The sequence below is a fragment of the Desmodus rotundus genome, chromosome 1, assembly GCF_022682495.2.
Source record: "Desmodus rotundus isolate HL8 chromosome 1, HLdesRot8A.1, whole genome shotgun sequence".
Classification (NCBI taxonomy): domain Eukaryota; kingdom Metazoa; phylum Chordata; class Mammalia; order Chiroptera; family Phyllostomidae; genus Desmodus; species Desmodus rotundus.
Genome location: NC_071387.1, coordinates 146,824,709 through 146,896,797, shown reverse-complemented (window position 1 = coordinate 146,896,797; position 72,089 = coordinate 146,824,709).

The following is a 72,089-nucleotide window of genomic DNA, read 5'->3' as shown; positions in this document are numbered from 1 at the left end:
CTGGCGAAGATGAAAGGTATTTTCCGTCCCGCAGCAGAGAGAAGCCCATCTGTTATCCTGCCCCGGCGGGCGCAGCGCCAGGGAAATCCTTCATGAAGGAGAAGCCGCCTGCCAGAGTTCCCTGGAAACACTCCCCAGACGCTCCCGCCCACGCACAGGAGCCCCCACTCTTCCCAGCCTGCTTCTGTGTGTTTTTCCTTTTTATTATAGCTCCACAGAGCGAGGCAGAGAACAGTGCCTGTGATTTAAAACTAGCAGGAGGATCTGTCTTCAAAGCTGTCATAAATTTTTATGATTTTAGCCCTAGAACAGCCCTGACTGCCTCCACTCAGACCCACAGAAACAAGGGCGGTATCCTGTGGACAAGCTAATGCGAAGTGGAAGCCAGCCAGAGCTGTCTCCGTGCTAAAGCAGAGACCCTCCAAAGATCACTGAGAAAGGTGATCTGAACAGAAACAGGGCTGCTAGGGCTGATGATGAGGCTGCTGCCATGGCCATCTGTCCTGCTGATGGGCAGGTTTCACTGAACCGGAGCTGGAGTGACAGCTGCAGGACCTGGGGCAAGAAGGACCTCCCTCCCTTAGGCCCCAGAAGGGAGGGGGAGAGGGAGCCAGGTACATAGAACCCTGTGCACCCAATAGATTCAACAGTGAGCCCTCAAAGGGGGAGAAATGGGGAACTGCCCTCCAGGCTGGGCCACCCAGGACACACTTAGCTTTCCCCTGGAGGCAAGCATACTCACCTCTAGGTTGTCTTTGGATCTTCACAAAATGCTTATAGCTTCTCTACTCCGAGGTTTTGGGAATACAGACACCTATCCACTGCACCCACTTGTAAAGCTCTGCTCTCCTTGTGCTTCTCCTCAAGAGTTAATTCATGTTTTTCCTGACCTGATTTGTCCTTTGGGGAATGTTGGAGAGCTTTCTGAAAGAGTTAAATAAGCCCCAGGTTTGCCTCCACAGATCACACTGTCAGTCTGTTACAATCAGCTCTGCCTCCTCCTCAGCTGAGGCCAATATCTGATGCTTCTCTGCAAAAGTGACAGGGACCCAGGCAGTGCACCTGGTAACCTTGTGGGACACTGGGCACGTGAGCCAGGAAGATGCCGCTAGGTCCTCCCCTGACCTTTAGAAGTCACCGGCTTGTGTCCTGAGTCACGGTGTTGAGTGGCACTTTCTTCTTTCTCCCAAGGCCGCAAATGTTAATGATCCAGGGAGGGGAAAGGCCTGAGCTAAGCTGCTTCCAACAGGGACTCGAGAATAGAGCAGCAGCTCCACCCTTCCCTCACTTGAAGAACTACAGGAGAGGAAGGAAAAGAAAACCTGGGGGGATGAAAGTTAGTCCTTTTATTAATCCTTCCATCTGAAATGCAGAAATAAGTCATGTAGCTCACTGTATAACTATCACACAAAACAAGAAGATTTTTACTCCTTTTGCATTGCATCTAATCCATACAAGCAACCACTCAGGATGTTCTGGTAGTAAAAACTACAAAAACATGTTCAGCCTTTTAGTTTTCAGCATTTTGATGGTATACAAGGATCAGAATAGTTGTAAGATGGACAGATCTTCCCTTTATTTGTTTCTGTGTGGACACAGGGTTTTATGCTACTCTTTTAAAGTGCTTGATGGAAAGAATAGAATTCATCCTTTTACAGAAATTAAGATTTCAGTTCCATCACTGCAAGCACAATATATTTTTGTATGAGTAGCCAAGCCAACCCACAGCCGTAGTGGTCTTTGGTATATGGCATATTACCTTTTCAAAAAGAAACTCTTTGAGTGGAGAAGTCGAAAGAAGAGTGTTTGTGTTTCAGTGCAGACCAGCTCGACAAAGCTCCACCAAAATGACAGATCCATAAAACTACCAGTCGGAGGTATTTCTCCAAGTCTGTGGAGAAGTGTAATTGATGAATTGCTCCCCAGGAAACAAGCAAGAGCAGTGCTATGTGGGGGAGAAAAGTCCCTTCTGAAATACATAGTGAGTAGGAGGAACATACTGGTAAAACCTTTACAAGAGATCAAAAAGAAATTCCCTAAGTGTAAAGAAATACTTAATAAAATAACATTAAGAGGCTATTGTGTATTTGCCCACATTGCTTGCTCTGGCATGAAAAGAAACAGTATTTTGCAAATTTTGAGGATCCTCAGTCAAATTCTCAGCATTTGAGTTACCCGTGCATTCTAAGTGAGAAAATTGGACAATCATAGATGGGACGTGAGAAGAGATTTGCAGATCCTGTAACCCAACCCATCCAGCTTACAGGTAAGGAAGAGAGGCCCAAAGAAGTGAGGAGACTGAGCCAGGGCAGTTAACGTCGGGTCAGAGACTAGAACCCAGGTCTCCTACCCAACAGCTCTCTCAGTTGCGTGTCAGGCTTCCTCTGAAAACCACCTGACCTCCTTCTGCCACTGGCTACTCTGCCTGCTTCCTGCTGAAGGGACCAGCAGGGGGTGTGCCCCCTGCCTAACTGAACTGTTTATCCCTCGGGGCCTACCTCAGGCCTTCCCTGCCTATTAAGTTTACTGCCCTCTCTCTCTCCTCTGCGTAGTAATTATGGCTTTCCTATTTGGCTTTTATTCGGTACTCTCCTGTGACCTCTCTGATACTGTCACCAGCTAAATACCTACATACTGCTGCCATACATAAAGCTTGCCCTCTGCCTTAGCCCTCTCTTCCCCTCTAGACTACCAGCTTCTTCAGAGCAAAATATATTTTTATCTCTATGTCCTATTACCTAACACAGTACTCAATCAACAATACTAATTAAATAAACAGAATATTCTTATTTGCTTACTTGTTTTGCTGTTTCACTTTTTACTGGTGTATACATTCTCTCTCCCAACTCCCACACAAATGTCCAGTTTTTTGAACTTAGGACTATTTCATTTGAACAGTGAGGTGAATATTTTATACCTCAGATTCTTTTGCAAAAGTCTGAGTGTCCCCACAAGCTCTGCCTGAATTCTGCCACATTCTACCCCACGTCCTTCTCAACTTCGATGCTCTGGTGCATGGATGGATTTGGTCCACCCAGGTGGCTCCAGAAAGGACTGTGGCAACAGTGCACCAGGGCCGGTCAGCTCAGGATACTTCCTATCCCAGAGTAGCAGGGCTTTCCATTTAGGTGAGCAGAACTCCACCCCTTACCCCTGCAGTGTGAGGGGCATCACTGAAGCACAGCGGAAGGAAAGACCTGGAAGTGGGCCCTTGCTCATTCCCTCATCCCAACTATAATGACATTTCAGCATACAGGAAGGGGTGGTCCTCTGCAGAAAGAAGGTAGGAAAATAGGGCAGCTTTAGTAACATTTCCCAATTAATTTATCTTCAGGTTTATTCATAATGTTATTGTTCTATAGATTATTTTGGTTCAAAGGAGACAGAAAAAGGATGATACACAGAGCTGCCCTCATTTATTATGCTTTTCTGGTGGAAGGCACATTTCTAAGGATTTCACATATTTTATCTCATTTAACACATTCACCAGCTCTGTTGTATTATTCTAGGGGAAACTGAGGCGCAACCTTGCCTGAGATCACATGGCAAACAAATGGTAGCAAGTCCTTAATCGCCTCACTTGCTAGGCTGAAAGCTCCATGAGAGCAGATCTCCATGGAGAATTATGGGGTACGTGTGCGCACACACTGGGAGAAAAAGCTAATTAATATTTTCAACAAATTATTTGTTGAAAGAAAAATAAATGAATGAGGTAAAAAGGTTGTCTCAAGAGTAGAAAGACTGAGACTTCATAGATCAACCTTTGGCCAATTTTTATTTTGAATTTTGACAATAATTTCTCAGCTTCCATACTTCTACAATTTTCAATAAATACATAAAGTTAGAGTTGACTTGTTTTTTTTCTAGCTATCATAGGACGTGAATAAAAGAACCTAAACTGCCCAAAATTCCAATCCCTTCCCAACCAGGGAACAAGGAGCCTCTGGACCCTGGGGATTAGGAGTGCACAGAAACTGGGTTCATTCAGAAAACACAAGAGCTACAGCACCAGAATACACCTTACTTTCATCTAGCCCACCTCCTGGCTTCGAGCACAGAAATGCCTAAGTCAACCAACACAACTTTATACAAGAAGTCCAGCAAGGTAAGCCCCGTCCTGCAATTCCAATTCTCATAAAGTTGTAAGAGACCCTCAGGGATCAACAGCTCTTCATTTATTCATCAAGTATATGGAGCTCTGAACACTTTTTCCCATGCATGTAAAAGTTAGGTGCCCTCTTTTAACAGCTATAAACTTACTTGTAAAGCAAGAAAGGCTATGATAAAGAGACCCTATGTTCTTTCAATCTCTAAAAATTTAGAAACTATTTTAATAATATTTTCAATATATATTCCACTATATATAAGATTCTTGCTGAAGAACCTTAATGGTTGCTCACTGTAGTTCTGCAAGGTGGAAACACCCGTGTGTTGTGCATATAGAATATGCTCTAGGTCTGGTGAATTTAATTTAGCTCTAAACATTCCCTCAAGAAACAACATTACTCCCCTCGGACTTCCTGGGATTTTACTATTACTTTCACTGAAATCACTCTGAGAAAGAACTACAACTCTTCATTGGAAATGACATATAAGCAGTTCAAAACTCGGCGGCCTAGCACTAAAGCTATCATCAATTAGGTCATCTCATTCAACAAACCCAGTTAGTAAGAGATTCCTATTCAGAAATCTTTCCAACTTTCAGGTCAATGTAAATCAGACTAACCTACATTCACACTAAGAAATGGATGTCAACTAAAATCTGTTCTTTTCATGAAAATAAGTCCATCTTAATTAGTTTTGCACTAAGCTGTCCTCTACTGATGCAGCCCATTCACATTCATTTCTGAGACAGCAGGGAGTCTTCTCATGAGGTCCTACAAACTATCCCGTAATCACTACTTAAGCTTTTTTTTTTATCATTTAAAAATTTAATTTTATGAGTTTTTGATTTACAGAAAAATTATGAATAATAGATTAGAATTAGAGACATTGGTACAGACTCATGCTTAGGTTTATATAGGTGAGGGCAACTACTTAAGCTTTTAGTCACTACCACAGAGGCCACCAGGCAATGCCACCTAATTCTGCACAGCCTGTGGTATCTACAAGGCACTTTTACACCTTCTCACAAACATACCAAGGTACAGAGCTACATGGCCACCTGTGACCCAGTAAAAATTCCTCAACTTTTATCAACCTCAACAAATCAAAGATGCAGATATACGCATATCCATGAGGCTGGGGGTGGAAGCAGAGCTGAAGGACAGCAGTATTCAAATTCCCCTTTAGGATGAGTTCTCTCCCAGAAGTCACCTCACTCCTTCGAATCCAGTGCCCTGCTGACAGGCTGCCTCACCTGTTCCCGGGGCATGCTCAGACCTGGCTATCAGGGGGTATTCTTTCAGCCAAAGCTGGGGCCCCAGGGCTCCAAGTTTTCATCAGAATCGATGGCAGGATAAATAGAATTTCATTCCAATCACTTCTCTAACCACAAAGGAAATTTAATACCTGAGTTTTAGAAATTTCAACCCCATTATCCAATATAAAAATGTCAGTCTTTGCCAATTTATAGAGAAAAATAAAATTGAATGAAGAAAAGGTTCATAAGCATAAAAATTTAATTAATGTTAAACAACAGATAGACACCAGTTTCAAAAAAACTCTCTTGAATTTGCAATTGGGCTTAATGTTGAGTGATAAGAAATATAATAACTACTTATGCCTGAAAGATGAGAGTAAATGTCAAATAATATGAATTGAATGAAAAAAATGCTATTGAGAGGAAAAAGAATATCTTCTTTGCTCAGTGTGCCACACATAGAAAATAGTAAATAATATCAGGAGTGAGAAAGTATTTGAGAGCCTGTGGGAAACTGTAAATGCTATCCCAACAAATGAATTATGATGCAAATGCAAAATATATGCTACAATACTTTGAAAATTACTTTTTCCTACACTCAGTTTTAATAAAGTAAAAAGGAAGTACCTAAAGAATGTGACTACTTAGGAATAAAATGTAGTTGGTGTAGGGTTTTTTTCAATTATCTATACCTAATCTCTTTCTTTTAACCTATTGATTGCCAGTTCTTTTTCTTTCCTTTTTACTTTTTGATGTCACTCCTACTCCGCAACTTTAACAACAGTCCTTTAAACTACAGTCTCTTGAGGCTCTGAGAAAACCTTCAGTGTCCTCTGAGGTTAGATGCAATTTATTCTGGGACACCTGGGTTTTCTGCCAGTCACTAATCATAATGATCATCATAACCTTCCAAAAATATGGGCTTCTTTTTATATAAATCATGTTAAAGGGCAGGAGCAGAATGGATTTTAAAGTAATTGGTTTTCCAATTAAAAATACAGTCTCCTATGCTAAAAAGTCACAGGGTTGAAATTCATCCTGTCAAAATAGTCCTCAGCTCTCAATAAAATTTGTATTTTTAGCTCTGGCAAATGTTAATTGAAACCAGCATTAGAAACATCGGTGGACCAATGAACTTGGCATTTATAAGCTCTCCCACTACAATAGGTATATAAACTGAGCAGCCATCTTCAATTCTGCACCAATTCTGGAAATCAGTTTCTTAGGGGACAATATGAACCACAACATTTAAAGGAAATTTAGTGATTTAATAACAGAGGCTGAATGAGGAAATTGATGGTTTTGGTTCTCAATTGGCTTCCTGTGTCTCCTTCCAAAGTTTCTCTGTGTAAATGAGGTCAAATATCCATACATATTCTTGTCCTCTTCTCTTTAAAACAAAAGATTGCACACTATACACATTCTTCTGAACCTTGCTTTTCTCATTTAACAATCTATCTTGGACATCTTTCCATATCAGTATTTGAAGTTTCTTCTTTCTTCCATACAGCTGTATAATATTCTATAGTAGAGATATACCAAAATCTATTTAACCAATTTCCTATTGGGTTGCTTCCAAACTTCTAATTGTACAAACAATGCATCAATGAATATTCTTTTTACATATGTCTTTTCACATATGATGGATGAATTTTCAGAAATGGGATTGATCTAAAGACACGTGTATTTGACAGATATCACAAATTGACCTTCATAGGGTTTGTGCCAGTTTACTTTTCTCCCAGCCCCCATCTTAGAGACTAAGAAGACTGCCGCCCAGAAAGATCAGTTCACCTAGTTAATTCACCTAACTGGTTGGCGACTGTGTGGCTCTGACAGCTAAGTCTCCTAACCCCACAGCAGCGCTCCTATTCACCTGAACATTTGCAAATGCGAAGTGGCCAGCGCTGACCTGCAGGAATCCAGCTGGAAGATCTCTGAAATCTCCTGCAAAATGACCAGTTCAGGAAAACTAGGCACATTTCTTAGTCTGCGTTTTCTAACCCAGCTGCAGTATATGAGTGGATCCTACCAGAGGGGGGAAGAAAGGGAAAAAAGAAGTGTTTGAACAGAGGTGAGAAAAAGGAGAAAATAAAGCAGAGCAGGAGCAATAACATAAAAGTCACCTTGTGCTATGAAACAGATTGACTGTATTAGTATGTGTCTACAAAAATAGCAACCTCATTAACAAATGCAGTAGTAATTTGCATTTTCAGACATTTAAGAACCTACTTGATTTAATAAAGTCTCCATCTCTTGCTATCCAAGTTGGTTTTACCATCATCCTTTAACTGTAGCTAACAAAAATTAAAGCCAGTAGATACATTTTGGAAGCCGTAAAACTCCATATGTACAGACCATTAACAGGCTTATTTGTTTGCTCAATCTGCCTCTCACTCGGGCCTCTTAAATCCTGGACTGCTTCATACCAGCTTATCAAGAGTCAGCTCCCTTGATGATAGGTGGTTTAGCTAACAGACAAGGGAAAAAAAAGCCATAAAATGCCCAATCTCCTGCAACATCCAAATACCTTTGCTGATCTGGTTCTGCTCAAGTCCAAAGCTAAGGGTATGAAGAGTGCATTTCTTTCTGGTCAAAGAGAATTGAAAGTAAATGCTGAGTGTCTTACAAAAAGGAGGCATTTAGTAAATACCAGTTAAAAAGGTCTGTAAAGCAACGAAAAATTGCTTTACACACACATCATTATTAGCAGCCAACAGTGGTCTTAAAAAATGGGGCACTATCAGCTGACAACTATCAGGAAGTAGGAAAAAGAAAGGTGAGAGTTGACTTTCATTGACTGCTGACCGCCTAGGTTTGCAAGACTCAGAAGATTCTTTAAGGTAAAATGCAGCTGGCATTCTTCCAATAGGAGTTAATGCCCCAAATCCATTTGAGTCTCTAGCCAGCCCCAATAAACCCTTTGAACTTGGGAAGACTGAGATGCAGGGAGGGAGAGAGGCTGGGATAGTCTGCAGGGTTTAAGGTGAGGAAGACGTCCCAGTGCAGAGGTTAGCACGGCAGCCTCCGTACAGCTGTCTGCAGACCCAGTGCTCAGAGAGACAGAGTGCCTTGTGCAAATAAAACACAAGCAACAACCGAAACCACCTGATTTTCCCAAGTGAAAAACAAGGATCTATAAAGCTTACAAAGTGTTTTTTTAATCTGTAACACAGTAATTGGAAAACAATTCAGAAGGCCACGCCCCTTCCCTCTTCCTTACCCACTACACCATTCACACAGCCAAGCTGTACTGTGAGGTTATGACTTCAATGAGAATTTGGTAGCTAATTTTACTTTCTCCAGGTTTTAGACCTCCAAAATATCAGGCTTAAATATTATGCATGTTCTAGTTTGGATAATTGATTCAACTAGCTGTGATTCCTCACTTTAATGAACAGAGGATAAAGGAAAATGCAAAATTTAACACATACATAAGAGGCGTTAATTTCTTGAGGTATCAACCAGCCAAAGAAAAGCAAGTAAGTTGCCTGCCTTTTCTGTATATAAGGATCAAGACATGGCTTTGCAGCAGAGACTTTTTTATGTGTGGTGTGTGGAATTTTTCCTATCACTTTATGGTCACATAAACTTCCACACCTTTCACATGAATAGCTTGAAAATCACCTTGCAGAGTTTTGTTCCTTTAAATATTTAAATACTGCAGGCAATTTACTCATTACACCAACATTGGTTTTTAGGTATGTAGATTACATAAGCTCTCTGTTCTTCCGTCACTCCGTTGCTTTTAAAAACTGCAACAAAAAAGCAGGTTTTAGAAAAAGCTGTTTAGTCCAATTTATGCAAAAAATTAATAAAAATAAAAATTATTTATTGACACATATGTATGCAAATAAAAGAGAACCATCTGGAATAAAACAGTCCAAACATTACCAGTATTAAAAGAAGTTAAATTCCTGTTAAAAGAAGTGGAATAACTATAAGGGGGAAATGCTTTTCACTTTATATACTTTGGTCATTGGTTGAGTTTTTAATAGAGTGAGAATGTATTTATGTATTATCTGTAAGAAATGATCTAAAATAAAACAGTATTTGATTACATTTCCATTATAAAATAAAGTTATGGTCGACACTGCAAAATCTCGATGCTGCACTGCACCTCCCTCAGAGTCAAAACCTGCCAGGAAAACTTGGTTTTGCATGTAGAGATATCATTTGTGTCAAAGGGAAGGGTCCAAGAAAAGTCTTTTTGTGTAAATGTTCAGAAAAGTTCAGCTGCTGCAAACATCAGTTGCTTTTGTCACTTGCATTTTCCTGCAGTCAAAGAGGAATATTATCCATCTGAAGTGCTTTCCACTTGTCTCCTGTTTTTGCACAATAGAGATTCTGTACAATCAATTCCAATCAAGTTTGTTCCCTTGTCCTTTTTAAAGAATAAAGAATGTTCTTTTTCAAAGCCAATATCTTTGTGCTATTAACCTTTGAACATCCCTTTGCCAGCGCCACACATCAGATTGAATTCTGATCACCCGCCCTCGACCTATCACTCCTCTCCTATTGCCTGTCCTGGCTCTTCCCCAAGCTTTCCAAGCAGCTAGCCTGCAAACACTGGCGCGTGCACACAAACCGCTCCCGGACAGTAAGCCTCAAAAAGCATCTCCTTGTATTTGATCAGGAGATGTACTGCGTCTCTCCTCCAAGAATAAATTAAACTGAAAGATCCTGTAGGCCACGATCTAATTCAATTCGGGTAGGGGTCACTGAGTGCTGCGATGTTGAAGACACTCCCACGGACACTGTGGCATTTACAGTGACAAGGTAGCAATCCTGTTCTCAAGCAGTCTCCAGTCTAGCAAAACCTAACCGGCACACTTCAGCCTTCTCTCCCTTCTATTAGAATGTATCTGCTCTTAGAATCTTCGGAGATTTTTTATTTTTGTAAGTTGTGGTAAAACATACATAACATAAAATTTACCATTGTAAGCCTATGTAAGTGTATGATGCAGTGGCATTCATTACATTCACAACGCTGTGCGGTCATAGCCATTACCTATTTCCAGAACTTTTCCATCTTCCCAACAGACACCCTGTAGCCATTAACAAAAGCGTTCCGTTTCCCCTCCCCTCGGCCCCTGGTAACCTCTATTCTACTTTATGTCTCTGTGAAGTTGTCTATTTTAGGTACTTCATATAAGTGGAATCATACAATCTGTGTCCTTTTGTGTTTACTTCTTTCATTTAGCATAGTTTTTCAAGTTTGTCCACTTTGTAACATGTATCATACTTTTATTTCTTAAGGCCAAGTAATATTCCATTGCATGGATATACCACATTTTGTTCATCTGTTCATCTGCTCATGGACACCTGAGTATCCTTTTGACTGAAGACTTTTTGTTCAGTAAATCTTTTTCAGATTTCTACGAACTCCATATTTGGTTTGGTTTCAAAGACTCAGATCAGCCTTTTTTAAGCCTCCTCAGTGTCTCTAGTAGGATTACAACCCTCTACGGAACGAAAAGCACGTCACAGAAGAGTAACACCATGTGCAGGGCAGGCTTCAGTTTTAACAGGGCACAGCTTCTGCTAACACTGACACTTCCACCTTCCAAACACACACACGCATGTACACATGCATGCACACACATGCACACTCACGCTCACGCTCCCACTATTGTTCATGTCCAGTGGAAGAAAGGATGCTGGACTTTGTTTCATGACTAAAAAAGGGAGGTCTTTTCTATTGGGCTATTAGGCCAGGAAACGTTTCTGAGGAGTGAAAAGGTTAGTATGCTGTCTATTTCTCTTCAAGCCTCCTGGGTTTGACCGCTATTATTAAAGAAACAGGACTATAACTCAGAATATTGTTTAGAGATTTTTCTGTGAGATTTTCAAGATAAGCAGACTTGCTTCAAGGCCTGAATGACAGTGTGCCTCAGAGCTGGAAAGGCCCTCTCACCTCTGAAACATCCAGCACTAAGGATTTTGGACACGCTAGGCCATGGCAGGGGTGGCCTTCTCCCTCCTCCTAGCAGCTTCTGGGCCACAGAAAGTTAAAGCAAGAGCAGGAGAGCAGGGCAGATGTGGCAAGGGGCCCACAGGTGGCAACCTGCTGTGTGGACACGTGAGGCATCTTTGGGGGAATTATTGGTAAACACTTTGAGCAGAAATTCGAGTCTGTGATTATGTGCGGGGACTATTATCTGATACTACTGGGTCATTGATACACATAGAACTGCCTCCAGGTCTATTTTACTCGTGATTCTGGCATTTAACCATCAAATTCTGAGCCTTTGTGAGTCTCAGTAAATGTTTATAGAAACCTGCTGAAAAAATTGTGGGTCCCAATGACAGCAATATAAAGGCCATTATTTTTCAGAGTTCTATAAGAAATCGGCCCTAAGTGACAACGTGGAAACCAGCTGTTGATGGTATTTGCCATGTGAAAAACAGTGGGCATGCTGAAAATGGTATCAGCATCAACATAATGCATTGGAGTGTGATAAATAATGATTTACAAATTTAAAAGATGGTAACTTGGGGCTGTATAAAGACATGACCTTAAAGAAACAGCCAACCTGTTTCAGTTAGAGGCAAACTACCTATGTCAAATATAAGGTGGGGTATATCCTCAAACTATCTCTTACTAAAAAGAGTGACTTTATATTGAAGTCTAGATGATAGGACATCTATCTATCATTTTATCTTATTTGTTTATTGAACGCATATAATTAGCAAGGGCAGCCAAGGCCAATCAGCACCACAGTTTTTGGTGGCTTAACACAGCTCGTTATTTCTTGTTCACACCACATACCCCTCATAGGGTGGCAGACCTTGGCATCACATGGTCACTCAGGAACCAGGACAATAGAGGTTCCATCACCTGGTAACTGCACCATGTGGAATGTGTGGCTCACCAGCAATGGTACTAGGAGCTCGCCCATGGATTTTCCCTACCTTAACTAGGAAAAGACACAATCACTACCTCTCACGCTGCATTGGCCAGAACTCCTCGCTGGATCTCATCTCATTGAAAGGGGGCTGGGAAGGGCAGGACAAGAAACGTAGTATTGGCTGATCATCGTGTAGTCTCTGCCATAAGACTAATGCGTTATATTAGTCTGACATTCCCTAGGTCAATAGTAGTTTGGAATATATAATAGAGTTCAGTTGACAAGTTTAAAATGGGGGAATAATACATTTTATGCAAATTCAGTTACATGTTTTTAGAAAACAAATTTTTTAAAGATCACTTAAAAGCAACACAATGCATGGTTACATTGTACAGATCACAACTATACACTGAGAATAAATTTTAACAATAAGTCAATGCTATATAAACGAGTACTTACGACCGGAGATGGAGTGTCCACTGACAGCATCAGACGTGGACTGAGACATGGACATGATCTCTTCAGTAACTAAGGCCGATGTGAAAATTTTGTGTGCTGGAAAATATAAGCCTAGAAGAAAAGAACATTTCTAAATTGATCTCATTTTACATATGTATTTTTAAATATATAGTATAAACAAACTAATAGTATAAACTAAATATCATAACTAAAGAGTTGGCCATTTAATCAAGATTCCTAAATTTCATATACTCATTTTGGCCTTATAAATCTTTTTCAACTCTTTTAATAACGGTAAATAGCACCTAAATTTGTGCTTGTACAGTTTATAAAGTGGGTGACAGAGACTGCCAAAGAGCTTTCTAACAGATTAAGGTAGCAACAATAGGTACTTAAGGATGCTAGTAACTGCTTAAATTCACCTAAAGAAGTTGTAAAATAAGCTTATAGTCTGAACCACACAACCTAGTACTGACTGTACAACGTCTTGAATTATTGGCCCTCTGCTGAACTTCACACCGCTGAATCCTGCCTCCCCAAATAGCTGGAAATGGGCAGGAGTCAGGTCTGATCTAGTTCAATCGTCTTTTTATCCCAGCCACCCTGGCACCGGCACCGGCCCGAGTGCAGAGCAAGCCCTGTTCTATTCATGGTTCTGAGGCATTTGCAGTGGGTGCTCCTGACACTTTGACAAAAGCAGCAGCCCATGCAGCCTCGGCCATTTTGGAGGATGAATGATTTTCTAATTAGGTGGTCAAATTTTGATTGCCATGTAATCTAGAAATGCCAAAGTGGCACAGATTTTTACCATCCTCATTATAGATCCCTTTCACCTTCTCATCTCACATTTATCTCAGCATATTTCACTTGTCCCAAAAATTCACCGTCCTGAGTAATTTATCTTCTCAAAAAAGGCCAACAGGGGGAAAGAAATGAATATTTTCAGCAGTGACTCAGCAAATTTTTGGTTTTTCAATTAGGAGGCACAGAAAAAAGATCCAAGTATGTTTTAAAATCAAAATAAAACCATTCAATTTCTGTGACTAAGCAAGATAAATCACATTTGGTACAAATCATCCTATTAACATGAACACAGATTTTTTTTTCATTTATCAATATTTTCTCAATTTACCGATGCTTGATTCATTTGAATAATCTGAGATATATTTCTCTAGAAACTGTAAGATCTGAGGACATCTCCAAAAGAAAGAGGCAGAGGAAGAATACAGCTTAATAAGCACCATACGTTCTAAATACTGCTAAAAACTCTATATAGTAACCTATAGTTTTGCCCCCATGTTTACCTAAGGAAGGTAAAAGAATTTTGTTGGCATTTTGGTCATTAGGAGAGCACCCAATTCTTTCTGCCTACATATGTTCCCACAACTCCTGGAGAGAAATGAGACCTTCCACAGAAATGCATTGGTCCCAACGTTGTCAAGGATGAGGGACAGTATAAAAGCAGACAGAGTCTGGTGCTGAAAATGGGGCATGCCTGGGACCTCATCCCAATCACATTACTTACTAACCATGTGACTCTGGACAACTTACTCAGCCTCCCTGAGCTTCATTTTTCATCTAAAATCTAGAAGCAGGGTTACTAGATAAAACATGGGACATCTAGATAAATTCAAGGTTTAGTTGAACAACAACTAATTTTCTAGTCTAAATGTCCCATGCACTACTAGTGAAGTACATTTGCAACATCACACAATTGTTCATATGAAATGCAAATTTAACTGGGCATCCTCTACTTTTACTTGCTATGTCTGGCAACCCTACAAACTAACAATCCCTGTTCATAGCATTCAGATGAGGATTCAGTAAGACAAGTCTTTATTTTCTAGAAACAGCACAAGTAAGCTTTTCAATTATTTTAAATCTTGATAGTGACACTAGTTCAATGAAGAATGTAATTTGGAAAATGAAGATTTCCCAAATTAGCAAAAAGATGAAAACTCAGGAATGTGTCCAAAGTTACACAGTTGTGATGGCAGAGCCAAGATTCAAGCAAAGCTGTTTAATATCGAAGCCCAGAAACTTAGCAAATGTCTGCGACATTTGGTTCTGAAACTTGAGCGTGCCTCAGAGTCATCAGGAGACCCTGTTAAAACACAGATTACTGGGCCCCAAACCTGAGATTCTGATTCGGCAGCTCTGGGTAGGGCTTGACAGTCTACACTTTTCACACATTCCCAGGTACAGCTAAGGCTGCGGGCACAGGGAGCACACTTCGAGAACCACGCCTTCGGTGGTAGTGCTGTGTGGCAACAGCAGCATTGGTCCCTGTACAATGACAGCTACACGCCACCACGTATCGTGAGCCACCAAAGAATCCAGTGCTCAATTACGGCTTCCTGTTTTCTTACAAATTGTCATGAAGTAAAAGGTAATGTGTAACCCATAAGCATTATAACCTTTGTAAGGCCATGGAATGCCTTGCTCCCTTTCTCCTCTAACTCTAAAGTCTCTGGGGAATTTCTCTCTACCGTTGTCCCTGAAGAAGGTGCCGTCCCACAAAGGGAACCAGTAACTGGAACACTCACCACTTGAAAGAAATCCAAATACTACTTTGCTTAGTCTCTCACTGTCCCTGAAAGATGTATTCAGTGGGAAAAGTTTTTCTCTGGCCCCAGGATAAAGGTCCAGGCAAACCCATGAGTTTTGTCCTTTAGATACTGGACAGTCCTAAGGTCACTTTAGCTCACACACACCTCCAGCCCTCCACATTAGTCAATACTGTGCACTCAGTTTAACACCCCATTTTTCTCTCCTCAGGTCCTAGGCTGGCTCCAGACTGGCAGCCACCTTGAGCAGCTGTGAATGACAGAGCAGGGAAGCGGGAAGCCCGCCAGGGCTTCCGTCATGTTGGGTAGAAGGTCACAGGCAAGGTCTCACTTGAGCTGGCTTTGTCTAAGCAAGCTCTCCGCAGATATTTAAACCAACTCTTTCTCACAGTCATGGAACTCCAACAAACTCCATGAAAATTCCACCATGGGAACCTCTCTCCTACATGTGACATCATTCTAGTTTTTCTACACCCTTGTGACTTCCTTCTTAGCCCCCAATCACTGAATGCCCCCTCCCTACGCTTGCTGCTTTGGTCCCTCTGCCCTTTTAGGCAGGCCTATTGGACCACTAAGCTGGTTCTCCCTCCCATGTGGCTCAGGTCTGGTCCACAGACACACTTGCACGGCCTTTGCCCTGACAACTCTGGGAAGGAAGGCTGATCACAAGGCAGCAGTGAGCCAGCCCTTCTTTCCCATCTGGATTTCCCAAGCTGGAGTCACACCCCGTCTACAGTTGTTCCTAAAAGCAGTGCCCAGCACATCAGTATTTCTCTGAGCACATCTGTGCCTGCCAGTCTCACTGGGCTTCATATAAAAAGGAGCATTCACAGCAACAGTTCTCTCCAAAGAAACCTCCACAATCCCTCCCTCTTCTACTCTCTCAGCTCTTGAAGTGGGAGAGGGAGCTGAGTCATGGAGCCATTTCTTGACATTTCCTTTGAAAATCAGCTTTGAGTTGATTTGGCACCACAGTATGGAATTTCCCATTTAACCTATCTTAGTGCTTAGTGGAATCTCTGTGTTTAAATAGTTACATAAAAGACATGCAAGGCCAGCTGGGTCTCCAAGGCCAGCTGAGAGGACCAGGGCTTGGCGCTCTAAGGGTGAGGGGTCCTATGCAAAGAACGCGGAAACAGAATGGGTCAAAGATACAAATGCCTTGAAAGAGCCTACGTTGAAAAGTCAGCAAGCAGACACCAGCCCAGGACCAAATGCAGTACTGGCACCACGAACATGGGGACAGAATAAAAAATCAGAATCTGGACGAAAATGAAATTGTTACATTTTGAACAACTTAGGAATGAGTGAGATTTGGGACATTTTCAGCCCACATTGTTAGGGTTTTAGTACTTAAATGAGGTGGAATATTTGTGGCAGAGACCCTGGATTGCTTTCCTCTCTTTATAATAATTTTCCAGACCAAGTTAGTCCTCTACCTGAGGCAGACACAATCAAATTCTCTAGAATTTGCAAGAAGCCCCATGAGACTTCTATAAGCTAGAGAACAGATGAAGGATGGACTCCCAGCACCACCCATCTCCCTATAACAGGAGAGCAGCAATCCCAACCCCAGAACCTGCTGGCCTTGGAGGTCCGAGTTCATGATAGCCAACCTACAAGGAAAGAGTAAGTGTGCATCCTCATAATTACTCCCTTCTCATTGCTACATCAGTATTGGCTGGTTCTGCTCATTGGTACATACGTAAGAGCAGCACCTGAATGTACCCACCAGCAACCAGAACCAAGGACAGCTCAGTTCAGAGTGTTTTGGTAACAAATTCCTAATAGTGTGGAGGAAATGGAAATTGTCTGCAGATCCCACACCCAGCCAGTAACTAACTGCCACACTGCACGTCCAGTGAGTTTGACTTCTGGACCACTGGACAGGTGCTCCCCAGGAGAAAAATGCTACATGTTATGCCTTTTGATACCCAAGGCCACTGTAGTTTTTGTGCTATTTAACGCAAGTCAAACCAGTTGACTTCCGACAGACTTTGCAAACAGCAACCCCACAGTGCCTAGCAAACCATACGGCCTTAGCACACAAGGCTGGGATACTCAAAGCGTTCCACCCTCAGGAAAGAGTGGGCTAGGAAGAGATCTACACACCATCAAAACAAAGGACAAACACATTTGTTGAAGTAACATATAGAACTTTAGGATATGAATGCCATAGTGCATAGGTAGAGCAGCAGACCAGAAATGTAAAGAGAAATCAGTTAAGAGGAAAATAGACATTAAGCAGTGACCAAGGATGACACCAAAATAAATAAACAGATGCAAACCACAAAAGTGAGGTTAAGGGGAATGGAAGAGAAAATGAGAAGATCCAACATGTCTGAAAGGTCCAATCTTTTAAGAGATTAGGAGGGGAAAAAATGGAGGAAATGGGAGGAAGGCAATATGGAAAGAGATAATAGCTGTGAATTTGGTAAAAGACAAAATCTTAATTTCAGGAGTCCCAAATGAGTCCCAAACAGAATTAGTACAACCAAATCTATACATCAGCCCTCATGGTGAAATTATAAGAAACCAAAGACAAAAAGTGAAAAGGCCAGAGAAAAACAATCTATTATTTATAAAGGGGCACTAATTAGATTGACAACAGAGTTCTCAATGGTAACCTCAGAAGAAAATCTAATAACATCTTCAAAGTACAAAGGGAAAAGAGCCATCATTCCAAAACTTTAAATGCAGCCAAACAACCATTAAAGAATGAGAATGATATAAAGATCTTTTCAGACATAACTGAAGGAGGAAAATGTTCCATGTTCTTCCTTATTGATGATATAATAAAACTATAGCTCATAGCTTATTGAAATCAATAGAATTCTATTCCCTAAACCTTGCAGCCTTAAAAAATGTGTCTATAATTCTCTCCATCCATGCATAGTATCACCATCTATTAGAAGCCAAAAAGTCCCCAGCAAATAGCTTTTGCTGACACAGTGACGATTTCTGCACTGAACAGGGTCTCGAATAGAAATCGCCCCTCTGTGCAGCATTGTGCAAAAGGGAAAGGGACTAGGTGCTTAGTCAGGAAACCTGCATTCTAGCGCTCTAGCCCTGCCAGTAAACGGCTGTGTGACTTTGGACAATGTACACTGGTTCCTTGCGTATAAAAAGAAGTAAGTTAGTTCCGACTCCAATCTCCATTACTCTGCAGTTTGGCTGTGCCTTCCTGACCGTTGAGAATTGGCATCCAACGAGGGGACCATGGAGTTATTTCAAAGAACATAATCCAGATAGTTTGACCAATCTCAAGCTATCTTTCATTGAAGGACCTCAAGACTAAAATCTAAGCTCAATAAATATAGATTGGTAGGACAGAAATTGTTTAAACCAACTTCTCATTAAAAAAAAAAAAACCTCCTGAAAGTTCAAAACTCCCCACCCTCCATCCCACACCCACACCAATACTTCCGGTTTTGATGTGTTTCAGCTGATGGGACTAACCAAGACTCCTGTGAGTCTGAAATTGCTATTCCCCTGGCACCACTCCCATCAGCCTCTGTTCTTCCATCTAAAGACGTCAGCACTTTCTTTGTGGTTGAAGTTACCACTCTCCTACTTTCAACAGAGAAGGAAAAGATGATTTATCATCTTGCCTTTAATGACCACAAGAAATATTGAATTCTTCTGGCCCAAAAGAACATTTCCCACAGGGCATCATCTTAAATCTTAATTACAAGTTTATGTATTATTCAGGCAATGCTAGAAACTTAGCTTTGGGTTAAGCATTATACCATTAGTCTTCATTTACTCTCCTTGATCCTTCCCTCACTTCCAAACGATGGTCATTCCAGTCCTGTTGCTTCTTTAATTACACTTCAGTTAGAATCACCTTTTCCCTCGAGTGTCTGACTTTCTCTGGAAGAATGGCCGTGCTTTCTCCAACAAAAGGGCTCGACTCTCCTCTGGGCCCCTTGCTGACAAGAGTTAGGGATGCAAAGTTATTTATCACCTCCAGAAATCCAGCAGCAGTGATCTTTCATAGGAAAGAATCATCAAGTTAATACAAAGGTAATTCTCTCCTCGTGGTGCCTCTGTGCATACGCATATGGGTCAGGTATCACACATATACACTCCCATACATAGGCACTTAGTCAAAGGATAAAACAAGGCCAGTTTTTCACCATTTGCTCAAAGATGCTATCGGCTTAATAAAAATTTAAAAAACCCTAAGATTTGAATAAGAGCAGCTAATACTTATCACATGCTTTCTGTGGGGGGTAATCTGACTGCACACCTGTGCCCTTCAGCACCACGCCCTGTCTGCTGCTCCATTCACATCTCCCCTCTATCTTTCCAAAGCACGTCGTCCTCTGTGCACTGTGAGATCTTTGTGGATAAGCCTTTTTCATCTTTCGATGTGTTAATGCACAATGAACAATCTCCCCATCCCCTTGCTCTCTCTCAGAAAGAGTCCTAGAATGAAAAGAATTCAATTTGAAATTGCTGCCACTCCTCACAGGACACAAAAAGGTCAACCTCATAGCTATAAATGATTTGTTTTATTTTGTTTGGTTTGTTTTGGTTTGATGCTAGGCCTTCAGCAGGACAGAAAATAGCCAAACACTTCTCGGCACAATTATAGGAATCTATTGTTCCTAAAGCACCAGGGACACGCTAACAAAAGAGATATTCTGTCCTTTTTTAGGGTACTTTTTCTTCATTGAAGCATGATTTATATACTATAAAGTGCACATTCTTAACTGTACAGCTAGATGACTTTTTACTTACATAAGCCATCTGGGTGACTACCACCCAGATCAAGACATACAACATTCCTGTCACTCCAGAAAGTCCCCTGTGCCTCTTCCCAGGTCAGCATCCACGTCAGCAACAACCCTGTTCTGACTTCGTGGTCATCAGTTACATTCACCTGTTCTCAAATGCACGCATGTGAAGTCGCCCAGTATGTACACTTCGTGCCTGGTTTTACCTGTTCAACACAATGTTTCTGAGGTTTGTCCTTGCTACATTTATACTGTTTCCAGTTTGGGGCTATTATGACTAAAGCTGCAAACAACAATCTTCCATATGCTCCATGGTGGATACGTGCACTGAGTTCACTTGGATACATACCTGGCAGCAGAGTTGTTGGATCACAAGACAGGAGTATGTTTAGCTTTAATAGATCTCAACAAATAGTTTTCCAAAGTGGTGGAACCAGTGTACACTTTTGTCAGGAGCTCCAGTTGCTCTGCAATCTCACCACCACTTTGAGTATTTTAGATTTAGCCATTCTACTAGGTTTGTACTATTCTCACATTATGGTTTTAACTTGAGGGCTATGTCTTGTCCTTATTGACTTATAGGTGTTTAATACCTATAAATACTGGCTATGAGTACTTTGTCAGATATACAGATTAGATAGATAGATAGATAGATATACACTTATACATAAACGTATGTATTATGAAGATCTTCCCCCAATCTGCAGCTTGCCCACTCACTATCTTAATTATGTCTTTTGATGAATGCAGTTTCTTAATTTTATTAAGTCCAATTTATCTTTTTCTTTCTTTTATGGCTTAGAACTATTTGTGTCTTGTTTAAGAAATCTTGCCTACTCCATGGTCATTTTCCTTTGTTAGAACTTTTATTGTTTTACTATTCCCCTTCAGATCTATGATCCACCTTGAGTTAATTTTTATGTATGGTATAAGGTCAAAGTGAAGATTCATTTTTTTTCCAAAATACATACCACTTTATCCTGAACCATTTATTGTAAGTGATCTTTTATTCTCTGAATTGCAATGGACACCTTTATGGCAAATCAAGGAACTGCCCATGTGCACATCTGTTTCTGGACTCCACCTGTTCCATAGCTCTATTTGTCGATCCTTGCACATAAATACTATTTCCATGACATGGGATTAGCCTCTGATGAGTGCAAATATTTACCTTAATACTTGCCCACTTCACATCTAACCCTCAGGGACTTCCATTGCACAGGCTATGAGCTGGTGTCTCTCACCTCCAAGTCCCCTTCCCTACTCAGCTTTCTGATGCTGTGCCTGGGACTCTGCAAACATCTCTCCTGTGCCAGCAGCTCCCTGTAAGGTTCTGCTGAGAGAGATCATTGGAGGGAAAGTGTGAGCCTGATGGAGGGACAGGACTTTCTCCTTTCTGTGCTCCCTTGCCCAGCGATGGTTCTTTATAGAAGCCATAGCAGTTGTTTTTAGTAGCAGCTGGTTCCATTTTCGGCTTTGCACACTCCCAAGGCTAGCCGCCTTGCACTCCCTCAGAGATACACCACCAGCCAGGCAGTTCCCCCTCTTCAAGTTCTGGGTTCAGCTCTGCAGTGCCCCAACTGCTAGTCTTCAGGGTCCTATTAACCTCATCCTCTTTCTTGGCTGTTGGGGTGGCAGAAGCTTCCTGCAGTTCTGTTTCTGATCTTACATCACTGATCCTTTATTGCCTTTATTTATTTATTACCTCACTGATCCTTCACTGTCTTTCAGTTTTCCAATACCAATTCCTTGTGTTTCTTCTTTCATATTAAAATACCTGGTGTCCTGCGGTTTGCTGTCTGGACCCTGACTGACGCACTCACTAACAGAGGGGATGAAATAGAATTGAGTGGGCTGGGAGAACACACTCCCTCTCCCTCCTGGAACTGAAGCCCATGATCTCTGGCTTCTGCACACCTGCCCAGAGAGGAACACCCATGCTCATCCTATGCTCATCCTATGCCCAACCAGCTAAACGCAGCACCAGGAAACATCGAGGCATAAAGGCTTCTTTGAAAAGGGTGACGTTTCCTGAGGGACACTGAAGTTGCTGAAGTAAAAACTTGTGTTCCAGGAGAAGGACCATGTGGAAGGAAGTGAGGTCAGTCTGGAGGAAACATGCAAGAGCATACTTAGCATATGAAAGCCAAAAGCCCTCCCTTGTGCAAGAAAAAGAAACTTTAGACGAATTAACACTTCAACTAGTGCCCTTCCTGTTATGCTATATCCTTTTGGGTATGCCTGATCCTTCAGTAAAGTACTTTTTATTTACAGGCTTTGGTGGGGCAGAGACCCGTGGAGGGGTGGGACTAGAGAAGAATGGGGTCTACTCTGCCCCGTTTTCCCTCATCTGAAAAACCTTATGAGTGATCATTTACAAATAAATATCCCCTTGGCTTCCTTTTGAGAAAACTCAGAAGACAATAATTGAAACAATAAATTATTTTTAAGTGAATATGATGGAGAGGAGAAATAAAAGAATGATGAAAATAGTACTATTTTGACATTTCAAATTATGTAGCAATCAATTACTACATGTTTAGGATTTTATTCATTATGAAAAATAGTCAAGACCTTGCATGAATTGCTGCTTTGGAAAAGCTACTGTCATAACTAAACTGCATAATATATTTTAAAGATTTTATATATTTATTTTTAGAGAGGGGAAAAGAGGGAGAAAGAGAGGAAGAGAAATATCAATACACGGTTGCCCTTCATGCGCCCCTAACTGGGGACCAGGCCCACAACCCAGACACGTGCCCTGACTTGGAATTGAACTGGTGACCCTTTGGTTCACAGGCAGGCACTCAATCCACTGAGCCACACCACCCAGGGATGAATATATATTTTTCAAAATAAATGTCTGCTGTATCTCCAGAACTCAAAAAAATGAAAAGAGATAAAATGGTGACAAAAGAATAAAAGATACAAATCACATGTATGTATTTATACGTACATATATTTTGCAAGAAAGAAGCAACAGAATACGTAGATAAGGCAGAAGCAATTTCAGAAGAAAATGTTCCCAGGAAGAAAGTCTTGAGTCTGCAGATCAAAATGATTAAATTAATAGAAAGCAACTCCTAAACCACAAAGAAATGAACTGATAAAGTCATTAGAAATAAAAAGAAAGTTCCAAAAGGTGGCAGTTACATATATAATGTACAAAACTCAGTGACTTTCTTATATATGAAAGGTAGCACATCAGAAAATAGAATATTTTTAAATCCCAGATTTCTGATTTAGATGCTCCTTCCCCAATCAGACATACACTCAAACACATAACAATTTCATTAAAATGACAGTAAATCCACACTAATAAACATAAATCACAGCAGCAGTGAATTAAGAACTATTTTTATCAGAAATGTGATGGCTTTGTGGAAGATAAAAAGCAGACTAGATCATAATGACAGGTAAATCAGAGCAGAGAAAAACAAACTCAAAATAAGCGCAGGATAAGCTTTAGGAGAGAGTTAGGAGTCATCCCTGCCAGAAAAGCTCCAGGCTCAGAATTGGCAGGAAAAGAAGCTGGAAATGCTGTGGGGCAGCATTTAAGGTAATTAAGTAAGGGATTGCCTTTGACAGCTGAGCCAGGCAGGCCACCCCCAGCCCAGAGTGTACAGAACAGTTGCCTGCAGCACCTGCCCTCAGCCAGAACGCTGAGAACCACTTCCTAAATCGGAACAAGCTTGACTAATCTATTATGGATGTGAGAGCCTGATCCAGCTCTTCTCAGGGGTGAAACACACCGAAGTACACATCTCCCCCACCCCCACCCGTAAAGTCATCTTCATTTGGGAAGCACAGGGGGTCTTCACCCAAGGAAGGTCCACCTATGAAACAGCACACACCCACTCCCACGAAGCCTAGAGCCCACAAGCCTGTGCAAGGGATCTGTAGTTTGGGTGAACACACAAACATTGGTGGCCCATTTCAATCAGCATAACAATACATGTACAACTAAGGATAATCAGTGGTTTGAAGCAGATCAGTAGCCTGAGGGAGAGAGAATCAACTGAACAAAACTACTGAAGAAAACGTTTACCAGAGGCCATAAAACAAGACCTGAATAAATGGAGAGATAAACCACGCTGATGGAAGGAAAGGGAATATTGCAGACCCTCGATTGCCCCCCATGTAAACTCGTGCACTCCAAATAAAAACCCAACAAGACTTTTCATGGAACACACATAAAACAAACGGATTCTAAAATTCATAAAAGAGTAAATGTGCAAGAATGCCCCTGTCAATTTTGAAAAATAACAAGAGAAATTTCCTACCAAATATCAAAATGTACTATAAAGATTTAGTCATTAAAACAGCATGGTATTTGAAATGGATAAGTAAAGGAAGGAGCATAGGTAGTTGTGAATTTAGTATATGATAAAGGTGACATTTTGAATGGAAAGAAAAGGACAAACTACTAAATGAATGCTATGGGAAAGTGAAGTCACCACTTGAGGAAAAAAGTTAAGCTGATTTTTAAAAGATTTTATTTATTTATTTTTAGAGATGGGAAAGGAGGGAGAAAAAGGGAGAGAAACATCAATGTGTGGTTGCCTCTCTCGCACCCCCTACTGTGGACCAGACCTGCAACCCAAGCATGTGCCCTGACTAGGAATCGAACTGGCGACCCCTTGGTTCACAGGCCAGTGCTCAATACACTGAGCCTCACTAGCCAGGGCTAAGCTGATTTTTCTATAACAACTTGTAGCATAAATTCCAAAGGGATCAAAAATTTAAATTGTAAATAATAAAAACAGAAAAGTACCATAAGAAAATGAATAAATAATTTAATCATCGCAAGGTATGAGTAATCTTTCTGAGTATGGCAGGAAAGAAAGGATTACTATTTGTTTGACCACACAGAAAATAAAAGTATCTATAGAAAATTAAGTTTAATAAATAAGGTAGAAGACAAAACCAAGTTAAGAAAAATATCAATAAATGAGAGTAATACTCACATGAGGTATTCCTGCAAACCAAAAATAAACAGATTAATAAACCAATACATAAAGGACCAAAAGGCACAACAAACATATCACAAGAAAGAAACAAATTTTTGATCAAGATATATTAAGCAAAGCAATGTAAGTGAAAACAATAAAATTAACTAAAATTTAAAAGATTGATAATACATTTTAAATATTAAAAAATTTTTATTGATTTTAGAGAAAGGAGAGACAGAGAAATATCAATTTGTTTTCCCATGTATTGATACATTCATTGGTTGATGCCTGTGTGTGCCCTGACTAAGGACCAAACCCAAAACCTTGGCATAGCAGGACGATGCTCTAACAGCTGAGCTGCACAGCCAGGGCGATACTCTATTTTAGAGAGAGGACAAGAGGGAAAAAAACACTACAATACTTGGCTGATAAGAGTGTCTATTGGGATAGCCTCTTTTGATGGAATTGGCAATATTAAAGTGAAAATTGCATACGTTTTATCTAATTCCAGATTCATCCCATAAAAGCACTTTCAAAAGAGTGAAAGAAATTGATTTCAACATATTTGTAATAGTGGAAAATTGGAAAGAAATTACAGATTCATCAATAGATTATTCGTCAATTAGAGTGCATTTAGCAATAAAATTCTATGCAGCTGTTTTAAATAGAATGGAAGAGTTCTACCCAAGTGGTGCTCTACCAGGGGCAATTTTGTCCCTTCCTCCAGGGACCATTTATCTGGACAGTTTGGTTGTTGCAACCAGGGAGGGGGTGTGCTAAGGACATTCAGCAGGCAGAGGCCAGGAACGCTGAAATCACAGGACAGCCCCTCACAATGAAGAACTGTCAGGCTCCAAACGACACCCCGCTATGCACAAACTAACAGAGAAAGCGCCCACGGTATGCTGAGTAGGATGCAGAAAGGGGGTAATCAACGTGCAGAACAGCACATATATTACGATCCCAATTTTATAGATATTCTATAATATTAGCAGTAATAGTAATTAATGCATTGAGTATTAATTCCAAAAGAAAATCTAACAGAATATTTAAATCAACTGCTATTAGTAATTAACCCCTTTTCTAGGCCTGGCCTACTTGATATGACTCTTACATTCCCCCTTCTCTGTCCCCTAGCCAGATGCAGAGGGTAAATGAGAATTTTTACAGAACTGAATAATTTTCTAGAAAATCAGAAATTACCACAATTGCCTCAATAAGATATATCAACAACAATACAGAAATGTTAAAAGGATGTTGTAAAATTATCTCCACAAAGAAGAGACTAGACTCGGTTTATAGATAAGGTCTTCGATCCTTCATAGACAGGTAACACCTTGCCATATAAATTATTCCAGATCATAGAAAAGGTGAAAAACTCAATGAATCACATACCAGTAGTAAGTTCCTGATACAAAATCTGACAGAATAATAGAAAAAAGAAAACTGTAAGTCAGTCTCTTTATAAATATGGATTTGATAATTTAAAATAAAGTTGGCATACTTATAATTTAATAACTCACAAAATTCAGTAAGTCCAAATAAAAATATACCAAGTCAAATCCAGGACATTTTTTCAAATGTACAAATCAATTTTATTGCAAGAATGTAAGAGTGATTTAATATGAAGAGATGTATTGGTATAGTTTATCACACATTGGAAATTTCAAAAAAGAAAAACGTGAAGTCTTTGAAACAAGTACAGAAAAGATGTTTGATGAAATTCATCATTCAGTCCTTGCTTTAAAAAACCAATACATTAAAAACCTCTTAGTAAACTAGACTCAGAAGAGTATTTCAAGCACCTAGCAGAATGCTTACAATGGTGGAAACATTCGATAAATAATTATCAAATGATTGCATAAACAATGCTTACTTCATTTGATAAGGAATATTAACCTTAAAGCAAAAGCAATTATTTTACACTTGATGGTGAAAACTCAGAGGCATTACTTTACCAGGGATTACAAAAAGAAATGCTCACTCTACTGCTGTTTACCTCTGAAATAAGATAAGGGGTTGGGGGGATGAAAGGCCTAAATACCTATTTTAAAAAGAGGACAAAATGATTATTATTAACAAATGATCTGAGTGTCTCCCTGGAAATTCCTTATTCTCTCTTCAACTCTTCTTCCATCTCCCTCCTCTCAATGCCTGCCTTCTCCTCCCCCAAACACAGGGGCACAGATAAGCCTTTACAGGATGGAAAGAAAGCCACTCAGGCCCGTCAATATTTAAAAGCCAAATCTTTAACACTGTCTTCATTTGCGATCTTTCATCCTAGGCTTTCCATTGTGTCCCCGAAATTTTCACTGCCCTTCTGCCACAGCAAACCGCCTTCCAGTCTCCCTTTGGTCACTTCCTTTTGTACTGAACACTGAGATCAGTTCTGTGGCTTTAAAGTAGTGGCTCAAAAAGCAGCGTCTGCGACCTGCTGGTAGGAGATAAGTGAGGGTCTGCCTTCTGAACTGAAACCTGGTCCAAAAATGCAAGTCCTCTCTCTGCCTTCTAGACACTTTTATTTCATACACCATGAATCCTACCAAAGGACAAAATCTCTAATAGATCTATTGTGCATAAATTTTTGTAGCATTTTCATTATTTTATTCATCACCAATTCTCTGTTATCAGTGAGTCCACTTTCAACTAGAAGAGGGTAACAGTTTTAAAAAGGTTTGAGAACTGACACTTTCTATATCATCCTATCTATGTCTTTTATGTCTCATAGTCACCAAGGACAAAGCCTGAAGCACTGTGGCATTTGAAGTGAACCAGTGCAACTTAAAAAGCAGGGTGGTATCGAGCATATTGGAAAGGGGTAAGGATACAGTTTCTGGTTGGTCAGAGAGGAAGTGAATTAGACTCTACTAATCGATCACTTCAAAGATTTTAATCTATGTCATTATTAGTCTGAGTTCGTAAACATTTTCTTGTGAGTTTTCCAAATGTTTTCTGTCCACTATACAAAAAACAGAAATAATTGAGAGCTTAACAACCCTTTGAAGCTCCACTCTATCTTGAATGTAGCTTTCTTGTGAAAAACAATAAAGCTGATCCACGCCCCGAGGAATTCCATTCGACTATTTCACAGGGACTGGTTTCTCATTCAGCGATGCGATCCTCCATAAAATAGGGTCCTTTCAGGGTTTACTGAGCTATTTTTAATTGTTTTTCCTTAAAGTCAAACTGAAGGACTCTTCTAAGAAGAAATGACATATGCCCCTGGGCATGTTTAAGTGGTTTAGGCCAATACATAACACCTCAGCTAGAGAACTGTTTTCAGGCTTCTCATTCATTTAAAATCTGGATTTAGAATCCTAAACGTTCTACAATTAAATTTATGTACACATACCTACACATACATATGTACCTGTATGTGTAAACATGTTAATATTCTGGTATGTAGTCTAGTATTATAGTGATAGTATTTCATATTCTTATAAGCACTTTCCTTTCCAATATTAAAAATTTTTCTTACTTGTAAGGACTATGTATATTATGATGTCTCAACATGATTAATGGAATTTAGTTATTAAGAATGGCAGCTACTTAAGTTGACTGCATCAATGCTTGGAAATATATTTACAAACCTTGGTGAGTGCAGCATGCAATACCTAGCGTGGCACAGACATACTTACCAAAATCCAACCATGTGAAATAAATGGAAGGAATTTAGCTGAAATGTGAGGGACAAGTTCTGGCCTGAAAATTTCAAAACCAAAGTCTGAATTTTAACATGTGCTCCAGGGTAAAATGCCCAATCTTCCTGAGCCTCTTTGGCAGGGTTGGTTTTCATAGTAACACCACCCTTCAGACCTGGCTCCTACTAGTGACAAGTGACTGAACCATAGGTCAAGGCCACTGGAGACCTGCACAAGGGCCTGGCTCTTAGATGACACTGCTTTGGTACCCACAGAATTACAGTGGGGCCAACTGTCTTCCTACCCCTTCTGATACCTATATGCAGGCTGTATCCTCATCTCTTAAGGTTTTCCAAATATACCAAAACAATGACACTTTGCCATTCAAATCCCCTGTCACGCATCCTACATCCTATCTTCTCCAGGATAAATATTCTGAATTCCTTCCAGCATTTCTTATACTCAGAGTCTGGTTTTCCTGGGATAGTCCTAGTTTAACCTTGTTTTCTCAGATAAGAAGTACACCTTTTCAAAGCATAAAGTTCAAAAAGTTAAAGTTCAAACAAATACAGAATGAATGTGTGACAAACATTTTATTCAAATTATTAATTAATGACAGACCACTAAGATGGTAGAGAAACTGCAGAAGAGATGCTAAAGTAAGTTTGCTGGGGGCGTTGTAAAGCTGGCTGATACCCTAAGAAGAATTGAGCAAAGAAGCTTGGGCTAATATTTTCTACTGTACAGGAGTCTACGAAGTAGACTTCCTGGTGCCTGGGTTCCAAAACAGATATATCCTTCTAGGGAGTCAATCCATGGGCAGGCCTGGACGGGCAGGATAAATAATGCCCCGTATAATGCTGAAAGGACATACAGTCATTCTTTTGCTTTATTTCCAGATTTTGGATAATTTTTCTTAACAGACAACTCTTAAGTGTATCCCAGTGTGAGTAACAAATTATATGGCCCCCAAACTTCCAGCACTCTAGGACTGCCGCAGTGACCACATCCCACCAACCCCTCACCCCCAGGCAAAGCACACCACATCCACCTGGAGAACAGCCTCGTCGGGTGCTCAGCTCAGCATTCACCACCTTGCCCTTGACCTGCCTCTCCAGGCCTTGCCTCCAGTTGTCCCCACCACCCTGCCCTGCTGGCTGCTCTTTCCAGCACCCTTCGGTGGGTTCTGCCTCCTAATGATCCCCCCAGCTCTGATGCCTGACTAATTGCCCTGAGTTCCTTGCCTTTAATCCACTTCTCAACTCTGGAATAATATTCAGCCCCTCCAGCAGACCCATGGATAACAAGCCCTCCTGCCAGCAGGCCCCAGGACCCTTTTTCTGGAGTATTGTCCTTCCATGCCTGTGGCCTTACCTGTCACTTCACCCTTGACAATCCAAGACTATTTGAGAATATTTCCAGAAACCACCTCACCTGAAAGTCAAGGTCATGAAAATTTCTACTCCCGTCTCTGTCAGTTTCCTATGTGAGAGCTTCACCATCAGATCTCAAAACAACTTCACCCCACCCGGACCCCTGACCTCCAGCAAATACGCTATACACTTTAGTTCATCTTCTAGGCTCCAAGATAGCAAACTAAAACCTTTAGGCCATATTCAGAGGCCACCTGATTTGCAAATAAAAGTTGTATTGGAACACAGACAGTCCCTTTTATTTATGTATTGTCTATGGCCGCTTTGGGGCTGCAGAGGCAGAGGTAAGTAGTTGTGATAGAGACAGTATGGCCCACAATGCCTAAAATGTTTACTATCTGACCCTTTACAGAAAAACTTTGTGGTCTCGATGTAGGACCCTGTTCCCATTCCTTCAAAGCCCATCTTGAAGGTTGTCTGGTACATTCTCCAATATAACACTCCTCTGCTAGGCAGTTATTATCAGCCTTGTCATCTACATATCTAGGGCCCTCTATGGATAACCTATGATAGCAATAAACACTGTAACACAATAACAGTAATTGTTCATCAGAGATCTAACTCTCTCTCTCTGATGGGAGCACTTATCACCAGGAGTAGGACCATGCCATCTCGAAACACCCGAGACCTACCTAGTACAGTATATGACCTACAATTGGCAATCATAATTTATTACTTATTTTTATTACTGAACAACTGCCATGTCCAAAGCACCAGAATGAGCATGTACATGCATTCTCTTTTGTACCTCTCACTATAACTTACATAAAGAGACTGAGGCTCTGCGAGATCAAGGAGATGGCCGAAATAACAGAGTTCATAGGAGGTTGGTCAGTGGTGAATTCTGATTTCTCTGCATCTAACGCCTGGGCTCCTGGCCCCTAAGCTATATAATTAGTGTTTATTTAATAAGCCTTCTGGAAAATGCCCCATTTGCTCCTCACTCTGAAATAGTTGGAAACTCACTCAAAGCGAAGAGTAGAGGCTCTGTGCTTATGTGATTCATCTGTTTACTAAAGTGTGATTCCAGAACCCCTTGGGAAGCTGCAGTGTTTGTGAAGGTGTCCCACTAATGAGGCTGTCTGACACCAGCTTTGCCCTGTCCTATGACCAAGGAAGCACCCTGTTCCCCACAACTGCGCAGGCAGCAACCCGGCCGGGAGGCCAGGCCAGCAGACGTGGATAGGTCGCCTCTGCGTACCACAGAAAGGACCTGTAGCTACACAAGTAACCTGAGTCAGCAGTCCTTTTGAAACAATATGTCCAAAAATGTATCTGAAAATTGGAAATAAGGCAAAAAAGGGTGCACAGCACATACTTTCAGAATCACATGGGGGTAAGGGTCACACAAGAATTATATGTGGGAATGTACTGTTTACTACTGATCAAAGGTCCTAGGCTTGGGGAACTCACTTGTTAACTTGTATGTTTCTGTTCAATAGAACAGACAACCCCAAAGATTTATGCCTTGAAATGCATTAAACAGTTTTATAACTAATTCAGCAATCTTATCCTAATATTTCTTTATTAAATTGACTATAACTGTCCTAGTTTCTTAAATGCTCTTTCAACTAACAACTAACTGGTTCCTTCATTAAGTAATGATTTAAACAAAATCAATGACACATGTTCATTTTATTTTTGCCTGGGAATCATGATATTACCTCTTTGAAAATTATACGTTACAGATATGTTTTAAAGATTTTACATTCACGTGAAGAGGTTCAACTGATAAAGCACAGAGACTGCAGGTAATCTTTAAAATCTATTAGTTAAATTTCCCTTGTGGAAAAACTACGCCTTTTTTTAATGTGCTGTCCTCTAGACATCTTCTAAAAGGTACAGTTATCATTGATCTAAGATAACTCAACACCAGGAAATTACACTGGGAGCATTCTCAGGCTGATAGAAATTACATGTGGGCTGGGAGAGCTAAATAAAAATAAGATTTCACAGTTGTTCATATCACATTCTGTTGTATTACAGATAAATTCAAAGGTTGTATTTTCTCACTTTATTTATAACTGACATTTTAAACTAAATTTAGTAACTACTGCCTTTGAAAAAATAGTGTTACCTTCAGCATCTAGAGTCTAGATACATAACTGCTGTACCAAAAGTCTGATCTTTCAGAGAATGCTTTCCCAGGATGATTTTACAAGATTTCCTTCTCTATAATAATCTACATAATAATCTATGTAAGCTTATTCAGCAATTACCAGCTAGCCACCTTTTTTATCAAGGCCAAGATTTTCATCTGGGTTAACAAGCAAGACAGGGAGTTACCAAGGCCTACAGAACCATCGGGCAAGATCCAGGACACTCAAGATGCAAATAATATCAGATTTTTTATTGTAAATATATAGATGCAACTAAACTCCAGGCTCTACTGCAGGCTCAACCCACCATGTTGGGCTGGAAGACAAATACACCATTCAGTCTTCAGGTCTCCCTCCACATACCTGTATCATTCAACAACCCAAGTTTTATAGGATGTTAGGTCACAGGGGAGGGTTGTTCCTCAGGTTTTATGGTGCCCAAGCCAGGATCCACTTAAATGTGGGGTCTCCTCCAGCAGCTCTACTCCCTCCAAGCCAAGTGTGGCCTTGGGGACCTTTGCCCCACTCTCTGTGGGCTTTCCACGCAGCCACCATTCCTCCCATCTCACTGACACTAAGTTCTAAAAAATCCCCCAAATCCCTTCATTCCCACTTGGGGGAATCCTCGCTACTCTCCTGGATAGCTTCTTCCTTCAACCCTCAAAGTGCTAAGCCTCCAATCGCTCACACAAAACCAAACCCCACCCCCGCAACAGATCCATGTTAATCTTCCAAATGGGCTAAAAGCTTTCTAAAACAAACCCATGCTTATTCCACCTGCCCTAGTGCAGGGCCAGAGCATTCTGCTCCCACCCTGGAACACACAGATTGTGGGCCAGAAGATGTGGGGTGTTGAGGAGAGGGAGGAGACAGAGAGGGGGCCCTCAGAGCAGAAGCAGAGATAGCCTAGCCCGGGGTGGGGAGGTAGATCAGGAGGACACATAAGAACGAGGATGACGAATCTCTCATTGCTCTATAGTGTAAGCCTCCACTGAGGAAAATAAGTTATGTCCCAATAAATTTCTACAACCCAGTCTCCTCTACATGATAGCCATATGCCCCTAGGAGAGTTTCCTAACCTCAATTTCATCATCTGAAAAGGGTGTTTATTATGGTACCTATCTTATATGGTTAGATAAGAATTTCATGAGTTAGTAAATATAAAGGGATTAGAACATCCCTGGAAGATAGTAATCATTCAATAAAGCCTAGATAATAATATGAAGGAGTATTATTACTATTTACTGCCACAATAAGTTCTCATAAAATTGCCTCCTTAAAGTGGGTATACCACTGTATTCTATTAGAATGGAATATGAAGCATTATTAAAGTTGAGACAAAGTCTCTAATACCTGGAGAGAACAAATGAATCCCAAAAAGTCCTTAAAAGGAAAGTTTATGCAGTGGAATTATTGTCAGAGAATGAATGTTGTCTCAACGCCTCCTTTACAAGGGTGGCTAGAGTTGGGGACTCATTCACCCAACAATGTGAGGGGCACATGGGTCTGGAAGTCCTCTTACACTGTTCTTCCCTCTGTGCCCAGAACATGTCGTGTGTCTAAGCAGGAAGCTGATTTCCTGCTGGGAAATTCCCAATACAGTGCAGGCCTGGGAAGCATTTAATCCCTGCTGGGGGTGGTAGTAACACTAGTGATTTGAATGGATTATCTACAGGGTAGTGAAGTTATAAATTATTCTATGAATTTTAAACATTCACATTATTTGTATCAAAATAAAACAGGTTGCTATATTTTTAACTTTATTTACAGAGAGTTATGGATGGCAGGCCTTTTGCCAGGTCCTGAGCATACAGCGGGGGGAAAGACCCAGTCACCGACCTCATGGAGCCGGAAGTCTGATGGGCACACGGAGCAAGTGCTGGATGCTGTGGGACCTTGTACCCACACATCCAACTTCATCGGGTGACTCGGAAAAGGCTTCCCAGAGGAAATGAATTTTAAGACTAGAAATAAAAGCCATTTTGTGATGGATAGAAGAATTATAGGCAGTATTGTGTTTAAAATACTTGGCTGAAGAAGAACATATAAAAAATTCTAATATGGTAGGAACACAGGAAGTGAAGGAATAAGTAACGAGACAGGCCAGACACTGGGATGGGGCCAGGTATGCAGGACTGATAAGACAAGCAAGGCAACTAGACCTTGTCCTAGGAAAGTGAGATGCAATCATGTTTCCATTTTATCTGTTTAGATTACTCTGGCCTCAATGAGGACAAGTGATTTTACTGTAGCAAAATTAGATATAGGAAATTCAACAGAAAGCTATTGAAAAAAAAATGGGGTGACAAATGATGTTGACATGGATTAGAATGGTGATGGTGAGAAAGAAAAAAGTGGATGGGTTTCGGATATATTTAGGAGGTGATGATAATAATAGTTCGTGGGGGTTAAGGAAGAAAGAGGAGCAAAGCTGACTCCCAGGTCTCTGGGTGGGAGGTGCTGATCCTTTACTAATAGAGAGAACACTGGAAGACAAGCTGTCTTAAGCTACAAATCATGAGCTCATTTGGGGAAATATGAAATTTGAGTTGAGTGTGATACATCCAAGTGGAAATATCAAGCAGACAAATGAATACTCAGAAGAAAGCCCAGACCAGAAATATTTTGGAAGTGGTGAATATAAAAATAGCAGTGGAAGCCATGGAAACAGGTGGCATTGCCTGGGAGGAGAATATAAAGACAAGACAGAAGCCTGAATGACTAGAGGAAAAATAAAGAGAAGCCAGGGAAGCAGGACCAGTGCCAGGAGTTCCCACCACGCCAGCCTGGTTACTGACAGAGACCAAAAAGAACCCTATTCTACACCTATGTGAAGTTAACGATGGGGATTTCAGGCCAGGTCGGGGAGAGGTAGGCAAGATGCCATACTGAGCAGTCGAGCAAATATTTCAGGGTAGAGTATGTATGGCTCCGTCCACACACTGCCCCTCCCGGCCACGGCACCCTGTCCTGCCCCAGCTCTCTCAACTAGCGGGGCTGGCAAAGGGGATCCTGCTGGCTGCCTCCCTCCACCGTGGCCACACTAGGCCTAGATCTGTCTGCCTGAAGTATGTCCTCTGGGTCCAACTGACCAATCAGGGAAGAGAAACCACCAGAAGTGAGAAAGGAAATGCCTGCAGCCCCCAGAAGATGTGAAGACTGCATCTCTTCCTCAGGCCTTTTCACTAACTACATATCAGACTAGCAATTATCAGATTACTATAATCTACATTTTGACAATATCCCTGGGTTATTGGCATGTAGAATGGAGTTTGAGACATACTAATTTATAGTAAGGGTCAGCAAACTTTGTAAAGAGCTAGAATAAATGCAGGGGTCTGGCAGAAGTAAGGCCTGCTTAAGTGTGGTTGGTGGGGTAATAATATGAATATAATAATTTATTGTTTTAATTTGAACATTTCACCTAAAATGTCATATGGTGTGCTTGAGTGCAATATTGTTATGTTACAGAATTACATGCTTATGATTTTGTAATAGAAGATTTTGTAATAAAAAAGGGTCATTATTTGTGCCAGAACCTGTATTTTAAGTTCTGTGGACCGTGTGGCCTCTGTGATGAGAACTCAGATTTGCCGCTGCCACAGATGGTCTGCAAACAAACGAGGTGGCTGTGTTCCAACAAAAGTTTGTTTATGGACATTTGCATTTGAGTTTCATGTAATTTTTACAGTTCACCAGAAACAATAATCCTATTCTAGGAGGATCCTAGAATTTGTATGTAAGAGTATCAGATGATTCCACAAAAACCTAGGGAGCGAAGGAAACATACTTTTTAAAATTAGATCCTGTGCAAAGACTGGGTTTGTTCTATATCTAAATAAAGAAAAATTCTCATTTGCAAAGACAATTGCCTTCCTGTGCTGTGGTGCCTCAGACACTGACGAAGGCTTTTAGGCATTTAAACCAAATGTTTCCTTCTTAAGATTAATTTTGTGAAGTTTTTCTTCTGTTTCTTTGTTTGCTTGTTGGTTTAACATTATTTCTCTTTTTTTCTCTTATTTAAAGCCTTACAAATGGGTCAGAGTTCATGTGAATTGCTTGATTTACTGTTAAGCAGGTCTCTTCTCCTAGATTTCTAAACCCATTCTTTATTAAGAGAAATAACATGCCAAATTTTTCTCTCCCCAAAATGAATATTTTTCTCAACATTTGAATCACTCTACCTTAAAACAGATTCCTTTTTTCTTTTTCATTTTTAAGCCATCAGTGTTCTTGGCATCTTACATCACATCATCCCACTCAGTGCGCTCTGTTGGCTTGCTTTGAATCATCTCGCCAAGAAAATAAAAAAGTGGAAAACTGAAACTTTTTATTTCATTTTCAAAGTCATTCTATATTAAGATCAAATAAAATTCCCTCCACTGGCCAAAGTCAGTCTCTTTCAAAGGCTGTTTCATCCTCTGTTTTCCAAATTCTTATCGTGCATATGTCTAAGTCATACAGAAAGTTGTAACATTTCCAAAACATTTATTTTATGTAATTAATACAAGGTGCTATAAATTAAGACACTATTAAAAATTGAAAATTACTCAAAGCAAAAGTCAGTCAAAATCTGTAATCATAGAGAGAGAAAAAAATCTGTAATCACATCCTCCACTTTCCATAACCCCCATTTTTAAAAGCAATTGTTTTAACTATTTAGTATTGAAATATTAAAATGTTAAACTTGAGAATATGAACTTCAGAAGATTTTGTTCTTCACTCAACTCTTAAGAAGGAGAGATCTTCAGTTTCTCGTCAGGGGCACAGAGACCTAATGAGCCTTCTCCCAGAATGGACGAGGAGTTGCTGCTGTTTTTTGGAACAAAACACAAAAAGAAATTTGGAAATGGGAGAGACTAACTAAAGGGGAACCCTGTTTCTCTTCCCCTGAGATGCAGAAAGCCACATAAGAATGTGACTCCCACCTTAAAAGCAAGAAAAAACTGGACAATTAATAAAATCTTTATTCACCAGAGTCCATCAGAGAGCTGAGGCAGCAAGACAAGAAAGTGAACTTAATTTCAGGTGACAGGTTCCTCTGAAAAGAGGCCAAATGTGTGAACTGCTTCCTTCACCCTTCGCAAAGCACAGCATTAAGAAGCAACCACCTTAAAAGAGAGTAAGTGGAAAACATAAAAGTGAAGTTCTTGAAGGCCAAGTGTGGGCTAAATTTCAGACCCTAGTTGCTCCCAATACAAGGAAGTCTACACCCCCTCAAGTTCTCTGTACCTCAGCTCCCTACCACCACCAGCCCTCAGTGCAAGGCACACAAAGCCCCACCCACTTTCCGTTCTTGAAGTCAGATCCTTCTGGAAATGGGAGCCAAGTACTGTGGGTCCTGGGAGAGAGGCAGGAACTGAGAAGCCAATACCATTTGCTGAGATACAGGAAATCCTACCTGCCCCCCCTCCCCGCTCCCCAAGTCCCAGGCCAAGGTAAACTCAGAGCAGAGTCGGGTATCCCCACCCCCAAGGGCTAGCAATCTACCACTGGGGTTTGGGTGCAGAGGGACAGGGCACGCCACCTGTCACTCATCTCAAGCCAAGGTCCACCACTGCTGAGGGAGGAATAAAGCAATAGCTGCTGTCACTGGGGGTCGGGAGCCCCCTAGGGTCCAGGCTTCTGTGTTGACACAAAGCAGAAGTCAGCTACCACTGGAAGGGAGAGGGAACTCTCTTCTGCCCCAAATCTCCACAGATACTAGGCAGGATTTAGCTGCCATGTAGACAACAGGAATGTTTTTGAAAAGCCCCACTCCTGAGATCCAAGTACCTGAGTCTGGCTAAATGAGGCCAGACCAAGAGAACTAAGAGCCCCAAGCCACCCTTATCTTTAGCCTCCCACCAATAATAGACAGCAGTAATGTACGGTGGGGAAGGATAAGAGCACAGAGAGCCTTTTGTGGTACAAGGATTCGCGGTTGCTTAATGCTGAGGGCACAGTGGGAACATGGAGAAAAATCCCCCAGCACCCTCAGGTTCACACTAACTACAAGGCAGCAGCCCACCACGTGAGAGGCTGGACGACTATGAGACGTTAATAGCAGCTTACCACAAGAAGACCTAAAATCAGCCTAAATGAGAGCTATTGATAGATTGGCTCAATGCCCCCTCATGAAACTGGGAAGAAGAGGTATGCCCATTTCCAGGCATAAATCCTATTCTTTTGTATATTCTGTTATTGATGGATATATTCTATACTCAACTAGGTCAAGTTGTTTGACAGTGATTTTCTTGCATATTCTTATTGATTTTCTATCTAGTAGGTCTATTAACTGAACTGTCAATTTTGCCTTTCAACTCTGTCTTATGGCTTCATGTATTTTGAGACTCGGTTGTTAGACGTATAATAATTTATAAATGTTATATCTTCCTGATGTAGTGGCCATTTTGTTGTTAAAAATACTTTATTTTTATAGTAATATTATTTGTTATAACATCTATTTTGTCTAAAATTAATATAGCCATTCTAGCTCTCTATGGCTAGTGCTGGCAAGGTATATCTTTTTCATGCCTTTACTTTCAACCAATTTTGTGTCTTTTTTAAAAAGATTTTATCTACTTATATTTAGACACAGGGGAAGGGAGGGAGAAAGAGAGGGAGAGAAACATAAATGTGTGGTTGCCTCTTATGTGCCCCCTATTGGGGACCTGGCCCGCAACCCAGGGTTGTGCCCTGACTGGGAATCGAACCAGCAACCCTTTGGTTCGCATCCCATGTTCAATCCACTGAGCTCCACCAGCCAGGGCTAATTTTGTGTCTTTAACTAATGTGCATCTGTTATAGACAGCACATAGTAGGGGCTTGCTTTTTTTATCCACTCAGATGACTTCTGCCTATTAATATAATTATTAATGTAGTTGGACTTACACCTGCCATTTTATAATTTGTTTTCCTTACAGCTCGTCTTCTATTCTTTTTGTTCCTTTTTACTTCTTTACTTTGTGTTAAATATACATTTTCTAGAATACTATTTTAATTCCTCTGTTGATTTTAAGCTTTTCTCTTTTTTTAATTAATTAATTTATTTTTATTCTGTTACAATTGTCTGCATTTTCTCCCCTTCCCTCCACCCCACCCCAGCCAGTCCCACCTCCCTCCCTCACCTCTACTCTCCCCCTTGATTTTGTTCTTGTGTCCTTTATAGTAGCTCCTATAGACCCCTCTCCCCACTATCCCCTCCCTACTCCCCTGTGGCTATTGTTACTGGAGAGCATTATGCTAAGTGAAATAAGCCAGGAGGGACAAATACCATATGATCTCACCTTTAACTGGAACATAATCAACAAAAGAAAAAAGCAAACAAAATATAACCAGAGACATTGAAATTAAGAACATTGTAATGATTTTAAGCTTTTCTTAGTTATTTTTAAGTTAGATGTGTATCTAGCAGTTACTATTCATCATTAACTCATCACAATCGACTTCATGGTAATACTGACTTAATTTTGATAAAATACAGCAAATTTGATGCAATATAGCTCCATTTCCTCCCTCATCTTTTATGCAGTTATCATATATACTAAATCTACGTGGGTTGTAAAGTGAGTAAAATCTAACATTTGTTGTTTAAATAACAGTATGTTTTTCAAGAAGTTAGAAGGAGAGAAAAAAACATACATACAGTATCTTTTATATTGACTCATATCTTTATCATTTCTTGAGCTCTTCATTTCTCCTGGTGGGTCCAAATTAGTGCCTATTTTCACTTTCTTTCATGCTGAAGGACTTCCAGTAGTATTTTTTGTGTGTATGGTAGGCATACTCTCCATTTTTGTTAATCTGGGACTGTCTTCATTTCACTCTCATTTTTTAAAGAACAGTTGTGTTGAATATAGAATTCTTAAATTTTTTTTCCTCTCTGCATTTCAACTTGTAAGTCCACAGCCTTCCAGACTCAATTACCTTTTGACACGTCAGTCCCTGTTCACATTGCCGTTTCTCTGTAAATGAGGAGTCATTTTTCTCTTGCCACTTTCAAGACTTGCTCTTCCTGTTCAGCACTTATACTATGATGTGACTAGTTTTCCTCCCTTTGTGTTTATTCTTCATGAAGTTTACTGAGCTTTTGAATCTGTAGAATATGGGTTTTCATCAAATTTGGGGACGTTTTGGACCATTGTTTCCTCAAATACATTCTGTCCCTTTCTCTCCTTCCTCTCCCTCTGTGGCTCCCACTACCCCTGTGTTGAGACGTACGTATCTTGCCGTTTCCCCAGAGCTCTCTAAGGCTCAGTTCTTCAATCTCATTTCTTCCCTCGGTTCTTTGAATTGGGTAATTTCTGTCTTCAGAATCAGTCATATTTTTTTCCGCCATCTCAAATATGCTGTTGAGTCCATCTACTAAATTTTTAATTGGGTTATTTAACTTTTCACTGCTAGATTGCCTTTTGTTTTCATATTTTTATTGTAGTTATGTCTTTATGGAGATTACTTCTTCTCTGTCATTGCTAGCTTTAAAAAAATAATTAAACGTAATGCCCTTTAATTTTTTTTTAACATATTCACAAAAGCTGCTTTAAGGTCCTTGGACCCAAGTAGAGTTAGTTTCTATTAACTGCTTTTTTCCTGAGTATTGATCAGACTTTCCTATTCCTTAATATGTCTCATAATTTTTGGTTGAAAACTGGGCATTTTAAGTAACATATTGTAACAACTCTAATTCTGTTTCATTTTTCATGAAACATCTTTTTCTTTTCTTTGTAACTTGTCTGGAGTTAAACTATAAAATCTGTCTCCCCTGTTGTATGTAGGCACTGATGTCTCTGGACAGGTTTTTTTAACTTTTATTTTTACTTTTTACCCTGGCTTCTTAGTGGTTTCCCCTGTGTCTGCGTACCTTAAGGGTCAGTCAATACTTTGAAGAGAGGTTGGATGCAAAACATCTTAAACCCATAAATCTTACACATTTTGCTGATTGATAAGTGTGTAGTCTGGGAATGTATTCAAACATCTTTTTCTTTTTCTTTTTCTTTTTTTTAGTTCATAATATTTTTTTAAATTGTTGTTCAAGTACGGTTGTCTCCATTTTCCTGCCACCACTTTCCCCACCCCTCCCACCCCCTCCTCTGTGTTCAAATTTTCAATCAGTGAGATCGTGTTTGGGGATTTATCTTCCCTTCAACTCCCCATGAATCTGCGTAGTTTCCACTCAGTCTGGGATGTTTGAAAATCTGATCTCATTTCTAGGATCTCTCCACTAAGTTTCTGGCTGGCCTAAAACTCACCCCAACAAGAACTGAAACCTCAGATTAGCAAACAAATGATATTTCCTGTTTCCAACCAAGTTCATCACTTTTAGCTGACAAAGCCACAGGTTTTCACCCTACCTCCCACCCCTAATCATACCCACCCCCTCTGGCAGCAAAGCTCTGGTTTTCTCATTCAGCCCCACATTCTTGCTGATTCAGCTGTAGGGGTAGATGATGGGGGTAGACAGGTCGGGGAGGCTGCCTGATTTAGCAAAAATAGTATTAATAATAACATAGAATATCCAGTTAAATTTGAAATTCAAATAAATAATGAGTAATTTTTAGTATAAGTATGTCCCATGCAATATTTTGGACATACTTATACTAAAATATTATTTTTCATTTATCTGAAATTCAAACTTAACTGGGCATTCTGTAGTTTATCTGGCATCCCTATGGGTGTAAGAAGAGGCTCAGACAAGAGAGCCACATAAGCTTGCTGTTCTTACCTGAAATGCTTTTCATTTTCAAAGATAAATTATTCTTACTTTGTTATCTGCCTTTGGTCAATTTCTAGTACATTTAAATGGTTGTTTTTGACAATTTTACCTAATTTTTTACTTGCTTTTGCAGAGAGGCATTACCACCATCTTCATCCTGTCATAACTGGAAGCTGACCCTCCTTAATTTATAAACATTAATTCTTTTTTAATTTACTTGGTCTCTTCATAATTGGATCCAGGTCTAAGGATAAAATTCTCAGATCGTCAAGAATGGTCCACAGAGAAAGCTCCAAAAAGAAAGTTAACTGTGGAGAATGTCAGGTTTTCTGTGCAGTCAACTCTACCTCCCCATAGTGAGATGATCCTTCTGGGCTCTCTGCTGGTGGTGAAAATCACACCTCTGTGGTAGTGAGTTCTCCTCCTTCGTGGAGATTCTTGGGAAGGCAGGAGCTCAGAAGCAGAGCAGTACTAGACACTACAGTAAGAGACAGGCCAGCACCAAGCAGGGTGCAAGGAGCAGTGAAAACAATGACTTGGACTTGAGCTTTATTGCTTTCATCGTGTTGTACCACGGAACAACCAAACAAGTGATTCACGAATCCCTGCAGGATCACGGGATTTAAGATGTTGTGTGCAGATGCAACGCCCCTAAACCTCCCTTGTTCCTCAAGAAGGTGCATCTGAGTGTTAGTGTTCTCCGCAGCACGCGTCAACAGAGGGATCCTCTCCTGGGATCCAGAGGAGCCAGTAAGTGCAGATTCTCCGTCATTTGCCTCATTTTAGAGCTGGAGCTTGCACTGGAGATAGGCAGGACGCATCAGCATTGGCACCCAAATTTTTACCATGTGTCAAGTGTGCTAATATCCCAGGTTCAGGTTCAAAACGTATCAGTGCATAACAGAAACATAATACAGCTATTAGCACTGGCAACACACTTTATAAAACATAGCCACTGCCATGTTTTATTTCTTGCTGCCGCATTGGGCTGCCAGATATTTCCATACAACAGGCCTGGTAATGGCCTACCACAGAGGAAGACATTTTTTTAGGTCAAAACCAGGCTTTACCACTCATCACTTATCATGCAGTTTGGGTTTCCTTAGCCATAGAAAGAAATGCAAAGCATAACACAGGATTGGAAGGCTTGGAGAAGATTTTCTTAAAATTAAGCAACAGTTGCATTTTTTAAACATTTCCCTACTTTGCCTCTACATGCTTCCAATTCTCCCATATCGTTCAGAGTACAATACCCTTTTAAATGCCAGAGCTGTTCACTTTGCTCTCTTTACACATGGATCAGATCTCTTAGAGCCTTAGCACCATGCTTAGCATAGCGACAGCAATAAGTAATATCTAATATTCAGTGAACCCTTACCATGTGCCAAGCACTACTCCATATACTTTATATGCACTAACACATTTAATTCTTAAAGCAAGCAATGAAAAACAGCATGGACTACATTACCCCAATTTTACAGAGTAGAAGCAGACAGTGACATCGCTGGTAAATGTCAAAGCTGGAATTCAAGCTGAGTAATCTGGATCTGGAGGCCACCGTCCGACCATGATGTCCTACTTCTCGTTTTGAATGAATGAAGGGGCGTGAAGAATGACTTTATTAGACAAACAGGTGAGATTCACCTCATTATTGCATTTCTCAGAACTCAGACATTACTGTATTTTATACAGGTGCATTTTTAAATGGGACACTTCATTTAAACACCCCCAATGGAGAGGTTTAATTTATTCTCCTGGGTAATTGTCAGAAGATTAAAAGTAGATGCACTAACTTGAAATGAAGCTCCTGGGAACAATAAAATTTAAGTGAAAATAAATAACGTTTAGCTTTCTACTAAATTTCATACAGGCTTGCTGGTTAACATCTTCCTAGCATGCTGTTTCGGTTCCATCACCTCGTTTCCTGCACTTCAAATAACAAATCACGGCAATGGCACTAATTTGTTTTTTGTATCTGGGCTTCAATATTCAATCCATATACTAATAATGTATGTACTTTTCAATATAAATTACCTTCCTATACATTACCTCAGTCTTCAAAACAATCCAATGAGATAGGTATTATACTTCTGATTTTCAGATGCATCGAATGACAAATAGGGAGTTTAAGTAATTTTTTCAAGGTCACACAGCTTGTAAGGGGCAGAATACAGGCTCATCCTCAATCCAAACTACAGGTTTAGTCCCTTTCCTATTTTCCCAAAGCTGGGCAAAAAAAGAGGAACAACTTTAACTATCATATAAAGTTCTATCCCTAGTGGGCCACACTGACGAAAACTGAGAAATAATATTTATGGTTAAGTTAGAACCTTGCCTCTGAGGAGCTCAAATACTTTATGCTCCATCTATCTTGCCAGATTCCTTTACAACTCATAAAAGGAAAGGCTGGAATGTGGGCAATAGCCCTCAGTCCTACAGCCAACAGCCCAACCAGCCCCTCAGCTCTCTGATTTCCCAGAAGCCCCTGAGTTACAGAACTTGGACTGCACTTTATTTGCCTTCAAATCACAGAACAAAAATTAAAAAGTTGAAAATAACTTCCTTGTTTCTAAGTCTCTAGAAGAACTTAGATTATGTTTAGGAGTCTCTTTATGCTTTTAAAAGAACAAAGTGGATAAAAGATCACAAATGAGTAAGCACACGAAGTGATCAATCTAGGTCTTCCGCTCACTAATTGAGTAGCTTCGGGAACATCTCTGGACCTCCTCTAGGCCTCAGGTTCCTCATCTACTCTGAAAGGTAGAAGGCATCGAGGTCAGGTGTCTGCGAATGAGGGCCTGCAAGTCAAATCCTGTGCAATGCCTGTTCTGTAACTCAGGTTGATTGGAAGACAGCCATGTCCATTCATCACTCATTGTCTACGGCTCCGTCTGTACTACAAAGGCAGACCTATGACAGAAACCATCTGACGTGCAACGTCTCAAATATACTTCCTGGCTGTCCCCATACAGAACAATTTTGGCAACCCTTGGGCAAGTTTGTGCTTCAGCCTTCCTGTCCTGGCTGAAAATCTCTAAGAATGACAGATATAAAAAATATTTTTGAATTCTATAACAGCCCTAAAAAAAAAAAGAAGAAGAAGAAGGAGTATTCTTGGGCATATAAATTTCTGAGGACTCCCTGGAAGACAGAAGGCACATGAGATTAGAGGAGCAGGGCAAGGCCTGGGCCACAGTGCATATAAGAGAGGAACAGCTGTGTAAGGTGGGAGTGACTCCAGGGACGGCCCAGCTCAGAGAAGCAAGACAGAGAGGATAAGGGCCCCTGGGCAGCTGCAGTGTGGCTGGCTGGGAGCCCACAGCAGGAGCAACCTGGTGGCCTGCCCCACCAGCCTCTACATGCCCTGTCACAGGGGCAAAGTCATCCACCCGCAGACAAGAGCAATGAGGTGGGGCCCATGAGCCAGGGCATCAGAACAGCGCCCCTGGTATATTCTACCCATTGGTATAGACCTCATTCACTGGAGGTAGGATGACACATTTGCAAAGGAGTGAAGAAGGCATCTTAAGAGCTGAGCACAATGGGACAATGTCTGACATCAGCACCATGACTGACAGGCCTCAAGTAGAAGCATGACCTAAAATCCAAGGGAACAGTGTTACTAAAGCAAACAGAGCAAGACTTTAGAATAATATACTATATAAAGAATTCTTAGAGAAAAAGACAATGAATCTTCAAAAACATAGGCAAAAAGGGGGAGGGAGGTGGGTTTGGCTGGGGTGGGGTAGAGGGGTGGGGAGAAAATGCAGACAGCTGTAATTGAACAACAATAAAAATAATAATAATAATAATTCTTTGAATTAAAAGTATTAACATTAAAAAAAAACATAGTCAAAGGATATGAACAACCATGGAAATTCACAAAAGAGGAAACACAAACAAATATAAATACATTAAAAGGTTCTAAGTACAGTACTCAGCAAGATTCAAACTCAAATAAAAATGACCGACTATCTCTTTCCTCCCTCCACATTAGATTGGTAAAACTCTGAGAGAATGACAATAACTGCTGTTGAGGCAGAAGGAATAAGCATTCTTATACCCTGTTAGTAGAAGTGTAACTTAGATCAGCCTATTTAATATTATGTATTCATATTTCCTTTATTCTAGCAATTCTGCTTCTCATTATCTACTGGAGAAAAATATTATCACATGCAGAAAGTTGCACAAACAAGAATATTCAGGCAAGAGTGTTTAAATAAGGAAAAATTAAAGCATCATAAATTCCCAACAGTAACAAATCCTTAACACATTCTGATGCATGCCAGCTAGGAAATATTCTGCATTCTATGGGACACTACTTCCAATGCAATGAACTTGAGCTCCTGAAGGACAGTGACTCTTTTTAACCTTGTTCTCTTGCCCTTGTAACAATGTCTGTCATCTAGAGGCAGTGAAAAGGTATTGAAAGAATTAAATCTATATGAATATGCCTGCACTATACCTTGGGAGGCTGATATTTATGGACTTCATTAACATACACTCTCCTGATCTCCAGCCCCTTGTTAGGTTCAGCCAATGAGGATCTCACTCCAAGATGAAAGAAAGTATATAAGTCAGACTAGGTGGCTTACACAACAGACATTGATTTCTAACAGATCTGGAGTCTGGAAAATCCAAGATCAAAATGTGGCAGGGTTTGACTTCTGGTGAGGGCTCTTCCTGGCTTGCAGACAGTCAACTTCTGACTCTGTGCTCACATGGCCTGTTTTGGGTGCATGCATGGGAAGGGAGACGGAGCAAGTGCTCTTATGTCTCCCCTAATGAGGGCAGCAGTCTCAGCATGGGGGCCCCACCCTCACCACCTCATCCAATCCTAATTCTCTTCCAAGGTCCCATCTCCAAAGCTCATTATGTTGGGGGTTAGGGCTTCAACATATGAATTGTGGGGGATGCACAAACATTTAACACATAATAGGGAAGTTTTTGTTCCCCTGGCTCCCTCCCTGTGGTGTTGGTACAAACTGACTGTCTCTCTCCTGATTGACTCAGTCATGCCAAGGAGCCCATTCTTCCTACTCTCTCTCTCTTCTTGCCCCTCACTCGTTTCTCCCTCCCCACTACCCCCCTTTCCCCAAGCTGACTGGAGAGATGAACAGGAAAATGGGATCAAGGAAAAGTTTTAATTTCTCTATATTATTAGAATTTTTAACAATGAGTACATATACCTAATTAAAATATCTTGAAAGAAAACATATATGAAGAAAATAAAATATTTATACTGTATTTTAAATGACAGATGTAAACAGTATTTCTTTTGAATATGTACATCAAAATATTAGCAATAGTTATCATTAGACAGTTATATTATATGATGTTTGTTCCTTTCTGTCTTCAAAGTTTCCTGAACTAAAAATTACATAACTTTTATAATTATGAAAAGATTTACATCATGAATTAGACAAATTAAATTAAATAAGTAAAGATGATTAGATTAGATGACATCTAAAGTTGCTTCCAGCTCTAACCTTTGAACTCTCTGACATTTCACTTAAAATAAACACAAATTATCAAAATAGCAGAAAGCTGCAAGGAAAATGGAGGTTTGACCAAGTGATGAAAGGCCTGAGGAGAATAAATAATAACAATGCATAAATATTCACAAAAGGAAATATAGAATAGTCCCATCTACAGATGTGAAAGACCCTCAGCTGAGTTCAAGTACTGGGGCCCAGGGGCATCACATGGAAAGAGCACATGGATCAGCCCGTCCTCTCCAGCAGAGTCAGGAAGGAGAGAGGAGCTGCGAGGGTGTCCAAGGCCTAAGTCTGGCTTGTGCTTGGCTCAAAAGCAAATTGGCTTATCCTCCTAAGCCAAAAACACGAGCCAAAGCAAATGAGCGATGACAGCAATTGGCAAAAAAAGGACTTCAACTGCGGGAGAGTCCATAAGACCATAACAAAAATATTTGACTTAATGGAAAAAGTAATTGGGGAACCACAGCTGTGTTCTGGGGACAAAGACACACCATAGCACACTAAAAAGAGATGACAGTTGTCTTCCCATGCAAAAGGGAATAAGCAGAACAGGTGGCAACAGTCCACTGAACCTGACGTAGGCCCTTGGCTGTGCAAATCGGAAAAAAATGGGCCAGTCGCAATTAATCCAAGAAAACTGTGCTTGAATGAAGATAAAAGAAGCAGAATTATCACACAGTATAAGAATAAACCACAAAGGAGCCTAATTTTACTCATTTCTATTCTGTTCTCTTCTGGTTTAAATTCTTGGCTCGCTATCCCCTAATTGTGTGACTTTGGGGCAACTTCCTTAACCTCTAATTCTTCAGATTACATATACAGGTCTTGCACATGGTAGAATCTCAATAAATATTAGCAGCCTTCCCCCATCTCTCATTTTTCCTTCTCCCTCTCACATTTATAGATTTATGCAGATACTAAATATATATTTTAGTGCTGTTTCCAACCCACTGAAATAAATTATGTTATAGGAAGTAATCTGTTTACAAAGCAGATTCATGAATCTGAATGTTAAAGAGAAATTCCCTTCCCAAGTATATAAAAATAACTCTTATTTATTAGCAAATAACCTACTAATACACAAAATTTAAAGGGTACTTAAATATACACTTTGAATTTTTAACAATACATACCTATCTTAAAAACCTACAGAGGGACATGGAGCAATTTTTACAGAAAACAGAAGCAGGAATGGCAATGAGAGTAGTCAGAGAATGAGAACTTATTAAGAATTATGATACCACAATCTGCCACTGTATGTCATTCGAATTCTAACTCCATCTGGTAAATATCTGAGGTTGGTTTCCCCAGAGGCAGACCCTGAGATGCAGATTCATGTGAAACTGATTTGCTAGGAAGTTTTCTTAGGAACAACAGCAGAGGGAGGGGAAAGGAGACAGGACAAGGAAGGAAGCATGCAAGGGTGAGGCTTTAAGCCAAGTCTTAGACAATGAAGCTTTAGCTCAATCCCACAGGAGACCTCTGGAGACCGAGTAAGCCACTGTCTGAACAGGAACAAGGAAGACTGAGTATTTATGGCCTCAAATTTGTCTATCACTGGTTATGGCCTTGTGCTGGATGGAGTGACTAAATTCCCAGGCCTCCTGCTCTCCCTGCACTACGGCAAAGCCATACCCAGCAGCCCAAGGGCCCTTGCTGAGGGAAAGCACAGGGAGACAGTTCACAGGTAAAGCGGACCGACACTGAAGGTGGGCGGAGCAGTGACAGTGCACGTGCAGGTAGTAGTACACTTACTGATTCGGCCCTTACACCTGTCCTGGCATCTATCCCCAGGACCTTTCCTGCTAATTCATTACCAAAGAAACAGAACAAATACATTTCTCCATAGCTTAGATTCTGTTTTCATACATGAACACAAGTTAATCACTATACTCTTATAAACACAGTCAGTTATAAAATAGAAACTAATTTTAACTCTGGCTGTTAGAAGAAATTCTACATTCTTCTCTTTACAGTCAGTCACGTTTGCAAATCCTCAGAAGAGATACTATTCATGTGTTGTTTGGAACTGTTCTTCCTCTATTCAGAAATATCAATCCCTTGAAAAATAAGATGTATCAGGCTATTATGTTAGAACTTTTTTATAATAAAAATATGTACCAAATCATAATGCAGCATAACACTCAGACAGAAGGATCTCCACAAAGCAGTGCTTATTGTGGGTGCAAAGCTGTCCTACCCTCCTTCGTGGCTCCTGTTTCCACTAGCCAACTTTAAAATTGTGATCTGCCATAGGAAAGAAAAGCCCTCTACTCAAAGTTATCTGCTGCCAATTATAGTGTAGAATCAATAGATTCTTGAAATAAAATAGGCTTCAGGAAGTTCGGGCCACTTCCTTCCATGATTCATCTTTAACTCTCTAAGGACTTTGCAACGCTGCAGTCTTTTGACTGCTACTGCACAGAGGTTACCCATCCAAGGATGGCTTCGCTGTAATGCGCAGCACTGTCCCCCTTCCATGTATATCTGCATCCTCCAGTCAGTGGTATGGCATACGGGGTCAGCTATTCAAATTACACAGTCTACTTTGTTACCGTTCAGGGAGCTCTCGGATATGAACTACAGTTGGGCAGATCTGCCACTCCTTGATGGTTCACTCTTACTTCACTTCAGTATAAGAATTGTTCAAACACTCTGCCCCTTGGCAAAGAAAGCTGGATCTTTTTCATATGGGTCTCCTGTGAGGTTCAGATGTATTTTTCCCCAAGAGTACCTAGTGCTCAAATTCTATCATTCTTTTTCTATCTTTGCAAGGTCTCCCAAATGCCACTTTTTTTTTTACAACTTAGTACATCTCTCATTTGGGAGTCACCTACTTACCCCTTGTCCTTCATCCTTTCTCAGAATAACAACACTAGATCTTTATAAATGTTGACTCTGGACCTAATCCAAATGGAGATTCTTAGTTGATCAAAAATCTGTACAAAATATAGCAGTTAGATTATAGAAAAGGAAGAAGATGAGAAATGTCTCAGTGTGCCAGGAATATTGAATACAAAGTGAAAAAAAAAAAAAGAAAATAGGCCAAGAAAAACATTCAAAGGGAAAAAGATTGAAGAAAACATAAAACAAATGGGCAGCTAAAAATCAGGAAACAATTCTACAAAGTAGTAATATTGAAGATCACTTGCTCAGGAACTGATAGAAAATACTGCATGGAGGCCAGGGGAAATTCTTGTATGAGTAGAACAATGATAGAGAGAATGAAGGTCAACACTTGGCTCTAAACTCCACTAGCATTTCTCTGTACTTGCTCTGCCTCTGCATTTTCCCAGCTATAAAATATGCATAAGAATTCCTGGGACATTGAAGTTAAGAACAATCTAACAATGGACAGGGGGGAGTGGGGAGGGGACAGTGAGGAGAGGGGATTACAGGAACTACTATAAAGGACACATGGACAAAATCAAGGGGGAGGGTGGAGGTGGGGGAGGGACGGGGGTTTGGCTGGGGTAGGGTGGAGGGATGGGGAGAAAAGCCACACAACTGTAATTGAATAACAATAAAAAATTAAAATTAAAAAAAAAAACCCACATACACATTAAAAAAAAAGAATTCCTGGGACAGAATCCCTTTGTCATCCTGTTGAAAGAATTTTAAGTATGGAAAGTGACTTGAACTTGGTGAGGAAAATGTAATTTCAAAGTTGCATAATCATAATTGCCTGAAAGCAAGCAGCCCATACACAGATGCTTTTAAAAATAAGTTTATATATTGAGCCACATATCTACTGTGCTGTGCTGAAAAGCCTTGTTTTCCTTTTCTATTACTGTCATATAATTAGATGCATTAGATTAACTAGATGTAGTATTTTATCATTATATATAATAAATTAATTTTAAAGAGGTCAAAGTAACACAAAGACAAAATAAAAGATCGAGGTAAATTTTACTCTTTAGTGTTTATCAAGTAATTCAACCCCATGCAACAGCCATCTGTCGAATGCTCACTGTCATCTATTCCAACACGCGGTGAAGGTCAGGAAGGCGCAAGCTGCCTCTGCACCGCAGACCGGGTTGTAGATACACATTCTACACACATGCAGCAGCACTTTGCTGGCTGTTGCCGGAAATGCCCTTTCTCAGCTCACAGGACACTGTCAAATACTCAGGCCTCGAGAGGATTTAGAAAAATGGTCTATTGGAGAACCAAGATGGAGGTGTAGGTAGACACACTGCGTCTCCTCGCACGACCAGAACTGACAGAAAATCGAATGGCAAGAAAGTCCGACACCAAGGAGATGAAAAATAAACACTCATCCAGACCCGTAGGAGGGGCGGAGACGGGCACCAGAGGACTCCTGTGGCCATGGCAGGACTGAGACTGGAGGAGTGTGGGACAAATGGCGCAGGCAGTCCGACCACTAGCCACTAGCGGACCCTGCAGCCCCACATTCGCGCACAGATAAACCGAGAGGGCCGGACTCAGAGTCGCAGAGAACAGGGCAGGCAGAGTGGCGGGTAGCACCCCGAGGCCCCACACTCGCGCACAGATAAACCGGGACAAATTGCGGGGAGTGAAGCAGGCCCTGTAACCCAGGGCTTCAGCGCAGGGAAATAAAGCCTCAAACCTCTGATTGAAAACACCCATGGGGTTTGGGGAGGCAGCAGGAGAAACTCCCAGCCTCACAGGAGAGGTCACTGGAGAGACCCACAGGGGCCTAGAGCATGCACAAGCCCACCCACTCGGGAACCAGCACCAGAGGGGCCCAATTTGATTGTGGGTAGCAGAGGGAGTGACGGAAATCCAGCAGAGAGTGGAGCAGGTGCCATTGCTCCCTCTGGGCCCCTCCCCCACATACAGCGTCACAGCACAGCGACCAGCAATACCCCGCCCCGGGGAACACCTAAAGCTCCGCCCCTTTAAGTAACAGACATGCCAAGACAAAAAAAAAATGGCCCAAATGACAGAACACTTCAAAGCTCCAGAAATAATTCAACTAAGCAGTGAACAGATAGCCAACCTATCGGATGCACAGTTCAAAGCACTGGTTATCAATATGCTCACAGACTTGGTTGAATCTGTTCGAAAAACAGATGAAAAAATGAAGCCTATGCTAAGAGAAACAAAGGAAAATGTACAGGGAACCAATAGTGATGGGAAGGAAACTGGGATTCAAATCAACGGTGTGGACCAGAAGGAAGAAAGAAACATCCAACCAGAAAAGAATGAAGAAACAAGAATTTGGAAAAATGAGGAGAGGCTTAGGAACCTCCAGGACATCTTGAAATGTTCCAACATCCAAATTATAGGGGTGCCAGAAGGAGAAGAGGAAGAACAAAAAATTGAAAACTTATTTGAACAAATTACGAAGGAGAACTTCCCTAATCTGGCAAAGGAAATAGACTTCCAAGAAGTCCAAGAAGCTCAGAGAGTCCCAAAGAAGCTGGACCCAAGGAGGAACAAACCAAGGCACATCATAATTACATTACCTAAGATTAAACAGAAGGAGAAAATCTTAGAAGCAGCAAGAGAAAAGGAGACAGTTACCTACAAAGGGGTTCCCATAAGACTGTCAGCTGATTTCTCCAAAGAGACCTTACAGGCAAGAAGGGGCTGGCAAGAAGTATTCCACATCATGAAAGGCAAGGACCTACATCCAAGATTACTGTATCCAGCAAAGCTATCATTTAGAATGGAAGGGAAGATAAAGTGCTTCTCAGATAAGGTCAAGTTCAAGGAGTTCATCATCACCAGGCCCTTATTATATGAAATGTTAAAGGGACTTATCTAAGAAAAAAGAAGATAAAAAATAGGAACAGTAAAAATGACAGCAAACTCACAGTTATTAACAACCACACCTAAAACCAAAACAAAAGAAAACTAAGCAAACAACTAGAACAAGAACAGAACCATAGAGATGGAGATCACATGGAGGGTTGTCAATAGGGGAGCAGGAGGGGGAGAGTGGGGGGAAAGGTACAGAGAATAAGTAGCATAAATGATAGGTGGAAAATAGACAGGGGGAGGGTAAAATAGTGTAGGAAATGTAGAAGCCAAAGAACTTATAAGTATGACCCATGGACATGAACTATAGGGAGGGAATATGGGAGGGAAGGGATGGGCAGGATGGAGTGAAGTGAGGGGGCGGAAATGGGACAACTGTAATAGCATAATCAATAAATATATTTAAAAAAAATACTCAGGCCTCCACTGCCATCCTTCAGAATCCCACTTCACTACTCAACTTGCCTTATTCACTCGGATTCCCAGAGGCTCTAGTTCTACAAAGCACACAGGGCACAGACCGCTCCAATGACTGGATTCCACTACCATTAATAAGTCTGAGAGTAAGTCTGAGATGATCACGAATTTACATAGTACCTTCCACAGATTGTTTGGAAAATTGATTTAATTGCTTGGTACTTTTATCAAAGTAATACAAACATGTAGTTGAAGAAGCAAATATACTAAAAAGGCTCATAATGAGAAACACTTACTTCCTTCACTCGTCCCAAATGTCCATTTAACTTCCCAGGATCAAACACTTTCTACTGCTTGAAATGTTTCTCCTGGGACTTGCCTTCATGTTTCTAAATAATATGCTAATTCTGACATTTACTCAGTTAAAAATTTTCATTATTATCATGTCTGTCAAATGCTCACCAGTATCATTTTTAAATGTTCAAACATATCATATAACCTGAGTTTAAAAGACATCTCTCTACTAGAAGAGAGCTAGACATTTATAGAGGTACTCTCAAATAGTACCATATGGACATTTTTTTATCAAAGCAAGAAACTTCCCATCTCCCTGTCTACTTCTGTTTCACCCTCCTTTAATCTTTCAAAGGCATGACCCTCTTCCACTGCCCTCCTGCGCTCCTGTTCCATCTTGGCATCTGTTTCCTGGAGGACTCTTGTGACACTTCTGTCCAACAGCTTCTTAATGGTTTGGGATGAAGTGAGTCCCATGGTCATATGCCTCCTGCCCCACTTCTTTTTCTGTAAAGTATGTCTCTTGGTCTACGTGATGTTATGTAGGATCCCAAGTTGGTGAATCAAACATTCTGTAAGTCTGTGGATAGTGCTTCCAACTGAGGCCTTGAAGGTGAAAGGCAAACCCATAATTAGAATATTTATCTATCTCAGTGAAGATGAATTGTTACCCTTTTCATGTTAGAAGAGGTTCGATTTAATCAACTTGCCACCAAATGCCTGGTTGCTTAACCTTGAGGAATATTGACACATCAGGAGCTCAGCATCAGAATCTTCTTGATAGGTCAACCATTCATAACCATCTAGATAAGCCTAATGGAGAGACCCTATGCCAATTGGTTCATATGTAGCCTTAGTATCTCCCACCATGATTACTCTATTCATGAGCACTCAGGTAGCAGAGAATAGAGGCTGGAAAATACTAATTTGCTGTCATTCTGTCCCTTGGTGAGTGACTCTTCCCCAGTAAGTGCTTTCTTTTGTTTACTAGCATGTGATGCAAAGATATTCACACGTCACGTCTACTCCATCCACATGCCTCTACACAAAATTTGCTTGTCTCCTCCCTTTCAATCTTGCTTATTACCGTTCCCTTACCAATCAGCTAAGCCATTTGCCCCTGCTCAGGAATCCATGTAAATCCTTAGCTTAGGCCACTTCTACTTCCAGTGGATGACAAAGTGCAATGCCCAAAGACCTACCCATAGGCAGTGTTTCCCCATATCACTGTCTTTCAAAACCACCCGAGTGGGGATGAGACACAACAGCAGTAAGGTTTCACTTGCAACAATATACAGTATACATGGATGTTGTATACATGTATACAACAATATACATGGATGGCCTACCCATCCATGAACCAAGCTCAGATTTCCCCCCTTCACTAGCTGATTGTAGGAGACTGTTCATGAAGTCACAGGCCTTTCTGCAATTCCTCCATGGTCAGCCACAGCAGATCCAGTATCTCTACCCAAGTTAGTCAGAACTATCATTTTTATCCAAGTTTCTAAGACCCATCCCAGCACAATATTAGAACTATCTCCAGAGTCTTTGCCAGGGTGTTAATAATTCAGTTTGCAAAAATCTCCCTTATGGAATCCTAGAGCACTGTTGGTGGGAATGCAGACTGGTGCAGCCACTGTGGAAAATAGTATGGAATTTCCTCAGAAAACTAAAAATGGAACTGCCTTTTGACCCAGCAATTCCACTGCTGGGATTATATCCTAAGAACCTTGAAACACCAATCCAAAAGAACCTATGCACCCCAATGTTCACAGTAGCACAATTTACAATAGCCACATGCTGGAAGCAACCTAAGTGCCAATCAGTAAATGAATGGATCAAAAACTATGGTACATCTATACAATGGAACACTATGCAGCAGAAAGAAAGAAGGAGCTTATACCCTTTGCGACAGCATGGATGGAACTGGAGAGCATTATGCTAAGTGAAATAAGCCAGGCGGTGAAAGCCAAATACCATATGATCTCACCTTTAAGTGGAACCTAATCAACAAAACAAATAAGCAAGCAAAATATAACCAGAGACATTGAAATTAAGAACAAACTGACAGTAACCAGAGGGGAGGGTGGGAAGGGATAATGGGGAGGAAAGGGGAAGGTTTAGGAACAACTATAAAGGACCCAGGGACAAAACCAAGGGGAGGTGGAATCAGGGGAGGGAGGTGAGGATGGCCTGGGTGGGGGGAGTAATAGGGGGAAAAGGCAGACAACTGTACTTGAGCAACAATAAATCTTTTTTAAGATCTCCCTTATGTAGCTTTAATTTCCATCTCCCTTAAGCACCTCAGTATTCACTCACCAGCATACCCTCCCCTCCATCAGCGAGCCTATCTCCTCTCTCTATTGGGTCATACTTGACCTTAGTTATTGGTCTTGTAGCTAGGAAAGAGCTGGGGAAAGATCCTGAGATGGCCAGTATTGTCCTGTAGGAACTTCTATCATATGTGGCATCTCTGTAGCATTAAAGCACCCTGGAGGACTCTGTCTTCCAACAAGGGGACTTACGACGGTTCCAAGAGTTAAAGGAGTCTGGGAATTTCAGGTACTTGAGTACATCTATACAGCTATCTCCACCCCAATTCTCAGAGTCCTTCTCCCTCTCTAACAGGGACATGAGAATTCAGCCTTTTCCAAAGTTCTGTCACTCTTACAATTAAGACCTATGCCTGGTCTTTAACTCTGTCATGCCTTTGAATGCTGCCAAGGAAGCCATCTGATTCTCACACTCTCATCTGAGTTGGTGATTGATTGCCATGAGCATGAAGGGCATTCAACAACAGGCACCCAATTCTGTCCTTGTAATACTAGTGCTCCTGAAACTCAAATGCCAGACATATGCCATGAGCTAGTGCATCTCCTTCCACCTGTATTCCACCCCAGTTCAACTCAAGTAAAATGTTTAACAATTACCCTGCTGGTACTTCAGCAACGTACCAAAGTACCCCTCACCTACCACCAGGGATCAGGACCCATTGCCAGACACCGGAAAAGTAATCCGGCTTCAGAATGCCTAAGAGTCTGATTCCCATGACCCCTCTTCTGGTACCAGTCATCATAGGTCAGATTCTCTAGAAGCAGAGTCAGAACTAGGGATTTAAATTCACAGGTAAAGAGGATCTGGACAGGGCACTAAAAGTATCTACCAAATTCCCCATCCACTAAATGTTTCAAACATGACCACTGCCTTAGCTTGATGCTTACAGGATTCGAAATATCTGTTCAAAAATTAAGATGTTGAAATGGGAGTTCTGCCCATCAGAAACTCAGAAAAGTATACCCAACCACAAAAAGAAATGTATCACTTTCACTCCACAGACTTAGGATGAGAAATCCAGATAATGCTACATACTCAAAAAAGTTTAGCTATCATAGATCATCAACAAGGAATACAATCTAAAAACCCAGAAACTGATAGTCAAGGAGAAGGTGTATGAATTCAGGATTAAGAAGTCCCATTCTAGTAAGTCCACCAATTCTGTAAGATAATACAAATGATTAAAATAAATAAACCTTAAAATAAAGATGGATTCAAAATAAAGCATGTCTTTTATTAACTTTACATAAGGCTAAGCCTTAAACATTTCATAATTAATTATATCAGAAAATTAATGTACTTTACAATTCTAAAGGGAAAATGTGCAAGGAAGTGCTTTAAAGACATTTTAGCTCAAATTTCTCTGTTTGAATTCATAAAGCTCCCTTCTGGTTTCCAATCTGTCACACACAAAAAGTACCTAATAAACTGCAATTTCAGAATTGCTGTAAAACAGAAACAATCCAAAGGCCAATAATAGAGTTGAAATGTCTTTCTTTTTTTACCAAAAACTAGGTTTGCATCCAAAGAGACAGGCTTTGAAAAAATGCATTATTTAACTAACACTGAAAATAGGGAAACCTGGTTCGTTCAGTTGTTTCCTTGCTTTCAGCTATCAAAATGACATTCTGCTTTATAACCACACTTCCTACATAATAGGCTTGCTATTTCCCTTTAAAATGTTTATCCCTTTTTCTTACAGGGCAAGAGAGAGGTCACATGATCATTATGAGCCTTTCAATATGGCAGCTGTCCAAATAAGACACAAATTCAACACAGCTATTTGAAAAAAAATTTTTTAAAGACCTTGAGCAAACATTGACATTTCTACATTTCGGTTTGCTTCCAGGGATCAGAAATTTTCACCATAAATAAGAGAAAAAGAGTAAAGCTTGCACAACTCCAGAATACTCCCAGGGTACCCACTATTATCAACATTTTGTGTGCTCATATATTTAAAAAGAAAGGTAGCAGCTGAGGTTTAAGGGAATAATGATGGATGGGAGGGAAACTTTAGAACCTCAAAGAGCTGACAACAATCACTAAGTCTTTGATGTTGACAAATGCTTTTCAAGAAAAAGAAATACCTAGAAATGGTTGAATTTCTACACTAGAATCCCTAAGGCAAAGAATGTAGTATAGAAACTATAGAATATCTTGAATATCAGTGTAGATGAATAGAGTTCACTTAAAACTGAATGTGCAGATTAAATAGGGGAAAATGCACGAGGGAATGATGAGCATCAAAATAAAATATAAAACTAACAATACTTCAGAAATGAGTGACTATAAGATCCCCTCAAAAAGGGCCTCTGTCAAAAACAAAAACTAAACAAAACCAAGAATAGATAGAGTGTAAGTTTTAAATAGAAGAAGAAAGAGGAGGAGACGGGGGTGGAGCAGGAGGTGGAGGTGGAGGAGAAGGAGAAGGGAATGGGGAGGAAGACTAAAACAAGAAAGATGTGCCAGTTTCAACCAACATTACAGAAATATAATGAAAAGGGAGCATCTACTTACAAAGTCATGGTCACAGAAGGAAACTATCTGCCCTTTGGGTCATTAGAGTGGATGACAAAGGAACAGTTGCATAAGTGCCAAATAAGGATGCTTGGAGCACAAAGCCACACACTTTATTAAATATGAAAACACGAGAAGTTGGAAGAAGAGCCTTACATAAGCAGGTAATAAGACTGATGGGAGAGAGGTCCCAAATGGGAGCCGCCAACGTCTTAGACAAGTTCTGGGGCTCTATAGCTCTGTCGATTCTCCAAAGCATTCCAACCCAGTCCGTGGAGTTGGAATAACAAACCATATCCACAATGCCAGGCTCAGTGTACTGGTTGGTTTCATCACATGGAAGAAAACAAAGGCAGGGAAAGAGGAACATTCATGTACCTGATACCTTTATTAGTTGGCCAGGGATAGAAGTAGTCTAAGCAGCCTGGGTCAGAAGCAGACCAAAGGACCAACTGCAGCTTTGTCAGAACTAAAAGACATGATAGGTTTGAATGAGTTATGGAGAAAATAATCTATGGGACTTGATGACTGAATGAATTTGTCATATAAGGGAGAGAAAAGAGTCAAAGTTGTTATCCCTATTTCCACCAAAATAAGAGCTGATTTGTTAGGGGGATACAAATTAAATTTAGACATACCCAGTCTGAGAGGCTAGTGAGGCATCAGATATATGGGTGGACCTGGAGCTCAGGAGAAAGGTCTGGACTAGGAAAGTGGTCACTAGCCATCGAGACACAAGCGGTGTTAAGCCATTAAGAGAGCACCCAGGTCACACAATGAGAATGGCAGAGGAAGAGGACCCAGCAAGGAGACCAGCAGACATCAGTCTAAAGATAGAAAGTATACTGGGGAGGACTGGATTTTAAGGAGACTCATTAACCAAATCATGTTAGTGTCAAGCTGGCTTAGTGTTTTAGCTTTAATTTAATCCATGGGCAAAAATTATTTTAATAAATGCATCACTGTTCACATAACGGGTAATACAAAGCAGGCATAATGAACATTTCTGACAAGAACACAAGCACATATTTCAATAACAATAGCATGACCTTCACGGGAGAACAGTTTTTTGAGACAAATCCTCTCCCTGAACACTCTTTTCTTGAAATATTCTCCCCTGAATAATTCTGAATCATTATAGACACAGCTTCTAATTAACCTCGTAATACCTCCTAATTACTGCATGTACTCAAGACTTTGAAATCTCCCTAGATGAGACTGCAAAAATATTTTTGGTTAAATACAATATGACTTCTTTTAAAAGTGTCTCCCTTCCTTTTCTAAGCTTTAAAAATGATAATAAACACTCTCTTCATATACACTTTTTTGCCATCACCAAAGTTAATTGCTTTTGAGGGAAGTGAAGTAGAGGAAGAAATATTAAGGGACCATGGGAAAACCTAATAAATAAGTTAACCATTGACCAATTGCTCTTGAAAAAAAATCTGTGCATTAACTAGAAGGAGATGCATCATATAGATTTCTCCTCTTAATAATCTGAGAAACCTGATTTAGATGCCAAAGATCCTAAAGTATATGCTCTAATTTCCTGTAATTAAGCCAGATTTATAAGAAGTGGAAAAAATTTTTATTTTATTTGACACGATATTTAGACCACATGTTTGTTTCCACAGTTTCATATGACCTCTAAACAGTGAAGCTCAAAATACTCTTCTCCCCTACTTTATAAAGGGTATTAAAGGTAATAACTTCTTATGCAACAATTTTGTGATTTTTGAATACTATTAGGCTCCTTAGGATATAGGTTCTCAAGGTGTTCCCCAATCCCCTCCTGAACCTTCCTGACGGATGTGACCCAGGCCCACCCACAAAAGAGCACACACACAACCAATTCCCAAAGTTTACGTGTGCGTGTGAATAGAGGAGATAAGTGCCTCGTATGCCCCACTGTTTCTTCCCTATTTTTAGGCACCCACGGGATACAATTTCCTTAGAAGGGTCGTGTGTGGTGAAGTAGTTAGTGCTCCTGAAAGCTTTCTGGTTCAGCCATCTTTTTTCCAATAGGAAAGAGCTCTCTGACATTCATCCAAGTCATTAGGGAGCAAGAACAGCTTGCATCCCATTGTCATTTTTCTTCAGCTTCTGTCTCTTCCTCATGTATACTTTGAACAAGAGCCTGCTGAGGAAACCAGACAGGAAGGCAAACCAAATAAAAAATACTGCATCTGCTTCCTCCCAGCCACAGGATTTTATTCCTAAACAAACATCTTACATTATACCAAAACCAGAGACTTCTCTAAAACGAGCAAGATATTATACATCACTACACAGTAAACATCATTTTTGCATAGCATTTAGCAGCATAAACAATGTAATATGCATAAATAAGGCAAAACACCTTCTGCAATGTAAGTCCTGTTACTGGCAGAACAGACAGACACAGCCCAGAAAGCATCGTCGGGAGCCACGGCATGGCTGGGTTTGGCAGCCTGCACACGGCATTCCCGTGCTGGGAATCTGTGCTTTCCCAGCTTCTGAGGGATTATGGATAAACTCTAAGTGAAGCCGTTTCTCCGCTGATGTGAGCCCAAAGTGGGGAGGGGAGTTTTGAATTGAACTGACAATGCCCTCACCTTGGAGTGAAAGTTATTCACCCTTTCTTTTGTTCTTAGAAAGGAAAAAGAATGGCAGGCCATAGAGAAAAGTAGAGTGTTTCCCTCAAGATGACTGTGAGATGTTGGAGAAATATGAGAAGAATAATGCAGGGGTGGGCAAAGTAGGTTTACAGTTTTTCATAATAATACAATAGTAACTAACAATACAAGAATAAACTCTGATTCGCGCACTCACGACTGTAAACCTACTGTTGCCCACCCCTACTTATATCTCCTGATTAACTTAAAAAGCCTTTCCTTTGGGGTTCTTGAAATCAAAGTGGGCAAGTGGAGTCAATCTACTTGGAAGCCATAGTTTACACACAAATTCTGGTTCTGGCATTTTCACTCCCTGCACACCAACATTTTTCCATTTCCTGTAGGGAAAAAGAGCTCATCCTTTGGCTCTCCTGATTCTCTTCTCCCCACTCCCACCTTCTCCCGAGCAATTCAGTATGTTACACCTTTACCGATGACACTATATGCTGAAAAGTACATGTCCTAGTCAACCTTACTATTCACAGACAGACATTCCTATAGCGGGACCAACTGGGGTGACTCTAGTTCTCTAACTTCAGTAAATCCAAGCTCTGGAAGAGACGTGAAGGAGAATGTAGTGGTGTTCATTCATGCTAAACATGAGCTTGGTACACGTGCTTACATATCCATATTTGTGCTCACAAATATAAACACAAGTACACATAAACACATAGAAATAACACAATAGTGCTTATTATCTCCTTTATCTAGAAGGCTATGGAATGCTTCACCCTCACCCAAGTACCATTTCAGGACATTGTTTTTGTTGTGTGACATCTTTTCCCCATCTGCATTTACCATCGTCTTCCCATCTACGTTACCCAGGTTTCATCTCTATAGCAATGTGGAGGAAGAAGTAACATTTTGTCATGTGCTGCAATTTTTCCCATATTGGAGCCATGAAATTGCACTGTTCCCCACGAATAATTTCTAACTAACCCAAGCAGCATCTCTAACATTGGAGGACCATGGGCTAAAGGCATGGCAAAACTCCCAGCCATTGGTGTTACTCGTTGTCCGCTAGCAGGCTTTGCTAATTCAACTAAGGTTACTTTTACAGAAGGTTATAGCAAATTTAAGACTTTCACTGAACACTACTGTGCTCATTTCAGCTGACTCTTCTAAATGTGCAGGTTTTTCTGACAGAAAACGATCTCATTCATCCCATGGTTCATTACCCAAGGTGCTAAAGGCAGTTGGTCACACCAAGGCTCATTTTGCTTTGGCCCTTACCTACCAGAGCTTTGAAAAGACTGAGATTTTCACAGACAGACTTCCTAAGCAGGTGATGTGAAAATACAGTGAACTGAAGATTTGTCTGACCAGCCCCACTCATACTCAACAAACTGTACATACTTCTCTCTGTGACAGTTCCTAGACTGTTATCTACCTTATAGGAAAAACATAAATGTCACCTTAAACAACTCACCTTAACATTGAAATATTGATTGCCATCCTAAAGAGCAGAGTATTATGCAAGCTTCCTGTGGGGGGTCCTTATAGATGGATAATTAGGCCACATACACATAGAGAAACCCCACTGTGCACACGCACGAACACACACATCCAGCCACATGCAACCCAAAGGCAACGTTACCCAAAGAGCTCATGGCTAACCACCCATGAGTCTGCAGGCTTATTTAGCCTTTGCTCCATATAATTTCAAAAGTCATTTGATTTGGCTGCTTTTCCACCAAATGGGAAGAAAACTGCTTAACGTAAGACTTTAAGCTTTAAATCCTCATATCCCTTCTCTTTGAAAACGAGAAGTGAGGACTCTGTCCTGTTCGGTTTTAGTATATTGCTAAATTCCCCATTAAAAAAGCTGATTTCTCTTTCATAAAAATAGTGGATTAAGAATAAGCTTTTAAAGAAAATAAAAATCAAGCAATCGGGAGAATATCCCTAGTAAGTCATGGGTGTTTTCAAGGGACAGGGAAATTCACAGTAAGGGGGCAGAATTGTTTGAATTGTAGAAATTGCAGTATTAAACCTCTCAGCCAACCCAGAAGCCCCCAGGGCCACATGGGGCTTTACCATTGACTGCCTGAATATGAAACAGGAAGGTTAACACTCTTATTTTCATCCTGAAGTTCCCCCACAATATTCTAACAGGTAAATGATTAAAACAATTGTGTCCTTTGAAACATTCTGGCCAAAAACAGGTGAATGTGAATAGCTCATCCTTAATGAGGAGAAGTGAGGGGAGTGTTCTTTAATCCTCTGTTAAAAAAAAAAAAATCCTGAACCAGAAATAAACTAAAAATGGCAATCTGTGAAAACTCTTGGTTACCTGGCAACCCAAACCCCTGGGCTGTGTCTGCTCACATCCTAATGTCCTCCAGCATGAAAGATGCAGTCAGAAGGGATTCCCTTTATGTGCAGTCTCTTTAGTCTTGCCCATTCATTCATTCATTCCAATTATTTGGTTTCAAAGTCAGTAACCCAGATTTCTGCAGGTTTTAATACTTGTCTCTGCAGGGAAGGAAGCTTCTGCTAGGGAATTTACCATAACACCTTTTAAACAGAAGCAGTGTTTTGCAAACCCCCTGGGAAATTTTGTGTTAAAAGAAAAACACAAGGAGGAGGTAGGTGGGAGAGTGTTGCTTATGGCTGCCCTGCAGTTCCCTCCTGTGGCTCTAGGAAACCTGCAGTGTCATGCCTATTACTTCAAACCTCACCCCTGGAGGCTTCACTCCGGGAATTACCTGTCACACGGCAGATTCATCTATAAATAATCAGCCCAAATAGGCAACTGCCTAGAATAACAGTAAAAGAGGAATAACCACCTTGGCTCTAGCTTCTTTGAGGCTCCAGACCTACCTCCACCCTAGGCCAGTTGCCTGCTAGTTATTTTTTAGCTACTTTATCTGAACTAGAAATAACATTCTAAGGCTATTTTTGTTGTTGCTGTTTTGCCTTTGTGAGTTAAAGAAATAATTTGAAGACTATTCCATAGCTACCAGCTGAATTACAAACTAGAAGAATTTTTTAAACTGATATTTTATTCTTGTTAGAAAAAAAAATGCTGCATTATCTTCCTAGGTTTTTAGATTAAAGTAAATATCAGTGGTTCTTACAATGCCTCTGTTCATGCCCAGCTAATCAAAACAGGTTTATCTGCTCGGTATCTTTTAAAACATTTAGTTCTCTTGGGGCTTTGTCCATTTTACTGTTTATATTTTCATCATTGGCTTTAAAATGTCAGTGGAAATCAAATCTGAATGCTGTTTTTCCTATTTGTGAGCATCTTCGTTGAAAAATTTTATGAAGGATGAGGAATTTAACAATCAATATTACAACATGGAAAGAAAAGTTAGTTTCCTGTTAATTTCATTCAGTGAAAAATGATTGACCAACTAGTATATGTGACACTAAGCTAAAGAAACAAATATGTCTGAGGCACAGCGATGAATACAACACAGTCTCTATTCTCAGAGAACTTAAATCCAAAAAGAAAGATGTTATATGCTTTATTGTAATATGAGAAAAAATAGGCTAAGAACCTGGAGAGACATAAGCAACGTGCTATGAGAACCTTCTGAAATATGGTTGTTAACATCTGTGGTGATGGAAGAAGCCGAGAAGGCTTTAGGGACAAAACAGCATTTGGTTCAGGCCAGTGGAAGGAGAGAATTTTGATAGAGATGGAAAGGGGAATCAAGGTAGAAGAAAAGGAATGACCAAAGGCCCATGAAGCAGGAAGGTGCAGGTAGCATCCAGGAATTGCTCAATGGTCCAGTCTGGTCAATGCACAGGAGACAGGATTGTCGGTTTCAAATCAATCTATAATGATGCCTCTCACAATTTGCTCACTCATTCATTCAACAAATATTTACCAGATACCCACTCTCTTGTCAGGGACTTGAGAGAATTTTAAAAACAGTAGTAGACTAGTGCTTTTAAACACTAGTTTAAGTGATTCTGCAATTATTTTTCACAAAAAAAATTGTTGATTCGAAATTATCATGGCTGCTTTAAGATTACAATATCAGAGTTGATGTTGCTAAAAATGCTGTGTTTAACAGGACATTCATGAAGAAGTTTATCATTCCAGAGGAGGCAGCACAACAGCGCATCTGAAGAAACAGATTTGAAGCACAAAGCATTCACGCCATTAGAACGCGCCAATCACATGCCACTGCACGTCCCAAAGTGTAGCCTAAGGAGTCTGACAGCGAGGATGGGCCTGGAGGGTATTATGCTAAGTGGAATAAGCCAGTCAGAGAAAGACAGATACCATATGACCACTCATTGTGGAATCTAAGGAACAAAATACTCTAAAAAGCAAAGTAGAAAAAGGCTCATAGATACAGAGAACAATCTGACAACTGTCAGAGGGGAGGGGGTCAGGGAGCTGGGTGGAAAAGGTAAACGGATTAAGAAAAGAAACAAAACAAACCTCAGAGACAGACAACAGTATGGTGACTGCCAAAGGGAAAGAGGGGTGGGAGGAGACAGAAGAGGGTAAAGGGGGATAAATGGTGATGGAAGGAGATTTGACTTGGGGTGGTGAACACACAGTACAATGTACAGATCATGTATTATAGAATTGTACCCCTGAAACCTATATAATTTTACTGACCGATGTCACCCCAATAAATTCAATTAAAACTTAAATTAAAAATAAATTAATTAATAAAAGGGTGAAACTTAAGCCATTTCATTTGGAACTAGCCACTCTATCAATTCACTTAAAAGCTGGACATACACATTTCATCTGAAGGAAAACAAATATTCTCAAACAATATTCTTCAACTTCATGGATAAAAGAGAGAGAAAACCACTTTTTGAGGATAAAATAAGGCAATATATGAGAACTAATCTGTGCCTTGCTAAGCACTAAACAAACATTAGCTCATTTTACCACAAATCCCGTCTTGGCTGAAGAGTTAGTGCCACTGGAACCCTCTGACCGAAACAGGCCCAGCACGCACAGCGGAGCGCAAGTTGTGGGGAGCCTAGGGTGGAGGCTCTCATGAGTTATTTTTGGGGTTTCAGAACAGGGCTGAGGGCAGAGTTAGTTCCCCATCATTCCAGGTAAACAGTGGCAACCACAGCAGCAGTGAAACAAACAATAATTTAAGAAGCTGCAAACACTTGCTAGTTGCTAGATATGTCAAGATGTGTCCTCACCACTAATATTGTCCTGTGGCCTATAGTACGAAAAATTAATCCAAGTTAGGGTATGGCTGCAAAAGGTGCCTCTGTCCCAGCGGCCTGGCGACAGGAGTCAGCGGAGGTACTCCTTGGTTTACAGCCATCGCACGTTGGCAATTGGGCTATACTACCTGAGCCACAAAATGAGGCGAGGACATTAGGTCAGCGTAACTCCTCAGCAAAGCGCAGCGACATCATCATAATTGCTGCAACTGAGTTACCTAATATTTTTCTAAACCGTCTTTGCCAGTCAAAAGTTATTAGTTAAAGACAGACAGATAAAAACAACAGTTAATCACGGCTTGCTCTTTGACAAACACTCTACTTGAGAGTCACACATTAATTATTTCATGTCACATCTAAAAGACAGATGTATGCCATGGGGTGAATGATTAAATGTAATGCTTTAGTTTATTTTAAGTTATCATAAACACAAATCTCTGGCTAGGACTAGCCCAACGTCCCCTGACCTATTTTCACCCACGAAATTTTTTAGACCTTTAGAACTCCTCTGCTGTGAGACTAGGGCAGAGCTAAGGATGAGGGAGCTGCAGGGATCTGAGGCTGCTTCCTGGAGGAGTCAAGGGGGCGGGTCAGCAGCAAAAGCGATGACTGAGGTCAAGTGTGAACATGGCATCGTGGCCTCTCTGCTAAGAAGGAGAGTACGGGACACAGCATCCGAATTCTCACCTCTTCTTCTCTGGGAGGAGAGAGAGGCAGCCAAAACAACTGCAGTCAGTACAGTACATAGCATTCAAATTACCATGCTTTGCCATGTATAATGTGCTCCTGTGTAAAATGCTCAACACGTTTGTGGCCCAAACTTTGAGGGAAAAAAATCTTTCATTTTAACTTTTTAATTCAATTTTTTATTTATTTATACTTAGAAACAAAACTGATTATCATGTTCCAGGGTATTATTTTGCATACAGATATCATTATTGCTGTCTAGAATTATACTTTTAAGACATAAGCATAAATAAAAGAATTAAAAACATTTATATGGGTATGGAATTAGTATTACCCATGTATAATGCACATCCTTATTTTTCCCTCAAATATTTGGGCAAAAAAGTACACATTATACACAGTAAAATGTGGTAAAAGGGCTACCACTACTATTGTAAATAATGCTGCAATGAACACAGGCGTGCGCATATTTTTCAAATTAGTGTTTCAGGTCTCTTCGGATATATTCCCGAAAGTAGAATCACTGGGTTATAAGACAGTGCCTATTTTTAATTTTTTGAGGTTACTTCATACTGTTTTCCACAGCGGCTGCACCAACCTGCATTCCCACCAAAAGTGTACAAGGGTTCTCTTTCCCCACATCCTTGCCAGCCCTTGTTTGTTGATTTATTAATGACAGTCATTTTGACAGGCATGAAGTAACATCTCATTGTAGTTTTAATTTGCATTTCTCTGATGGTTAGTGACGTTGAGTATCTTTTTATACCTCTATTGGCCATCTGTATGTCCTTTTTAGAGAAGTGTCTATTCAGGTCCTTTCCCCATTTTTTAATTCACTTCTTTGTTTTCTTGGTGTTGAGTTGTATAAGTTCTTTATAAATTTTGGATATTAATGCCTTATCAGATGTATCCTTAGCAAATAGGTTTTATCTCCCATTCAGTGGGTTGTCTTTTTATTTTGTTGATGGTCTCCTTCTCTGTGCAAAAACTTTTTAACTTGATGTAGTCCTACATGTTTTTCTTTTGCTTCCTTTTCCAGAGAAGATGTATCAGAAAAAAATGTTGCTGCAAGATGTGTCTGAGATTTTACTGCCTATGTTTTATTCTAGGATTTTGTTTAACATTTAAGTCTTTAATCCATTATGAGTTTATTCTTGTGTATGGTGTAAGAAGGTAGTTACAGCATTATTTACAATAGCCAAGATTTGGAAGCAGCCCAAGTGGCCATCAGTAGACGAGTGACTAAAACAGTTGTGATACAGCTGGGAATGACTATGGAAATGGGGGATGACTGAGTAGAGGGGGTCAAAGGGATGAGAAATTGAAACAACTGTAATAACATAAACAATAAAAAATTAAACTTTAAGACATAAGAGGAAAAAGCTATGGCACATTTATACAGTGGAATACTACTCAGCTGTAAAAAAGAAAATCTTACTCTTTGGGACAGCATGGATGGACCTGGAGAACATTATGCTAAGTGAAACAAGCCAGTCAGAGAAAGACAAGTACCATATGATATCACTCCTATGTGGAATCTAATGAACAAAATAAACTAACAAACTAGAAACAGACTTATAGATACAGAGAACAGACTGACAGCTGTCAGAGGGGAAGGGGATGGGGGCCAGGGGGCAAAAGGTGAAGGGATTAAGCAAAAAAACAAAAACCCTCATAGACTCAGGCAACAGTATGGTTATTACAGAGGGAAAAGCGGGTGGAGGGAGGTAGGAGAGGGTAAAGGAGTGATAAATGGAGATGAAAGGAGACTTTATTTGAGGTGGTAAACACACAATATACAGATGATGTATTATAGAATTGTATACCTGAAACCTATATAATTTTATTAATCAATGTCACCATAATAAACTCAATTAAAAAATAAAAGAACACAAAAATTAAAAAATAAAATAAAGGGCTACTGCTCACTAGGGTATATTCTCCTAATCTACACAGATAAACATAAGGTTAAATCCACTTTAAGAAAAAGCTTCCTTTCTTGAAAAATCTACATCAAAGGAATTCCATGGGATGGCATGTACTAGATACTGACAAACAGGTCTGAGGAATTTTTTTATTATTAACTAATATCTTTTCTATTTTTACCCACCAAAGACTCTCTCTCCCATTTTCAAACCAGTGCTAAAACCTTAACTCCACTATGATGACCTCCCTCAAAAGTCACAAAACCCAGAAACTGCGTGATGCTATACCTGAGCCATGCTCTTTCCAAAAATCCATATTCTCCCTTTTGTTTCAAGCATGCACTAGAAAAATAAAAATTAAATTAAAGAACTGATACTTTCCTTTGCGGACCTGTGTTGTATGTACGGGACACTCAGGGAAGACATTTCACTCACAGCACACTTTCTAGGACATGTGGAAATCACCAACCAAAACCCGCAATGTGGCTATGAAGTGTCGTTCACATAATGCTACTATCATAACTGGGTATTTCTTTATTATTTGAACATTTTAAATATTTAGCTTAATTAGACAATACATTTAAGGAAATTTCCTAAATATTACCAAAATGACTTTTTTAAAACTGAGGATCCCATTAAGAGATTATATGTTTATATACGATATGGAAACTGACTGGTTTTAATTATACTCAAGGAGCTCAAATATTCTCCCGTGAAGTGGATTTTAGGGTGATATAAAAAGCAAATGAGATCACGCATGTGAAAACAGTCTGTAACTGCAGAACATATTGCAAACCTGAGAGATTAGCTCCCTTTCTGCTCCCCCTGTTCTTCAGATGAGACTGATACACACAGAGTCAGCCAGGATAAAAGCTAAGTCTGTCTCTCTCCTAAATAACATGTCTTAATCGCCACCACGGTCCCTACTGCTTTATCCTAAAGCTGTATGGTTGCATTCAAATTCGGTATGGAGTCCACCAGGATAATTAAATTACACAAAATTGCTGATATTCCATCATTTTTAACCTACATGAAAGGCCATTTCATATTTCAACCAAATGCAAAGCATTAGCTTAACTTCTAATATTCTGTAAAACTACAGACATAAAAATTAGTTGTGATGCTTCTGATAAGATTTGCATTTACAGAACATAAATTAGAGCTACACTGTTCCAAAGAAAGGGAAGGTCCTCCTCCATAAAAACCTGAAGGAAGGGGATAGGAAAGGGGCAGCTTTTCTGATTGAGGCTGGCTGGAATTCACAGTCCAAAAGAGAACTAGCTATGTAAAAGAAACCCCCAAACATAATACATCTTATGCTGTCATTTGAAGACATGTTGCTATCAGCCTGTAATAAGATATTGAGAGACTCTTTTTCTCTTGTCTCAGAATTTCAACTAAAGCCCAATGCCGAGGATAATAGGTACTAAGAACCCCCACATTCTAAAGAGAACTGCCAGATATATCTTTAAAAACGTTATCAATCACACAGTTCTCACCCACTACTCCCACCAGCCTGTATAAGTAATAGATTAGAAAATCTAGAATTCTCATGTGTTATTCAGTTGTTGGCCTAGTAATGGATTGGAAATATAAGGAGGTATTTCTGGAATGCTATAGGTATTTAATGGGCAGGATCCAAAAATGCCAAATACCCTGCAAGGGAGAGCCCTGCACAGCAAAGAATTTTCCCACCCACATTGCCAAGAGCAGTCCATTAAGAAATACTGGCATAGGTGAAATATTCTACGGGTTCTCCACTCTCCTCCAGGACAGGACTATTCTCTTGCTCCAAAGGCAGGTGATGCAGGACTTTGTCCTGGCTGGAGTGGCTCAATTGGTTGGAGTGTCATCCTGTAACCAAAAATTTGCAGGTTCGATTCTCAGTCAGTGCACATACCTAAGTTGTGGGTTTGTGCATATGGGAAGCAACCGATCCCTCACATCAATGTTTCTCTCTCTCTGTCTTCTCTCCCTTCCTCTCTAAAAGCACTGAGAAAATGTTCTCAAGTGAGAATTTTAAAAAAATGTTTAAAGAAATATTGGTATAGGTGAAAAGTTTCATGAGTTCTCCACTCTCCTCCGGGATGGGGCTCTTCTCTTACTCTAAAACCAAATGATATGGGATTCAAGAAATTAGCAGTGGCTGCAAGAAAGGGTGGCCAACATCCATTCCCTAGGTAGACTCTACCTGAGTGAACTTGATCTGCCTCTGTCCCTCTGTGAGCAGAGAATACAAGGGAATTAACTGTGGGAAAATGGCTAGCTGAAGAAAAGGTAGCCTCACGGTGGTCTCCCTCCCACCTTTTAGGTGTGCCCCCTCTGGACATCATGGAAGGTACCCAGGCTTAAGCTGTGTTGTGGGAGGACTGCCAACTGGGCAACAACAGCACTCTCATGTGATGCCTGCCATACAGGGAACGTGGCCAGCCAAGGGGGAAACATAGCACTTCTATGGAGACGTTTGTCCCTCTGTCACTCTTCCTCTCAATCCCACTGGAAGAAAGAAGAGTCCCAGGAGAGAAGAGGAAAGAAGGCACAGAAGGAGAAAAGGAGCAAGCCAGCCCCCAATCAATCCAGTCCTCTCACCAACCCAGGTCTTGTGAGTCTCGGGCCAGGCCTGGCAGAGGAGAAGAGTTCTCTACTGGATAGGAGGCTGAAATTTCAACCTGAGTACATTTAACTGGGCTGGAATTTTATGCCCAAAAGTGTGCACAAAGCAATGGGATTTGTCTAAGACATTGTTAGCCTGGAAAGGATTTGACAGCACATGTTTGATAGCAAAGAGAAAAAAATGGAGGCAAAAAAAAAAAAAAAAAACCCTCTCATATTTGCATCTCACCAAATCCTGGTTAATAAAGAACATTCTCAGCAGATAACTTTTCTAAATGAAAATGTAGCAGTAATCCCAACATGTGAATAGAAAGATTTTTAATGTAACTCAAAATTACTTTTAAAGAAACCTTCATAATAATAGCTGCCTGTATTAGCCGGGGTCAATAACTATAAGCAACATGTAGATCTTAGGTCTCTCAGGCAAAGAATGAAT